Source organism: Papaver somniferum, chromosome 9, assembly GCF_003573695.1.
Source record: "Papaver somniferum cultivar HN1 chromosome 9, ASM357369v1, whole genome shotgun sequence".
Lineage (NCBI taxonomy): Eukaryota > Viridiplantae > Streptophyta > Magnoliopsida > Ranunculales > Papaveraceae > Papaver > Papaver somniferum.
The window spans coordinates 81,536,540-81,608,628 of NC_039366.1; the positions used below are offsets into that span (position 1 = coordinate 81,536,540).

Genomic DNA, 72,089 nt, shown 5'->3' on the forward strand with positions numbered 1-72,089 from the left:
GATGGGTTGTGAGATAAATCTTAATCACTAATAAAATCTATCAAGAACTAAAAGAATTATTTGGTTGACTAATTCGTTTTCTCGTTGTTTGTGTATATTACGACGTAAAAATTGTAGGTTGAACCAATTATATTATGGTTTAGAAGCTTCGATATAAATTACGGAATAATCAGTTTACAATTATAAGCACTTAGGAAATCCATTTTTCGAGAATAGTTAATTTAGTAATTCTGACGGACCCCAAATTTATTTTGAATATAATTAGAATCATTAATCTATTGAACTAGAAAGTTGGTGTGAAGAACTTAGATTTTCTTATTAGATAAAATTTAATCCTCATAGTTGAACCTAGAGCTACAAGCTCTAAAATCTTAGTTGTAGAAAGCCATATAGATATGTGCTTTCATTTCTTGTTGCTTCGAACTCATTCCTAATGAGTTAAATTTCCTGCGTCTGTATGTATGAGCAGTACTTACATTAGGAGGTAGATCGATCTAATTTTCGAGGACGAAAATTCTTGTAAGGTGGGTAGAATGTAAGGACCATCAAGCTCGTCAACGCTATTAGACCAGTTAAGAAACGATTTAGTCGCTAATGACTCGATTATTTAAATATGAACAATAATTAATAAAAATAATATAATAATAATTTGGAAATGAATTTAGTACCATTAGATAAATCTCGAAAAGCTATGCGAAATGGACCACTAGAATGCGTCGATCGGACTCCGGATGATGAAGTTACGAGACTCATAAGATGGAGTCGGGAATTAGTCAACTTAACTTGATCTTGACGTTTGACCCGAGTCAAAACGTGTTTGACTGTAGTTGACCTTATTAGGTGAATTTAATCTTGGTTAAAATTAATTAATTTGGTGTAAATGAGATGTAAATACGATTTTAATTTGATAGGTTAGAAGTGGGCATCCCTTAACATCATTATAAGATTATAGTAATAGCAAACTTCAATTAAAGGCTTGAAAATTTAAGTTCCAGGAGAGTCATCTCCTCCTCGTGTAAGAACGTGGTGGTGGGAAGTTATGGAGGAAACAAAGAGCTAGTTAGGAGAGGGAGAAGAACACGCAGGGAGGAAGTGGAAATGTTAATTTTATCATGTGAAATATTATCCTAATAAGTAACTATCTTGTTTAGTTCATGTTAGTAAGAGAAGTAGAGAAAATACGGTTAAGAGTGAAGTGGAAAAACAAGAGTTAAAGTAGATGAAAAGGGTTCATGTGGAGTATAGAGAGGACTCATAAGTGAGAAGTAGTAATGATATCTAAATGAGGAGAAGAAATAAGAAGTAGAGATCCATATATAGAAGATGGAAATAAATTGTGGTTGATGATAATGATCATGGTGATGATTTACATGTGTTTAGTTAAGTTAGTCTATATTAACAACAATCGATTGAAAGGATGAATCGGCGAATTGTGGATTTCAAGATAGTGTGGCTTGTCATCAAAACATGTGGGAACTCTGTAACCTTCTTGTAATAATTAAATTTACTTTCATCTGCGTGCATGATGTGTCTTTCTTATTGGTGAGCCTATTTGGGTAATTCTTCATTTGTGAACACGATGATTGCTATGAATATGTTTGTGTCATATGCGTTGTATGATTTTCCCTGCTAGGAGTGTCTGTGGTTTCCCCATAGCTTCTGGCTAAGTCAAGTAGGCCAACATCCCGCTGGTTGTATATTATTTAGTAGGTTGGCATCCCCCAGTTGTATATTATGTAGTAGGTCGGCATCTCCCGATTGACTATTATTATTTTATATTAAATTTATTTAGTAGGCCGGCATCCCCCGGTTGGATATTACTACCTTATTTAGTAGGCTGGAATCCCCCCAGTCGTATATTAGTATGACGGCGTTCCCCCGTTTTTTTATTATTTATTATATTAAATTGGGAAAATCACTCGTGTGCATATTATACTTGTTTGTCTAACTTTATGATCTTGATGGTATTATTCTGAATCATGGTTTGTGTGGGCACTCTGTGTGGACGATGTTATTATTATTGATTAGGTTTGCTCTCGCGTCGTCTTCTCCAATGAATTTTCCGAGGTTAGAGTGACACTTGCTTCATGATGCATAAATTGTTGTTCTAGATTAGCTTCTTCTTGTTTCTTTCAACTTATATTCATATAGAACTGTGAAGCATGTAGTGATTACTTGAGAGTTATATGTTTTCATTGAGCACCCTTCTGGAATGATGTGTTCACTCATTCCCACTTCAGTTTTCAGTAATCAGAAAGAAAGGAGCGCGAGAAGATATCCGTTTTTGTAGCTTAGTGCTTTACCAGATCTGGTGTTGTCGTGTATCTTTTATTATATGTATTTTTTCTTTATTCAGTAAAACAACACATTTATATATTCATATAACATGAGAGACTTTCAAATATATTGTTTCAGAGAATTTGGCTTTTTTTGTTAGCACTTTATGTGAAGATGGTTCTTTAGATAGATAATCTGGATTCTGATGCTTCAATTAGGTTATAATCTTATTTGCTAAGTGATGAGTACTAAAAAGTGCATATTTCCATATATTTTTCTTGGCATTTAACTCATCTTTTGTGCATTAATTCTACATTTTATCCCATATTCTGTATTTTCATTGTTTTCAAGAATAAATATTTTTCTTACTTAATTTTGCATTTTTAGGTAATAAATGAAGTTCGGATGAGTCGCGGAGCGAAAAGAGCAGAAAAGTAGTGAAAAGCCGGGAAGAATTACGCATGGAAGCCGCAAACAATGGAGCGCACGTCCAAAAAGCTAGGAATGGGCTCAAGAAGGAAGAATTGTTCTTAAAGAAGATATGGGCTGGGCATACCCAAGGCCAAAAAACCCTTACCCAAACCCATTTTCTATATCCATACCCGCCTCCATTCTCAGCCGTTAGATCGGATCCATCTCATCATCCAATGGTCGCTTCTTCATCGTTCATCAAAATCTGAAGTCCCTGCAAAACACCATAGTACCTAAATTCCAAGCCTTCAGATTAGATCACATTTAGATCCTACGGTCGCTTCTTTGCCTGCGCATCAAACCTCGATATTTCCGCTTAACACTACAACACCTAACTCCATCTGGTGTCGTCAATTTTGTTGTATCTCATAATCCAACGGTCGCCACATACCTCTCCATCGTATCCGTTCGATTCAATCTATATGGGATCATCCAACGCTCTTTACTCGATGTTCATCAAAGTTCTCTATCCCTGCTTCACACCCTAGTCACCGAACCCTATTACCCAACCAAACGGACCCTTCTTCTCCATCGGGTTCTTCCTCTCTTCTTCCCAAACAACAGAGAGCTGCTCTGCAACTCCATCACCTCCACCATCTCTTCCATCTCCACCTCGAACACCACCACTACCACCTTCCCCCGACAAACTCAGGATTCAATCACCACCCTTGTCTCTTCCTTTCTCGTCTGTAGCATCGAGTCCTGATGCTACAAACTCGACAGTGAGAGAAGCTAGGGTTCACAGACGTCTAGGGCTAGGCCAACAGCGCAACAAGAGCTAGAGGAGGAGCAGTAGAACATCAACATGTCATGGGTCGAAGCCAATTTACACATGGGTATGTCGAATTTGATTTTCCCCAAAAGTTAGGGTTTGCAAATTTAGGGTTTTGGTGAAATTTTGTATTTTGTTGTAAACTATAAAAGGGAAGTGATGTAGGATGTTAAAGGGTGTTCTTGGTTAGCCGAGATACCCCCTAATTGGGTTAATTTAATTTGATTTCACTGTTAATTTTTAGGGTTCTTCTTTTGCAATTTTCATTCACTGTTTAGTAGTTTAAATGTTGTGTTGTTCCTGTTAAATGTGTGTTGTTCCTGTTAATGTGTGTTACTGTTTTGCCATTGTAGTTGTGTTCCTGTTAAATGTGTTATTCCTGTTAAATGTGTGTTACTGTTTTGCCATTGTAGTTTAAATGTGTGTTGTTCCTGTTAATCATGTGTTGTTCTATCTGTTTTCTCATGTTCTGAGTTCACTAGCTGAGGCTCATATGAAGCTTTAGTGCACTGTCTGATAGTGGAATGCTAGGTTAGAGCCTTAGTGCATTGTTTTGATTGAGCAATGGGAGAAATTAGTGCTCATAGCAAGCTAATTCTCTTTCCATTCCATTTGTATGCTTAGGATCATAAGTTGACCTTAGCTGTCACTTAGTTCCATTAGGAACTCAACCTAGAATCACATTGTCTGGCTAGGTCACAAGGTGGATTCATAACCTAGTTGTGATGTTTACTGTTTTGTGTGAATGTTAGGCTAAAGCCTTTGAAGCATTGAGTTGATTGAGCAGTGGGGAGAAACTAGTGCTCACTAGTGACTGTGAGCAAGCTGGTTCTCTTCCCACTCTAGATGAATGCCTAAAGCCATTGCCTTGGCTTTGCTTTTTTTTTTCCTTTTTTTTTTACTTCATTGTCAGCTTATCTCCACACTCCTGCCCTTGGCTTGTAGCCTTGGTTTGCAACTATCTCTGTTCTGTTACCATTGCTTCACATCATCTTCACTGCCACCTTTCTTGTACCACTTTCTTTTGTAACTTACTTTGCTTCGTTGGCACTTTGCCACTGTTAACAATCACCATTTCACTGCCATTGTATATGCTTCCATTTGTTTCATTGCTGCTCCCTTGCCTTAGGATAACTGCCTTTGTGCCTCATTGCCACTGATTTTTGCTTCTTTCCCATGATCATTGTTAGTTTGTTTCACTACCATCTTCATTGCTTTGTAAATATCACAGTTTCACTGCCACTATTTGCTTTTTCTTCTCTTTTGTTTCTCCTGTTCTTGTTACTGCATTCACTGCCTACTGCTCTGCTGCCTTGTTCTCTCCCTTTCCCTGCTGAGCACTTGCCCTTTGCACTGCTGCTGCTACTACTTGTTGTTGCTGTTGCTGCTGCTGTGCACTGCTTCTGCTGCTGCTGAAGCCACCACTGCTGCTGCTGCTTCTTCTCCAGCCCAGCCTTGTTTGCTGCTGCTCCAAACAGCTGACTTAGAACCAAAGGCTAAAAGCCCAGGTTCAAAGTTCAGGTTAAGGCCTAAGGCCCAGTTCACTGTTACTAAGGCCCAGTTCACTGTTACCAAGCCCAGTTCACATCAAAAGACATTAAGCCCAGTTCACATCAAAAAATCCAAAAGCCCACTGAGCCCAAAACCATTTCATTGTTACAAAAACCCACTAAGCCCAAAGCACAATTAGAAGCCCAATAGCAATTTAGAGCCCAAATAGCTAGAAACTCCAAACACCCCCAGTCTCTGTGGATCGACCCGTACTTGCACGAGCTACAACTGACGACCGTGCACTTGCGGTATTACTGTAGGCCCGTTTTCATTTCGCTTCATATTTACACGCTTTCCCGGGCCCACCACTAAGTAGCTTTAGTATTTGGGGCGTGTCAATAAAATTTGTGAAGGACTATGGTGCTATCATTAAACCTCTCACTGCACTTCAGAAGAAAAATTCATTTCAGTGGAGTCTGGCTGCAACAACTGCTTTTGAACAGCTCAAAACTGCCATGAGTCACACCCATGTGTTAGCACTACCAGATTTTACTAAACCTTTTGTGGTTGAAAGTGATGCTAATGATACTTGTCTTGGTGTTTTCTTACTTCAGGATGGTAAGCCTATTGCCTACTTCAGCAAACCATTGGGTCCTAGAGCTATTTCCCTCTCCACTTATGAAAAAGAATTTCTAGCCATTGTTCTAGCAGTGCAGAGATTGAGACACTATCTGCAGGGCACTAGTTTCACTATCAATACTGATCATCAGAGTATTAAATACTTCCTTGAACAGAAGATCACTACTACCCTACAGCAAAAATGGCTCATTAAGATGTTGGGATTTGATTATGACATTCAATATAAGAAAGGTACTGAGAATGTAGTTGTTGATGCTCTCTCTAGAAGACCTGTTGATTCTGCTTTTTTAATTCTTTAAGTATGTCTACACCAACTTGGGTTCATGAGGTTACTAGGAGTTATGTGGATGATACCAAGGCTAACCAGCTTATTTTTTGCACTCCTTATGAACCCCACAAGCTTCCCTAATTACACATATAAAGAGGGCATTTTAAGGTACAAAAATAAACTCTACATAGGTGCCAATAACAATGTCAGACTCACCCTTCTGGAGTCACTTCGTGCATCTGCTATTGGGGGGCCATTCTGGCATACAAGCCACTTATTTGAGAGTTAAGAGTCACTTCTATTGGAAGGGATGATGAAGGACATCTTACTATTTGTCTCTCAGTGTGACATTTGTCAGAGGAACAAGAGTGATGTAACTAATTCTGTTGGTCTGCTTCAACCAATTCCCATCCCTGATCATGCTTGGCAGCACATTACTATGGACTTCATTGATGGCGTAACTGTTAGCAACAAAAAGAGTGTTATCTTGGTTATTGTGGATAGGCTAACCAAGTATGCCCACTTCATTTCTCCCCAACATCCATATATAGATGCATCCATCTCACAAGCATTCCTCAATCAGGTATTCAAACTTCATGGCCTTCCTTCTTCCATTGTCTCTGACAGAGATAAGGTGTTTACAAGCAACTTTTGGCAAGACTTATTCAAAGCTTTGGGCACCAGTTTGAATTTGAGTACAACTTACCACCCTCAAATAGATGGACACACTTAAAGGGTCAATACTTGTTTGGAAAATTACTTGAGGTGTATTGTTGGCTACAAACCTAACTGCTGGAGCCAATGGTTATCACTTGCAGAATGGTGGTACAACACCAGTTTTCATATGGCTTTTCCCTCTACTGCCACCACATATGTCGTTGTTGTGGAAACTTATTTAAAGGAGAGAGATACAATGTTGGACATTCTGAAAGAGAACCTTCACAAAGCTCAGAAGAGGATGAAATTATATGTTGATGCTACAAGAGTTGAAAGGTCCTTTGCAGTTGGAGATTTAGTCTATCTCAGACTACAACCTTATAGACAATCTTATGTCTTTATCAGGAGGAATATGAAACTCTCAGCTAGATTCTATGGCCCATTTCCAGTCATACAGAAGATCAGAGTTGTGGCATACAAATTGGACCTGCCATCCCACTCTCGCATCCATCCTGTGTTCCATGTATCTCGGCTTAAAAGGCATATTGGCGCAAAACACATTCCTTCTCCCACATTGCTAGTTGTTGATGTTACAAGGGATATTATCACGCTGCCAGAAAAGGTGCTCAAGACAAGGACTGTCCTCATTAGCAACCAGTTAGTTCGGCAGGTGTTGATTCAATGGACCAACTCGTCCCAAGAAAATGCAACTTGGAAGGTTGTTTCAAACATTAAATCTCAATATCCTAGATTTATCCTTGAGGACAAAGATAATTTTCATAGGGCGGCAATGTCGTAACTTCTGTTTTAGGGGCTATCATTCCAACTGCCGTTAGTACAAGTGGTTGGGTGCTTCAACAATTCTGTTAGGCAGTTATCTGGGAAGTTGAGTGACCGTTGATCATAGGACACGCGTCTATCATCAGTTAGTTAAAATTAAGGTTAATCATTTGTATTTATTGTAAGAGAAGTTGTCTTCTTCTGTATCTATCTGAATTATTAAAATAATAACCTTGTGGCTGCGTTCTTATGAACCAGATTTGGCTCAATCCCTTGAGGATTTGAGATTTATCCTTCTAAATCCTAATATATTTACCTTCACTGACTGTCTTGTTGTGATCACATCACAACATCCTGTTACGTACACCCATCTTTCGGTGTCTTGAAATTTCAAAACAATAAATTACTACTGGAAAAAGATGGGAAGTAAAGTTAATTGTTTTTGTGTATAGTGCCCCGTATCAATCTGGTTCGCCTTTCCTCAGATCGAGTCGTGGATGTTGCTACTATCATCGCTGGCTCCTGGTTGATCGCTTCTTTCTTCGTTCTTATCTACCACTTGCATCTGACATAACCTAACCCTGTACGTGTTTCCTTCGTATTTAATGCTCTTGTCACGTGATTCAGATTTGACCACTGATTCTGTTCATGTACTCTTCCACGTCTCACATTCTTACGGGAGTGGTAGATATCTAGGTTTGGGAAGGTACCTTTACCAGTTTTTATTCGGTGTTTCTTTCTTTCGAGTTCTTGCTTTATTTGTGCTCTACGATGCTTACACGTGGCTCCTAAATATTTTACTATCACATAAATGATACTTGACTCGCTAACGATCAGTGGCTGAAGTGTGTGTGCCCTCTAACGAGAATATAAACACCTTCTTTTCATACTAGGACTGCAGGGGATACTCCAATATATCCAATGTTGTCAGCTCCTCCAAGTGGGCGGGTCATTGCTGGATGCAGGGGATACTCCGGTATATGCAATGTTGTCATCTCCTCCAAGTGGGCGGGTTATTGCTGGTTCCAGATCAGTTGCGGTTCTTTTGAGTTCTTGCTTCATTCGTGCTCTACGATGCTTACACATGGATGCTAAATATTTTACTATCACATAAATGATAGTTGACGCGCTAACGATCAGTGGCTGAAGCGTGTGCGCCCTATAACGAAGATATAAACACCTTGCTTTCATACTAGGACTGCAGGGTATACTTTGGTATATGCAATGTTGTCATCTCCTCCAAGTGGGCGGGTCGTTGCTTGTTCCAGATCATTTGTCGCTTTTTTCGAGTTCTTGCTTCATTCGTGCTCTACGATGCTTACACGTGGCTGCTAAATATTTTACTGATATAAATGATAGTTGACGTGTTAACGATCATTGTATGAAGCGTGTACGCCCTCTAACGATGCTTACACGTGGCTGCTAAATATTTTACTGATACAAATGATAGTCGATGCACTAACGATCAGTGGCTGAAGCGTGTACGCCCTCTAACGATGCTTACACGTGGCTGCTAAATATTTTACTATCACATAGTTGGCGCGTTAACGATCAGTGGTTTAAGCGTGTACAACCTCTAATGAGGATTTGCCTGCTCTGATACCATGTTAGAATACGAGCATCCAATTCAAAATCAATTGGCAATGAGTGGAGAGGCCCCAAGAATTATAAACCGCAGGATCTTAGATTTCCCAAACAATGTGGGATTAGTAATCTCAACAATAAATAACAAAATGTTAGCACGGCAGGGTTCTGATAAGTGTATGAGTAGTCGAATCGGCTTGGGAACAACAAAAAGATAATGAACTTACACTCAACCTCTAGCTAAAGCTCATTACAATAGAACAAACTCTCTTAGAATGAAACAAAGAAACTTTTGGCCACCTACCAACTAAGATCAAGAAATCGACAGCCAAGATAAAGCACGCCCAACACCAATGTGCATCCCAAACAGGCTCAGATCTGGAACTTTGGCTGATTCAAGAAAAACAACTGAGAATAGTGCATGAAGAACTATTACAATGTCATGTGACGTACTAGCAACAAAGATATAGAATTCAATGGATTCAATCAGTCAATCTCAACACAACATTTTTCCATACTAAAGCTACCATTCACAGAGCCTGTAACAATATACAACAACTACAAGACCCACAAAACAACTGGATTAGCCAAAAAGAATGCGTTGTTCAGCTTATTCTGGATCACTATTCTCAACAATATACGACCCCGCTTACAGAAATAAATGAAGATCTTTTTACAAATATCAGACCTAGGTTGACTCCTAGACAGTCGGACCTACTTACGAAGGAAGTAACTACAACAGAAATCAAACAAGCACTTTTCTCCATAAATTCCGAAAGTGCTAGCTTTAGGTCCGGATGGCTATACAAGTAAGTTTTTTAAAGTTTTCTTGGAAACAACCCACCCTCAATTGATAGCAATGGTTAAGGCTTTCTTTAATAATCTTAATATGCACCCTCTCATGAATCACACAAACATAACACTAATACCTAAAGTCGACCAACCCTTCAAAACCTTCACAATTCAGACCAATAGGACTCTGTAACGTCACATATAAAATCATCTCAAAAATATTAGTCAACCGAATTAGACCTATTCTCCCCTTTTTAATAATCCCTTTCCAAAGTGATTTTGTGCCGCAAAGATCAATACATGACAATATAGCAATTGCTGGGGAACTCTTCCATCATATTAGAACCTCAAAACCCACCAAAGATCCAAAAATAGCTTTCAAACTAGACATCCAAAAATCCTATGACAGCTTAGACTGGGGATTCATCAAAACATCATTTACAAAACTTGGATTCCCATCAGCCTTTATAGACTACATTATGCTATGCGTCACAATAATTACTTACTCAATCAAAATAAATGGTACACCTCATGGATACATCACCCCAAGTAGAGGTATCAGACAAGGAGACCCACTATCGTCCTATATTTTTATCATATGTGCTTAATCCTATCTACAAACCTGGGAAACCTTCAAAACCAAAAATTAGTTCCAGGACTTAACATATCACAAAAAGCACCTCCCATAATTCATCTAATGTATGCAGATGATCTTTTGATCACCTATAAAGCGTCAAATCAGAGTAACCAACACCTTAAAACCCTCCTCCACGCCTATAGTTCCTCTGCAGGACAAGTAATTAATACTACCAAATCAGTAATCATCCATCACCCTAATTTAGACCCAATCAAAATAAATGATCTTCGGCAATTATTTAATATGCCGACCACATCAAAACCTCCAACCTATCTAGGCATCCAGTTTAAACAAGGAAGAGCATCAAATCGAACTTTCACTCCTCTCCTACAAAGATTAGTTAGAAAAGTAAAAGGATGGATGACAAAATGCCTAACTCCAGCCGGAAGACTCGTTCTCATCAAAACCTCCCTAACCCCAACCTCAAATCACATAATGCAAACACAAAACCTACCCAAAAATATACACAAACAAATAGATCGTATCACCAGGAATTTTTTCTGGGGACATGACTCAACAATCAAAAAACTCAACCCTATAGGATGGGATAAAGCAACAAAACCATTAGCCGAAGGAGGATTAGGAATAAGAAAAAGCAGTGATCATAATAAGGCTCTTCTCATGAAGAGAATCTGGAATTTGCATGAACAACCTAACTCTATATGCGGAAGTCTATTCAGTGCAAAATACCTTAAAGAACAACCAATTCTACAAGGAAGCGTTTCCATTCCCTCTTCTTCCAGTCCTCAATGGAAACAACTCGCGTCAATTATCCCTACTATGCAAAATTTAATTTTCCATCGTATTGGAAATGGGTTATCAACTCCGATATAGGCTAATTGGATTCCACACTCTCCCAATCTAGACCCAACACAATGCTACCAAATCCAAATGGTAGCAGATATCATCGACCTAATCTCCCACTCCTGGAATCATGAAAAATTGAACACCATTCCCAATCCAATAATTCAAAAAATCATCAACATCCACCTTCCCCAAAATAATACCCTGGATAAAATTATCTGGCCACACTCAAAATATAGAAACTACACTACATCCTCGGGATACAAATGTCTAACCCATGGTCAACCAACCCACACACCTCTACCACCTACCAAATTCTTGTGGACTTTACCATGTCCACCAAAAATTCGGCTTTTCTTGTGGAAAGCCATCAATGAAGGATTACCAACCTTCTCTATCTTACATCGAATCTATTTGACCAACTCAGACATATGCTCAAGATGCAATACTGATACGGAATTAGCAAGCCACCTTTTAATCCATTGTCCAACGGTAGCTACTTCCTGGAACACCTTATTCAATCAGCTTACAAATGCACCAAACTCCAACCCCACCCCGACCTTCGCCTTAAATCCACAAACAACCATATCCCAAATCCTGCAACAACCAACATGAACAACTATAATCTCCTCCTTTTGTTTCCTATTCTGGACCCTATGGCTATCCAGAAATGATCTAATTTACCAACAAAAACAAACAACTTCGGAAGAAATCCTAGTCTGGGCACAAAAACTACAACAAGAATATTCCAGGGCACTGCACGCTTCACCACCAATCATACCAGGAGATACACCAACATTCAACCACCCAATAACAGATAAAAGGATAGCAACAATATCGGTAGGTTGGTCCATTCTGAACATCAACTGGATTAAGATTAACACAGATGGAGCAGCCAGAGGCCACTCGGGATTTGCAGGGGCTGGATTCGTCTGTAGAGACTCTGATGCACGAACTTTAATGGCAATGGCTCAACCATTGGGAATTACGACTGCACTAACTGCAGAAACATGGGCTTTACTATTGGCTTCAAGAACAGCAACAGAGAGACAATGGCCTAGAATTCTCTTTGAAACAGACTCATAGAACCTCCTGCGTTTCATCACATCAACTACCACGCCACCTTGGCATATAGCAGGAATGATTGAATAAATAAAAAGTAGGCTTAGGAAAATCTCGCAAGTCACTACACAACACAACTACATGGAAGGAAATCAAGCAGCGGACGGATTAGCAAATCATGCAGCAGATGGAAGCCTAGCAGGAAACTAATCCACCAAAATTTGGGACCAGGCAATCCCATATTTTATCAGTCACATTTTATTTCAAGACTCTGTGGGTACCACATACCCACCACAAGTTGTAAATTAAACTTTCTCTTAATAAAATTCATGCTTCAAAAAAAAAAACAAGGGAGTTCTATCCCGTATATCGGGGACTTTCAGATAAAAATATTCTGGAAGATGGCAAAGGGTAACTTTTCGAGACCAGGCGGATCTCTGACACCTTTATCATCTCATCATTGTTGTATAATGAATCCGTTGAGGGATGATGTCTCAGCATCTCAGTTTGACAAGTGTTATTACGTAGGATGTCAGTCAACAGTTTGGCTAATTTGGGTCTTAGGTAATTGCAACTACAACACAGGGTTGAGAACTTGATAAGTATTTTGTAAGCATTGCAGCATGACTGTGATGCAGAACGTCCATTCATCCCCAAAACTTTTCAAGTCTCTTGCAGCTCATTTTAGATATCAAGGATTTCTAAGCAGTTAATCGACACAGAAACATACACATAATAAACCAGTGTTACAACAAGAATTCCATCCAGTTTTTCATTTATTAGGAAAAATGGCCGTGGGCATTGACTAGAGTCAAGATATCAAAATCTCTTACCAACACAGTTTTTGCTTTTGTGAATTGAAGAACTGGGTAATCCAACTGTACCAACCACTTAATAGATCCTTACAAGTATCTGTAAGTTATTGGAGTCACAACTGGGACCGTGTTTTTCTTCTCCAGGCAACTTTGTGGCTGAATTACTGGATTTGTTTATCACGCTTCTGTTCCCATCGTCCTCCTTCTCCAATGAATTCTCAAGCACCGCCCTCACCCACCAATACAGCTTCAATCTCCTCGACAAACTTACTGCATCAACTAATTTTACACAACTGCTCTGAAAAGTTGCTTCGTAAACACCATCAAACCCCATGTGATACCCCTCCTGCAGTTTTTTCTTCTGATTCCCCAATGAAGGAATTAAAAAATCCTTCTGCCTCTGAAGATTCAAACCCAACCTTTTATTCCTTCTCCTCCGCATCTGTCTCGAGCAAAAACAACACTTTTATAAAGAAGGATTCTCCCACTCAAACCCCTCCATAAAAGCCATCAGTTCAACAACAGAAGAAGAAAAAAATTTACGAATCTATCCACCCAAAAGGTATTTCTGAAAAAACCAATCCATCAACTTTCCCCCAAAAGAAAAAAGAAGCTCAACCCCCAATATTCCAGCTAATGGAAAGAATGCAGAGCCTTATGAAATCTCATAATGAACACAGCTTGGCGGCTAAAGTGATAGGAGGTCATAATGATTTTGCTCAACTAAAAAGGGCGCTATCAGGTAGACTCTTTCCAATCCAGATACATCACATCGAGACAAGGTCACATTTGAATATCATCCAAATGTCACTAGAATATAAGAATGATAAGGATTTTATCATGGCTAACCAACCATGGGTCTCAAGACAAGATGTTATTTTGTTTGAAGACTAGAATTTTTTTCTTCAACACCCCAGAGACTGTTTCAAATTTGCTCCTTTTTGGCTTCAAGTTCTATACATACCTAGATTCTTTGCGGAGGAAAAATCCACTTATTAGCTCATAGAAGATTCAAAAACAGGGACGGTACTTCAGATTGACCTTTCTAGCTCGCCTCCTAGAGTCTATGTTATGATAGATCTTTCAAAACCCTTCACACCAGGAGTCATGTTAAACTTAGGAAAAGGTGTGTGGGTTCAGTTTGCTTATGAGAACATCCCTGTTTTATGTTTTCTCTGTGGATTTCCAGGGCATGTTTTCAAAGAATGTACAAATTTTATGAGCCTTGATCAAGCGCACAACAGCAAACAATTCCCTGACTTCCCTTATGGCATGCTCAATTCTAAGATCAGAGCTCCTTCATCCAAAATACCAAGGATAAATTACATGCACCAAGCCAGAACTTTGAACACACACATGGATACTGGAGAATCATCAACAACTCGACTTGACAAAGGTAATGAAGACATTCAACAACAACAACCAAAGATGGATGATACTGTTCAGCAGGTTCATGTTTCACAGCAAGGTCATCCCGGTGGTAAGGCTAACGATCCAACAAAACCAACCTACCCAACATAGTGTCTGACTCATCTTTCGCCTGAAATGACTCGGAGAGGTTTAGTTTGGAACCCGGTTTCGAGCCAACAGAAACCTGACAGAGATACTGCAACAAACCAGCCATTACAGTCGCAAAACCTGGGCGTTAAAAACTGTGCCCATGAAAAAGCACCTGTCTTTAATTCTTCGGGTACAGGGAATGTCGGAATGACAGCAGAAGAAAGGGTCACACCTACAGACAAGTCATCAATGTCAGCTCAAAACCCTAGACGAGTCACTGCACAGGTGGAAACCCAACACAACAAATCCAATCAGGCCCATCATAGAGAGGAAGGAAAAGGTAAAGGGAAGGCCCACATTAAGGAAGCCCAGACAAACAATCAAGGATCCACGGACCACACTACAAACCCGAAACCACCAGCACCACTGCAACCAAGAGCAGACCCATGTGTAAATAGAATGCTTGCATTTTTTTACCTGAATATACTAAAACCTTGTTGAATCTGTTACAGAAGAAGGATGCAAAGGTGACGCTATTTGTTCATAATGTTAACGGCAAGCTGGAGGTTATTGTCACCACCAATGCAACGCCGGACAAACATTATGATGTCATGAAACCACTCTCCACCTACAAGAGAAGAACAATCAAAACTCCGCCGAAAATGCCGGAACATCTTATGCTGCCAAACACACCCGACTTTGCGGCGCAACCTCCACCACCAAAAGCAAGAAAATATATGTCTTTGGCACAGTTAGAAACACAACAGGCCACCAAACCAAAAGCTTTGACGTTTGAGGTACCAACCACAAGAGCTAGGAAGCCGAGAAGCATCAGAAGCTACAACAAACTGCCACAGGACCATACAATCAATGTTGGTTTACCTGCTTGAAAGAACATTGCCTCTACCCCAGCTCCAAGAGAGGAAGGACGAGACTGATCCAATGCACCGTCTAGACCAGCTTGGAAGCTATCACTGGATCAAGATCTTGAAAAAGAAGAGACTCATCCCGTTTTGCGAGGTGTTGGTTTGAACCAACACCCGCGCAAACAATGAGTTACTTATCCTGGAACTGTCAAGGTATACACAATGCCTTGACAGTCTCTAAACTGCGAGAGTACACTCGCAGATTTAGACCTAATTTACTTTTTTTGTCAGAAATGCTTGCTACTTCTTCTCATATGTCTTTTTTAGAAACTTCTCTAGGCTTTAATGGATCTTTTATTGTACCTAGTGTAGGACATAAAGGTGGCCTCTGCTTGATGTAGACATCCCACCTTAATGCCTCTACTTTAGTAGCAAATAAAAATATTATTCATGCTTACATTAGTCCATCAACTCTGCATACTACTCAGCAATGGATGTTCACTGGAATATATGGACCTCCACAACCAGCACCAAGGAAAGCTTTTTGTAAATCGTTTGATGACTTCATACCAACTCCTACAGTCCCATGGCTACTCATGGGTGACTTCAATAATGTTGTATCTCAACATGAAAAGAAAGGAGGCAGACCTGTGACGAACAGTCAGGTCATATTTTTCAACCAATTCATTAATAATAATGGCCTCATTGACCTAGGATTCCAGGGAGATGAATACACTTGGTCCAACAACTAAACTGATGAAGGATTCATCATGGAAAGACTAGACAGGGGATTGGAGACTCAGTCTTGGATGGACAACAATACCACTGCTCTACTCCGACATCTCCCAAGAATAGGATCGGACCATGCTCCAATACTGCTGATGGAACGAGCCATGCCGAGAAGAGAATCTAAACTTTTTCGTATAGAGCACTTGTGGTTCCTACATCCTCAAATGAAAGAAATTGTCATCACAACTTGGCAGCAACATCAGGCAATGGAGGTGGCACAAAACCTTCTCCTAAGAATGACGGAAACAACAAAACCTCTGCTACATTGGCATAAAAAGACGTTTGGCCATCTGCCAGACTAATCCGTGAAGCGGAATTCCAGATACAACTGGCACAAGCGAAGTGTGCTACAACTGTAGGAAATGAACTTTTGTTCTGGCTTCAACACGAAAAAGAAACAAGAAATTCTCATCTCATGTTACTACACTGTCACGACAACTATTGGAAGCAAAGATCTAGGGTGGAATGGCTTCAGAATGGTGACCTCAACACAAGGTTCTTCCAGAAAAAAGCAACGATTAATGCAAGAATAAACTATATCTACCAACTGCAAGATCCCAACAACAGGTGGATATATAACCAAAGACAAATTGCTTTGATGCTGATACAACACTATGAGCACCAGTATATAGCCAACCCAACTCAGGGGGACATGCAATTGTTCACTCACATCACACCAAGAATCTCTAACTTCCACTGCATGAAATTAATGAAGCAACCCACAATGGATGAAATACGTGCAGCTTTGTCTGGCATCGGACCGGAAAAAGCTCCGGGACTCGATGGGTACACAAGTAAGTTTTTCAAGGTTTACTGGGATACCACTCATACGCAAATCATTGATATAGTGGTAAATTTATTTGACAAGGTAGAACTAGCAAGTCAGTTCAACCATACCAATATTACCCTCATTCCGAAAAATGAAAACCCTTCAAACCCTAATGACTTTCGACCCATTGGGTTGTGCAATGTAGTGTACAAAATTATTTCGAAAATTCTAGTGGATAGAATTCGTCTGATTCTACAATTCATGATAAGCCCATCTCAAAGCGCATTTATCCCCAATAGAGCCATTCATAACAACATTGCAATTGCAATTGAGATCTTCCATCACATTCGATCGACCAAACCCACTCAAAAACCAAAAATAGCCCTGAAACTAGACATCAAGAAGGCTTATGACAGTATAGATTGGGGTTTCATTAGACAAACCCTCACATCTCTAGGGTTCCCAACAAAGTTTGTTGAGTATCCGATGCTCTGTATGACATCGGTTACATATTCCACCAATATTAATGGATCTCCACAGGGACACATCAAGCCATGCAGGGGGCTACGACAGGGTGATCCGTTGACACCATATATTTTCATTATGTGTGCTGAGATACTATCAACCAATTTGGCCATTTTGGAGAATGATGGAAAGCTGACGGGATTGAACATCTCGTCAACCACACCGCGAATCTTGCACCTCATGTATGTTGATGACTTGCTCATTACATGCTCCGCTGATCAGAACACCTACGACAACCTCAAACAAATTTTACACACTTATTCAACGTCAGCAGGACAAGAAATCAGCAGGCACAAATCGATCATTATACACCATCCACATATAAGCCAGGATACAAGAGATTGGCTCTCGAGCACCTTTGACATTCCTACCACTCACAACCCGCCTAAATATTTAGGAGTTGAATTCAAACAGGGAAGAAATTCTTCTCCCATATTTGCTCAACGCTGCAAAGACTAGAGAGGAAGGTCCAAGGCTGGATGGCAAAATGTCTCAATCAAGCAGGACGCTGGCAACTTATCAACTCGAGCCTCCTACCAACTGTCAACCATGTAATGCAAATCCAACTGTTGCCAGCACATGTACATCAAAAGATTGACAAGATTGCGAGAAATTTATTTTGGGGCCATGACAAAAACACGAGGAAACTACGCATGATTAGAAAAGAGAAACTCAATCTACCAATCAAGTAAGGAGGTTTGGGAATCCGGAATTCAAGGAAACATAAATTTGCACTTCTAGGTAAGAGGGTCTGGCAAATACACGCCAACCCAAATACTATATGCAACACTATGTACAAGACAAAATATATGCAACATGATCATATACTGAAAAGCATCCCAAAACCACCAGTGGCAGCTAGTCCGGCTTGGAAAAATCTTGCCAAAGTGGTGCCTTTTGTGCAGGCCAATCATGGAATCCAAATAGGTGACGGCGCTTAAACCACAATTAATGAGAAGTGGATACCCATGCAGACAAACACAGTTTCATATGGCATCACAGGAGACAATCTGGTTAGTACATTAATTGAACCTCACTCTTATACTTGGAACATTAATTTGCTCAACCAGATTTTCACACCCACGGTGAGAGATGTTATCAGAGGCACACACATTTCAAACCCCTCGACCCCAGATAAACCAATTTGGCCTCACGCCAAAAAGGGACAATACACAGCACTATGAGGTGCTAATTAAAATCCAACCCAACAACATCAATGCACAACCTCAGGTCAACCACAGGCTTCATGAAGAGTTTTCCAAAACGATTTGGAAAACAGACTGTCCCCAAAAAATCAGACTTTTCTTGTGGAAAGTCAGCCATGATGGATTAGCCACCTTGTCAGCACTGCAACATAGGAACATCACCGACAATGATTGTTGCCCTATTTGTAACCTCCAAACGGAGACCGTCCAACATTGCCTTTTTACATGTCCTAGAGCCAAGCAGGTGTGGGAACTTTGGTGTGCTCAGTACAACTCCAACAATGGGACTCACAACCCATATGATGGCTTAGTACTTCCACCACACCCAGTACCAGATACTATTGTCAACAACAACAACAATGGCATTGCCCATAACACGACTTTACATCGTCATCGTGTCGTTGTGTAAGCACCATCAAACTTCAGCGAGTTCTTGAATCTGAAATCCACAAGACAACACTTCACAACGTGTTGCTTCATGATATGGAACATATGGCTAGCAAGAAATGCGAAGGTCTACAACAACATCATCCAAACTCCAAATCAGATCTTCCACATCTCGACCATGTTAGCACAAGAGTACAAGCGGGCAATTAAACACAAACTACTCAACCAGCCAAGAATACAGCAACCAGTTGACCAACAAACAAGAAGAACAAGTATCAGAGTTATCTGGGTTCGATGGGTAGCACCAACTACGGGATGGATTAAGATCAATACGGATGGAGCGAGTAAAAGCCAGCCAGGAGGCCAGCCAGAAACTGCAGGTGCAGGATGGATATGCAAAAATTCACAAGGAGAGGTCATAATGGCTATGGCAGCACCAATTGGGAAAACATCAGCGTTGGTGGCAGAAACGTGGGCCCTACTGATGGCCATTAGAATGGCTCAGGCAAAAGAATGGAAGAATATCCTTTTTGAATCAGATTCCACGGTGCTGGTGGCGATGATCAATCAGGACAACTCACAAGCCCCTTGGATCATTCAGACAATGATGAAGGAAATCCACTGCCACCTTCGTCAAATTCATAGGTACGTAATCGCGCACGTGTATAGGGAATCAAACCAGGCGGCAGATGGATTGACAAACTGCGCAGCATTGAAATAGTTGCAAACGGGAAACAACAACAACACAAACTTGACCACTAATATATGGGATCACACATGCCCAAATTTCCACAATGTAATTGTAATGAATGACTTGATGGAGACCTTGTACCCAGAGAAATAATCTCTTAATAAAGTAGCTACTTCTTTCAGGAAAAAAAAAGAATTCCATCCACCACCCTTGATATAAAGTTTACATCATTGAATACTCCAAAAAGGTAACATGAATTATAATGGATAATGGGAAAAAATGGAAAAAAGGGAGACAAAAGAGTATGTAAACATTATAGGCTTTATAGCTAATGAACAAACTTGATGGCGCAAAAATACAAACACCGCATCGCAGTGTGCAAGTCCACTTGTAAATTTATAATTTATGAAAAAAAATTGAACCTCTTCCTCATACTTGAATTCAAAGTAGCGTGAAACTACAAGGATAATTTTAGAACACTTGGGTAAAGAACGAATAATTTTCTGAATTTCTAGTAGATTGAAACTACAGGGATATGTTTTGAAACACTTTGGTACACAAGGAATAAATTTCTGAAGAGTAACAAAGAATTTTAGACTTCTAGTCTAAATCGTACCTGATTCAGCTTGAGCTGCTTTTAGCCTTCAAAAATGTGTATATCAAATCATAATTTTTTTTATCTCTAGCAGTTGATTCCACACTCTTTAACATCTGGACCAGTTACTCTGGTAGTGAAGGGATCGACACGAACCCATAACAAAGAGAAGATCGAAGCCAGAAGAATCGCCCACACAACCACAATTGTTGGTGTTCGGTTCTGACGTCCCATTAGACCCTTCAAGAAAGGATAGAGATGAACAATCACCCAGAAAGAAAAGAACAATTTTCCAAAAAGAGGACCCCATGACGAGTATCCACTGTTGACTGCGTAAGAAATACCGGCGACACACCCAACAAGGTTGATTATGAGCAAAGTTGTGGGTGGAATTAGTAATGTAGTCCATTTGAACAGGTAGAGCTCAGCAAAATCCCCATCTTCATCTGATGCCTTGGAGGTAACGGTGAAATTTGTGTCGATACCAGCAAGGACTTTGAGAAGACCCTGGATGACGGCAAACAGATGGGATGAAACACCTCCAATAACCCAAAACTGTTCATTTCTCCACCACTCGTCTATCCCAACACCACTCCATCTCATTTCCAATATACCAGTGGCAAAGATGGAAAGAAAGAGGGAAAGAAACCAGATACTAGCAATGTTACTAATCTGCAATCACAAAATGTCAGTAAGTTATAGTGATACTTAATCCATATTTAATCTACATAATAATTCAACGTGGTGCCGAACGGGTGAAGGCTAACCAAAGCATTCCCAAATGCAGGGTTCAGACAGCACACTTATCCCAGAACCGACTTTCAGTTTTGATCAATGCTAACGATGAACCATAATTACTAGTATTATCGTGTATTCTGGTTTTGGACAGTTAGATATGAAGAGAAGAACAGTGGTTTACGTTACCTCTGGGATAATGAACTTTCCAGTGAGCAAACAGACGGCAGGTAGCGTACAGTATGCCAGAAGGGGGAGGGAAGTAATTGGGTAGATGGTGGTGTTGATGTATGCAAATCTCTCGAGCCATTTCAACCTTCCACTATATCCGTACCATATGGGGCAATGCCGACTTAGAAGAATCTCGACTGAACCAAGAGCCCATCGAAGCACTTGGTTTAGACGATCTGAAAGATTGATGGGAGCAGATCCCTTGAAGGCTGCAAGAGGAGGCATGCAGTAAATCGACCGCCAACCACGAGCATGCATCTTGAACCCTGTGAGAATATCTTCTGTAACAGACCCGTAAATCCATCCTATCTGTAGAATTCATCAAAGCTCGTTAGAAACCTCAAGAAATGTGTGGAGCTAACTTTAGATTTTAGATAGGACGTAATGTTTACTTCTACAACTAACTTCATTATGCAATGAAGTGATATATAAATTCTCAAGAAGACTCTGAGGATAATTTATAAGGGATTAGGTGATTCTTATGTAATTTCTACTAGTATATGGAATGGGAGAAAGAAAAAAAAGAATTCAACCAAAGCAAAAAGGGAGAAATATGAGCACCCACCTCAGCTCCCCAGTCTGACTTGTCTTCATATCCACAACTAATGACATGAATAGCTTCTTTCAGAAGAACCTCAGGAGTTGCTGAATGAGGAACACCGCCGTTTTCCATCAATGTAGATGCAACAAATACTGCTGATTGGCCAAACCTTTTTTCCAGGGTCATCTGAGACATAAGCAATGACTTCTCATCATCAAATCCAGAACCTGGTTTTTCAAAAAAAAAAAATCAAATCTTATATATTAGATTGAAAAAAATATATAAATAACAAAACTGAAATGACCAATTCGGGTACTAAGTGTTGAAAATCATTTGATGGGGGTGGGTAGGGACGTAGGAGGATTAGTTAACTTATGAAGAAACCCATTTTTTGAACTGATATTAAAATCCAATGATTCCACAAGACATATTAGGAAGCACAGGTACTCCTATACTTTATCTATCACCATATTTAGTGTAAAACAGGGCAAGTGAGCCTAGTAAGAGAAGGTAACAATATTTAATCACTATATACAGTGTAAAACAGGGATAAAGTGAACCTAGTAAGAGAAGGTAACAATACTATAGAGAAGGTAATAAAGGAAACAGAAAATCGATGAAGAAACTCCCAGTTATAAATTTATCTAGCAGAAAGAAACGTTTAAGAAATAACTGGCCTACCTTCAACTCCCTCTTCTATATCTTCTAGATTAAATACTGGCACAGTTGGATCCCCATGCTTGCCTGATTTCTTCTTGTCGGACGTCTTTTTAGATTTGGAAGTCTTCTTTCGTGATCCACCGCAACAGGAGTTCAAAAACCCTAGTTTCTTATGTTTAGGCTTAATGGGAGGTTCATAACCATATAATGCTGTTCTGTTGAAGACACATCCTGTACCCACATAAACAGGGCCTTGGATACCATCTAAGCCTCTTAAATTGATCTGGAAACCAAAAACAAGAGACCTATCACAATACTAGCAAGCAAAAAAATGTGCAGACAAACACAGCAGTCCAGTTTATGTCGTACATGGATGCAGTCTTTGCTCTAAAACTACAAAAGAATGAAACATATTGATAAAGAGAAATGTATCAGCTTTGGTAGTTTCCAAATCTGATAAATTCATAGAGCAAATTACAGCCTGGACAAATTACAATTTGTAAGTGGATTGTTGCGCCAGAAAGAACTTACATCGAAGAACACAGTATTCCTGTTGGCATACCGATCATTTCTATCAATTCCATCAAATCTCTGAGGAAATTGCACATAACAAACAGATTTTCCGAGGTTTGGGTCCATCATAAAACACATAGCCTCTCGCAACGCCTTGCTGTTGTTTATGTAGTGATCACAATCAAGATTCAACATGTAGGGTCCATTTGTAAGGACTGCTGACACCCGAACCTGTTCAGCAACAGTTAGGCTGCTTGTCACAATAATATGACAAACTTTAGATGAGTTCAATCAGTAGGTATGTGACTACTTACAAGTGAATTCATTGCACCGGCCTTCTTGTGGTGTTGGAAGCCTGGGCGTTTTTCACGAGAAACGTAAACTAACCGAGGTAGCTCATTACCATCAGTATCAAGTCCTCCACTATGACCCAAGAAAACCTGCAAACAGTGACATTTTTCAGTTTGAGGACACAATAAAGCTGATGGAAGTGTGACCCAATCTGACAATTGCATTCTATTAATAACCAACACCAGCATACTGCATTTAAATAAGGAGAGAAATAAACCGTGGGAAAAGGAATTATGAAACTGAGAAACATATGCTGAATCATACAATAGAAAAAGAACACTCTAAACAGTGAAAATGCACATTTGACACAAAAACTTCATATCTATATAAAAAGTGATCAACTGAACTGATAAGTACACGTTTTACGAAATATGATTATTCACAATTAAGGAATTGATTAACCTAATTAAAATCTGGAATGGACTTAACAATAAAGAATAGAAAATGTACCGACCTGGATCATTCCTGGATGATCTCTTGTGTTATTTCCAGGCCATGGTGTTCCATCTTGCATGACCCATCCTTCATCAGGGATTTTTATTGCTTTTGAAACAAGACCATTGACACGAATCTTAAATTCCTCGTACTCTCTCTGTAACATACAACAACAAAATAAACAATGTGAGGGAGGGACAGAGTGACATGGGAACAGAGAACAGAGGGATATATGCGCTAAGAACCTTCATTGCTCTGCGATCTTTGACAAATGATGGATGAACTTTATCCTTCAGGTAGTCAACCTTCTTGGCGAAGTACCACTCTGGAGCTCGAGGTTCGATACTGTATTTCTTGCAGAAAGGAACCCATTTTCTAGCGAACTCAGAAGTTTCAGACAGGGCTTCAAATGTCAACATTGCAGCTCCATCATCAGATACATAACAAGAAACTTTGTCGACTGGGTAGTCAACTGCAAGAATAGATAGGACAGTATTTGCTGTGACAAGGGGAGGCTCCTTTAAAGGATCGACAGTACTGACAAATATGTCCACAGAAGCAAGTTGTGATGGCTCTCCTTCTCGTTCATATCTGTTATCCATTTTACACTTCATCAGAGCTCTAAAAAATTCGAAAGAAATGATGGGATGCTGTAGTGGCAATTTTCAATTGTGAGCAATGACAAAGACACATTCCTCTGGAGATCAATGACACTAGATAAATACCATATCAGAGAAAATGTTTACCTAATAGAGAGCCTGTCAAGATACGTCTCACGGTTTATTGGGAGCCATTTAGGAAACTGATCCAGTATCCATGATATCGCAAACCATATCTCACATATAACAGATGTCAACCACAAAGGATAGGCATTGGGCACAGGATTTGTTAAACGGTAGTGTAAGAAAATGCAAAGAACAACAAGACGCACGACAATAACCATCCGATATGGATTAATTCTCGAAGACGCAATAGGTATCTTTCTTGAAAGAGGCTGGCGCGCTTCGTCATTCCTATAAGTTAAAAAAGCAACAAGTTAACAATCAGGAACCAAGTTATTCATCAGCACTCTCAGCATGTCAATGGAGATGGAGTCATGGATAATATTACATAGAACTTCTACTTTTTATGAAGCAATTGGATTGTGACTTAGATTTGCTTTTCAGACACTGATAGGAATATGACGGTCCGGGGTTGGTGTTTGTGCGTGTGCCTGCAGTTGGAGTATGAGACAGACTTTTTTGGTTTGGATTTATACAGTCGACGGATATAAAATCAGATCTAACACTGCTCTTAACAAATTAAGGCCCTTGTCTCATTTGCATCATGCAAATTTTCCCATAACGCCAAGAGGAGATAAGCTACTAAATGTACACCCAAGATAAACTGAATATCTTTTTGTAAACGGCTAGAGTCTGGAACTTTCTTCTAAATTAAGAAAACCACATGTAAGCAAGGGTTAAAAACTCAACAGTAAGGCATCATCCATAAATACGTCAGTGCTCGCATCAATATCTCCACCACCCCGGCCTTCAGAGGCAGTTTGAGCAGCACTCATAGGAACAATGTTCCTCTCCTGTTTAACCTTCCACCCATCAACCCTCTCTTTCCAGGCTACATTACCAAACCCTTGTGAACCAAACTCCCTTACTGGATTTACAACCCTAACATTAGCTGCAGAAGGAATTCCCCATCAGAAGTTAGAGTAAGTAATTTAAACAACCAACACATAAATTAAAAACACTTTAGACATGTGAATTACATACGTGATTGATTAGCATCAACTGAATATGGAAGCGAACGAATTCGCTTCCCTCCACTATTATCAGGAGATGCTGTGGAAAGACGGTCAGGAGATGCCACTGACAAATCTCCTGAAACCTGAGAAATAATATCTTAGTTAATAACCACTTACTCCAATAACTCAAACTGTCAGAGAGAAGTAACAACATATTTACAGAGACCCTGGAGTCTACGTCTAAAAAGGGTGAACGCATTTTCAGAGAATCTAACACAGACTTGATTACAATCTACAGCATTGTGATTGCTCATCATATAATGGATGGTTCATGTATTACTAAATGAATAAATTTAGACGTACCATCTGACCACTAGTGAGCCTAGGAATATCATTATGAGAAACTTCTTTGTCATAGTTCGGAGCGGCAACATCCTCTCCTCGTCCATAAGTCATGTGCCAGCTGAGCATTCGTTGAGCAATCTTCTGTTTTTGATCCTGATTCTCAGATGGATAACTGAAATCACTAGCTACGTCATTTGCATCACCATCTTCTTCGTCGCCACGAATTGGAGGACTTCCTGGAATTTAAATATTGCAACCCAGATCAGATTATTATATTTTTTTCAAACACTTTGAATGCACCAGAAAAAGACATATGATCTCTGGTTAACAAACCTTTAATTTTCTTGTATTTAGTTTTGCACTGAGGGCAAGACTGGTTTCCATCTTTCCTCTCGTATTCATAACAAGGTCTACAGACCGGGAATGCACAAACATCACAAGCAACAAATAGTTGTCCATCTGAGATTCTACCAACATCATCACCACAGATCTGACAAACCTGTCCTCCTAGATTATTCACATGTTTTGCCTGATTTCACAAACAATTGACTCAAATTTAGCAACATTCACATCCATTCGAATACAAAACTAGATCTGATTTGATTGAACAGACAATAAAAAGAACTAACACCATAAGCAATATGTATAACAAAATACTAACCGTGGCCTCCATTTGAGACCAGGAGATCTCTTTGACCTCCAACGAAACTCAAAAGAAAACTTCTCAAATGCACATTCCTACAGTGGAACAATAAAATCTGCGATTACTATGAAATGAATTTCCATAAAATAATGAGAACTTGTACCAAATGTTGATTCAAATTCAAAGTAATAAGAATCATAATGGTGTACCTTGTAGACGGTGATGCAAAACAATGAGAATCCCCGCAGATGAAGAATTTGATCTGTATCTGCTTCTTGATTCCCCTGGGAAATTTCCTTCACACTCTCCCTCTCTACTTTCTAATTTATAAAAGGAGAGAGAGGGAAAGAAATCAAAGAGGAGGAAGAGACAGTTTCAAGTCCAAGCTGTAAACTGTGAAGTCCACCGACATTAGAGAGTGTGCGCAGGAGACAGAAAGAGACAGTGACGTATGGTTCGACACCGCCGTCGGTGTGAGACCAAAGGATCCGCTACTGCTGCTAGATTTAAAACTTCTTAAACTACGCAGAGGCCCCAAGCCCAAAACTACCTACCGGAGTATTTTAATAACCTAGTTTAGTTGGGGGCATAACTTCTAATTGGGGGCCATGGAATTTTGTTTGCCCCCCAAAATTTTCAGGGGTGTAAATATCGCAATATGAATATACAATTTTATCCTTCACTAATTGAAAATCAGTTTCACTAATTAACTATCCTAATTAAGGTCCCTAATCTATATATCCTAATTAAATCAACGAGAAAATCAGTTTCTCTTTTCATCTTCATCTTCCTCTCCTCCCTTTCTCTTCTCCACCTCCACCATTAACGACTCCATCTCCACCGAGGAAAATTCTTCGAACCGATTCATCGCGTAATCGTCGATGATAAAACTTTAATCGACGATTAACTTCTTCTACAAATATGGCTAAAACAAAACAAACCGCTCGCAAAGCACTTCAAATTCCTAATTTTGTAGATACGGTGAATGCAAAGGTGTACGGGGGAAAACGCACCTCATATTCGATGTTTTGGTTGCTTTTTGATTGTGTAATCGAGATTGGTATCTGAAAAATAGAAGTTACAGAGTGAGAGTCGTTAGTATCGAAGAAATAATACCCTAACGACTCTTACATTGCATGCTTTTTCTATGAAAAATCGTTAACCTGTTAGTGTAAATATGACGACTCTTGTTCTGCTACTTCGACCTTTTGTGTCCTAGAATAGAGTCGTCGCCCTATTAGGTTGAAGATGACGACTGTAGTTTGACGACCCCAAATTAGTGCGTAACGACTCTGGGTTGAACTTGAACTGCCTTCTGTTGGAGAAAACGATAGAGTGGTCAGTAGTATATAATCCCTAGACTAGAGTCGTCAGTAATCTATAATCCCTAGAGTCGTCATCTCTTTTATAGGGTCGGCAGTTACTTGCTTGACGACCCAAGTTTAATCTTTAACGACCCTTTAAGGACCAAAATCATCCTTACTGTCCAATTTTTGCAAAGAGTCGTTACCTTATAAATTACAGTCGTTACTTTGTAATGAATAGTCGTTAGTTTGTTAGAGCATATCATTGACGACTCTTTAACTGATAGAGATAAAGTTGATGTCTTATATAAAAAAAATCGTGTTTGGAATGTAGTGACAAGAAAACGAAAGACAAGGTTGAAATCACGATAACTCCTCCTTCGAAACCTCCCCGCAACGATAAATACTTACTTGCCGGTCCATTGCGCGGAAGAAGGCCTAGTGAGGTATCATTTTCTATCACCGAACCAAGAGGCAGTAAGGTGGTGGTCGAGGTCGAGATGGTCGACTTCAACTTATGTTAATTTTACTTTATGAATTGAACTTAAGTGTGTGTTGAAACAACTTCTGTGTTTGGTTTGGAGTTTTTGTTTCGAGTACTTTTATGTTTGGTAACTCCTGTGTTTGTTGAAAATACTATGTTTTCAAGTATGCTCGTCAGAACCATGTAGTACTCCAATGCAGACAACATTTCTCTTCCTCATACCAAGGGTCGTCATCTTCGTTTTATAGTACTTTGACGACCCTAATTGTATTTACCACTTCAACACACAGAGTCGTTAATATCCTCAAATAGAGATCTAACGACCATTTTTCTCAAAACATCCAGGAGATGGAAAGCATATTTCTGGATAGAGTCGTCAGTGTTTATAATATTTCTGGATAGAGGCGAAAAAAGACTAACGACTCTGCGTGACCTAGCTGAAAGAGTCGTCAATGTTCATCAAACAACGCTAGCGATTTTTCATAACATGTAAAAGTTGCAGGTGAAAGTCGTCAAAATAATCTCAAAAAGGCTGACGACTACAGAGAGTCGTTAGTTTATCCTACACCCGACTATAACGACCCTAAAACTGGATGTTTCAATGGTGGCCATCAATCGACCACTTGGAGCACCATTCAAACAATTTGAAGAGTATATGAAGTTTACCTGATTGTTTTGGACTTGGGGTTCCTCATTTTGAGTGTTGGATCCTTCATCTTGAGCAATGGGATCTTCATTCCAACCATTGTTCATGCCTTCCTCTATCAACATCTCCTCATCAAACATCCAACCCATATCATTAGTTGAGACAATCTTACCATCAACACAATCATTGTTGTTATTTGAAGCTTCACCAATCTCATTCCCTCTACTTGAATCATTCATTTGTAAAAACCCTAGGTTTTCCTCTCAAAACTCCTCCTCTTCTTCTCAACACATAAAACACATAAAACACATTTTCCACAATTTTTTTCCTAAAATCATATTTTAATCTAAATACAGTTACCATACTAATCAAACTAATTAATTCCTAATACTAATCATATAAGGGCAGTTTTGCCATTTAGAAAATATTTTTTTAAGGGGTGATCCAAATTAGGATTGGGTGACCTTTTTTGTCCAGTAGTGCATGGCCCCCAATTAGAAGTTATGGCCCCCAATTAAGCTATGTTTAATAAGGTTAAAATTATGAACTTTTGAGTTTTGAATACAACAGTCCAACTGGACTAACCGAAATTTGTTTATCTGGCGACGGTGGGACTTGACTTTGATTTGATGCGGACATGCGGGACAATTGAAAATTGTGATGAGACTTGGGCTAGATTGGAGGTGCTAGATTAGCACTCAAGTGTTGCAATTCAAAAAAAAAAGTGTGGCAAAAAAGTTAACACTAGTTCTCTCTCCTACCAATTGCTAGAATGTGAACTTGCATGCTAGATAGTTCAGCGCTTGAAAAACCACCTTTTCGCGGAATGGTTCAGCGTTGAGAGATTATTTTTGAGAGATTATTTTTGATCGGACGGCTGAGATTTAAAGCGCTGAACCATTCAGCGTTGGGCTGACGTGGACTGCTAATCTAGCTGCTAGATTAGCAATCCCATAAGACTTAGGAGCAATGTAGTCAATATCGGCCGTATCGGCCGATATATCGGGGATATTTCGGATATCGGCCCAGAACGATACGATAAGAAGGATATAGGGGATACGATATTCGCCCGATAATGTCGGCCGTATCGGCCGAATATCGGCCGTTTTGGTCAAATATCGGCCGTATCGGTAGATACGAAATTTTCCTACATTTCCCGATATGAGACGATATTGGTCGTTTTCTATAAAGTTTAAGGTTAATTTTGGCGAAGAAAGTCTTCCAGGTGGTAGTAGAGGTGCATGTAGCTCTCGAAGCAAGTTACTAAAGTTACTCTTTTGTTTTTTTGATAAAATTGATGTTATCTATTATATCTTATCCGAAAATGTGTGGAGAAAATGTTTAATATAAAATTATAGTCTCTAAATCTAGAACCGATATTATACCGATATTTCAACGATAATATCCCCGATATAAAATCGTACCAGTGTATCGGTCCCGGCCGAGATGAACCGATATCCGATATTAACTACATTGCTTAGGAGGTAGTCCTGACTGCTAATCTAGCTGTTAGACTAGCACCCCATAAGACTTAGTCTAAGTGTAGTTTTTAACCATTTCTTGATGGCTACAGATTTTGTATGTCTATCCCTTTTTGTAGACATTGGAACGTAACCATTAATCTAGATGACTATATTATAAATAAATAGAAACCACATTTCAAATAATACTCTATCAAGAAAGAATTTTCAATGAATTAGTAAGATATTAGATATGTCAATTTCTAGCACTACGAAAGTGATATGCTGAAACTTCTAGCTCTCATTTTGGTTTAAAAAGTAACTGAGTACTCCGCTTATGGATACCGATCTCATCAGAAGATTCATAACTCTACTTATGCTCCACTCCTGGCCTTCCAGTGTTTTGATCTAATTTCAGGGAATTCCGACAACAAAAACAAAACAAAAAGTCCAGGTTCAGGTGCTTAATTATGCAAATACAGAAGCAACAGCACAGGTTTAGTCCCTTCAATTTTCATATGTAAATTATACAACAACAAATAACACAATCGGCAGCTAATTTCTCACTGTCCTATCTACAATATACATAATATATATTTAACTTATGCTTCACAAATAAATTTTAAGACTTCAAAACCTCTTTTCCTAGTGCAGCTCCAGCATTTTAAATACTAAACAAAGTCCTGCTACTTTAAGCTTCTCAAAATAGAAGAATATCAAATCAAATCCATATATTTACTCTTCTATCTCTAGCAGTTGATTCCACACTCCTTGACATCTGGGCCAGTTACTTTGGTGGTGAAGGGATCAATACGAACCCACAACAGAGAGAAGATCGAAGCTAGAAGAATCGACCATACAACCACAATTGTTGGTGTTCGGTTCTGACGCCCCATTAGACCCTTTAAGAAAGGATAAAGATGAACAATCACCCAGAATGAGAAGAACAGTTTTCCAAAGAGAGGACCCCATGATGAGTATCCACTGTTGACTGCATAAGAGATACCGGCAACACATCCAACTAAATTAACAATGAGCAGAGTTGTCGGAGGAATTAGTAGTGTCGTCCATTTAAACAGGTAGAGCTCGGCAAAATCACCGTCTTCATCTGACGCCTTAGATGTAACAGTAAAATTCGTATCTATACCAGCAAGAACCTTGAGAAGACCCTGGATGACGGCAAACAGATGAGCTGAAACACCTCCAATAACCCAAAACTGTTCATTTCTCCACCACTCGTCTATCCCAACACCACTCCATCTCATCTCCAATATACCAGTGGCAAAGATGGAAAGAAAGAGGGAGAGAAACCAGATACTGGCAATGTTACTAATCTGCAATCACAAAATGTCAATGAGATTTAGTGATACTTGAACCGTTTTTCATTCTATAATCTTTCTACCGATGTGGTGAAGAATGGCGCAACTACACACTAAAACAAAGAATCTATATTGAAGGGGGGATTCAAGAGTTATCCTTGATCCTCCATTGACAAGGGCAAACGCCTAATGCACTAATGTGTTATCACCTATTTTGGACCTAGATAATTAATTTTTATATTGAAAAGCCAGGACTCCATGATTCTTAAAGACCTAATTAAATTATATGTATATCAACAGAACAGTAGGATAATGGTTTTAGTTACCTCTGGGATAATGAACTTTCCAGTGAGCAAACAGACAGCAGGCAACGTACAATAAAACAGAAGTGGGATGGAAGTAATTGGGTAGATAGTGGTGTTGATATATGCAAATCTCTCGAGCCACTTCAACCTTCCACTATATCCATACCATATTGGACAATGTCGACTCAGAAGAATTTCTACAGATCCAAGAGCCCACCGCAGCACTTGGTTTAGACGATCTGAAAGATTGATAGGAGCAGATCCCTTAAAGGCTGCAAGAGGAGGCATGCAGTAAATCGATCGCCAACCACGAGCATGCATCTTAAATCCTGTGAGAATATCCTCTGTAACAGACCCATAAATCCATCCAATCTGCAGAATCCACCATAATTATTAAGAAGCCTTGTTCTTGATATCACCAAAAGATATACGGTGTATATGGATTTTGTTAACGCGACGGAATACTTTAAATACAATAGAGAACTGAAGAGTGAACAAAGAAACCAACAAAATAAGCAAGAGAAGGCAACGTTCACACACCTCATTTCCCCAATCTGACTTGTCCTCGTACCCACAGCTGATTACATGGATAGCTTCTTTGAGAAGAATTTCGGGAGTTGCTGAGTGAGGAACACCACCATTTTCCATAAGCGTAGATGCAACAAATACCGCTGATTGACCAAACCTTTTCTCCAATGTCATCTGTGACATGAGCAATGACTTCTCATCGTCAAATCCAGAACCTGGATTCATAGCGAACATCGGAGACCATGAGTGACAACTTAATGCTCTATATATGTTTTTAAACATTTGCAGCAGCACTAATAAAACGAAATCAATTTGGGCGCTAACTGTATCCTCTATTTGTTCCTTTAACTGTCTAAAACTAGTGGATTATAAAGGTCACTCACCAGTAAAATTAAAATCATTCAGGTTTCACTATGGAGTTAAAAGTGAACATAAGGAACCTAGCCAAGTCTGCCACATGAATGTCATCTAATAGTTTCCGCATGAGCTAATACTATAACCTGATTCTAGTATTTGCAAGTAGAGGCATTTCAATTTTTAGAATGTAACCAGTTTAAAATAAGAAAAAACAAGTTAAAAGAAGGTGGCATTACTAGAGAGATAATGCCATCCCTCCCTCACACTCTAATAATTCCGTTATTCTTGGAGAAGGGGGAGTGGATCTTTCTGATGATGACGTATTCTGTCAGCAGCACATATCCTATGTTCAAAAGTATTAGGAAACAAGAAATCAATGAGGAATCTATTAGTAATCGCTGAAAAGAACACACCTTCGACTCCCTCTTCTATATCTTCTAGGTTGAATATTGGCACAGTAGGATCCACATGCTTGCTCGATTTTTTCTTGTCGGACTTTTTGGATTTGGAAGTTGTCTTACGGGATCCACCGCAACATGAGTTCAAAAAACCGGGTTTCTTATGTTTAGGCTTAATGGGGGGATCATAACCATATAAAGCTGTTCTATTGAAGACACATCCTGTACCCACATAAACCGGGCCTTGTATACCATCTAAGCCTCTCAAATTGATCTGGAATTGAACAAGGACAAAACAAGAGAACCATTACCAAACTTGAAAGGAAACCACAATAGCAGATAAACATATTCTAATATAATGCATACTAGAGTCTGGGAATATAAAAAGAATGCACCACACGGTGAAAGGATTCATCACTTAGTTTTGGTTGCAGATACAAGCCTCACTAGGATGTGCAAGTAAAGCAGATAATTGCTGACAACTGAACATACACTTGGTTGCAGACACCCTCCAATCTTATGTTTAAAGAGAAAAGCAGCCAGGGGAATACTTACATCAAAGAACACAGTATTCCTATTGGCGTATCGATCGTTTTTATCAATTCCATCAAATCTCTGAGGAAACTGAACATAACACACGCTTTTTCCAAGGTTTGGGTCCATTAGAAAACACATAGCCTCTCGCAGCGCCTTGCTGTTGTTTATGTAGTGATCACAATCAAGATTTAGCATGTAGGGTCCATTAGTAAGGACAGCTGACACACGAACCTGTAGAAACAATTATGTTGCTTGTCAAATATTTATGGTCCATCTTAAGTACGTTCAAGTAGTGGATGTTGAGCTACTTACAAGTGAATTCATCGCACCAGCCTTTTTGTGGTGTTGGAAACCTGGACGTTTTTCACGAGACACATAAACTAACCGTGGTAGTTCATTGCCATCACTATCAAGTCCTCCACTATGACCCAAGAAAACCTGGATCATACCTGGATGATCTCTTGTATTATTTCCAGGCCATGGTGTTCCATCTTGCATGACCCAACCTTCATCAGGGATTTTTACTGCTTTCGCAACAAGCCCGTTGATGCGAATTTTAAACTCCTCATACTCCCTCTATAACGTAGGTGGCAAGGGCAATATTATCATAAACCCAGGAAAATAAAAAAAAAAAATATATATATATATATATATAGAGAGAGAGAGAGAGAGGCTCCACTAACCTTCATTGCTCTGCGATCCTTGACAAATGATGGATGAACTTTGTCCTTCAAGTAGTCAACCTTCTTGGCAAAGTACCATTCTGGAGCTCGAGGTTCTATACTGTATTTCTTGCAGAAAGGAATCCATTTTCTAGCAAACTCGGAAGTTTCAGACAAGGCTTCAAATGTCAACATTGCAGCTCCATCATCAGATACATAACAGGAAACTTTGTCGACTGGGTAGTCAACAGCAAGAATAGATAGGACAGTATTTGCGGTGACAAGGGGAGGCTCCTTTAATGGATCGACAGTACTGACAAATATGTCCACACAAGCAAGTTGTGATGGCTCTCCTTCTCGTTCATATCTGTTTTACATTTATGTTTTTTATCAGAAAAGATAGCAGAAGAGAAAAAACCATCTAACACTGTAGTGGCAAATTTCAAACTTCAAGCATTGACTATAAAATTTTCAAAATAATACATGTTTTTACCTAATAGAAAGCCTGTCAAGATATGTCTCACGATTTATTGGAAGCCATTTAGGAAACTGATCCAATATCCATGATACAGCAAACCAAATCTCACATATCACAGATATCAACCACAATGGATAGGCATTTGTCACGGGATTTGTTAGACGATAGTGCAAGAAAATGCAGAGAACAACAAGCCGCAAAACAATGACCATCCTGTAAGGATTAATCCTAGAAGAGGGAATAGCAACTTTTCTCGAAAGAGGCTGGCGTGCTTCATCGTTCCTGCAAGGGAAAAAATTAAAATAAAATGAAAACGGCCTAATGATGAGCTTAGGTACCAAGTCAAACACTACTCCTTGAAATTATAAGCATATTAATGTACAGGGAACACCGATGTCAATGTCCACATTAAGAAGATTTAAAATAATAAAATTCAGATATCAGGTAATGGAAACTCAACAGTAAGGCATCATCCATAAGCACATCGGTGCTGGCATCAATATCTCCGCCTCCTCGGCCTTCAGACGTGGCATGACCAATGCTCATAGGAACAATGTTCTTCTCTTGTTTCACCTTCCATCCATCAACTCTTTCTTTCCAGGCTACATTGCCAAATCCTTGAGAACCAAACTCCCTTACTGGATCTACAACTCTGACATTAGCTGCATAAAGAATACCCCGAAAAAGGGTAGAATCAGTATTTAAACAACACATGCATAACTGAAAGAACATTCAGATGTTTAAGTTAATTACGTGATTGGTTGACATCAACCGAATATGGAAGCGTATGAACTCTCTTTCCTCCATTATTGTCAGGAGAAGCCATTGAAAGACGGTCAGGAGAAGTCACTGACAACTCACCAGAAACCTGAGAGAGATAATCATCGTTAGTAACTTAATACACTAGTTGCCGAAATGGGTGCTTTCTAGTCCACCATGTGGCGACATTCGATTGACTCTTCCAGACTAAAACCCTGATAAACGTACCATCAACCCTTGTGGATCCCATGTAATGACCCGAATGGGAATCAAGTTGAGACATGTGTGTTGGGCAAAAAAGTGGACTATGAAACTTGGGCTAGGAAAAAGTGTTCTCCCTTAATACATATATATTTCTGACTACCTATAGTATGTGGTGAGTAAGTCTAAATAACTAAACACGACATCTTGACAACTAAGATTTGACGCTATGTGTGTATCAGTTGCTCCAAAAGCACGACGTGATGGTAGCAATGTATATTCCTGTAGAACCTAATAAGTAGTGGCATTATACTCACCCAGTAGCTAATGCAACATTCTATAAGGGACTAGAATATTACCAAGTAATGAATGTTGACTTACCATCTGGCGATGGGTGAGCAAAGGGATATCATTATGATTAACTTCTTTATCATAATTTGGAGCACTAACATCCTCTCCTCGACCATAAGTCATATGCCAGCTCAGCATTCGTTCTGCTATCTTCTGCTTCTGGTCTTGATTCTCAGAAGGATAACTAAAATCACTTGTTACATCATTTGCATCAACACCATCCTCTTCATCACCACGAATTGGAGGACTTCCTGATATTTAATATCCAATTATCACGTCATTCCCACAATTCAAAGTATTCAGTCCAAGAAATATTTTCTGAGATTGAAATAAACAAACCTTTGATTCTCTTGTATCCGGTCTTGCATTGAGGGCAAGACTTATTTCCATCTTTCCTCTCGTACTCGTAACAAGGTCTACAGACTGGGAATGCACAAACATCACATGCAACAAAAAGATCTCCATCTAAAGTTCTACCAACATCTTCACCGCAGATCTGACATACTTGACCCCCTAGGTTTTTCGCATGTTTTGGCTGAACAAATAGAAAATCATCTTCATTTAGCAAATTGGACTGATTAAGTACTAGATCTAAATAGAACTACGACATACAAGCAAATTAAATTTTAACAATCTACAACCTCGAATCTCGAACAATTACTTTAATAATTAACCAAATCTAATCTAGTATAATTAATTACGCAAATACTAACCACGCCGTCCGTCGCCATTGAGATCAAAGTCCCGGAGCTAAATTCACTCACAGAGTTACTAGATTCAACACATTTCACTCAAATTCCTCTTTGTAACAACGAAATCTGCAATTCAGAAACAAACTTTAAGAAAAGAAAGAATTTGTCAATAATAAGAGAATCAGGAAATGAATGAAAATTGTACCCTGTACCCAACGATCTAACAAAATATCTAATTCAACACCGCCAGAAATGAAGAAATCGAGCTGTGGCTAGCTCTCTACTTCCACACAAAACTCTCTCCCTCTCTTTCTCTAGAATGTAAACGTAAATGCTTTAAAAAGGAGCGAAGTGATGAAGAAGGAGGAGAAGTGAAAGCGATGGTAGATCTACCCCTCCCAGCTGTGTATGTATTGTGATTGGATGATACAGTGAATCACTACCACCGACAGTACAGAAGAAACGTATGATTGACTTCTGGTGTACTCAAACCAAACACAGATACCAACAACAACCAAAATTCTAGCTCTTCCACAGAACAGATATTTTTTTATTATTATTAGAAAAATGCTTGTGCTTCACTGGCACTTGTCGTCTTGCTGAGGGAAAGAATCCTCAATTGTCAGAGGCCGGGATAAGTGTGTTCCACTAATTCGTGGGTTTGAGCATCACCAAGAAATGGAACCAGAATTTGAAAGAACGATTTTTTGGGACCATGGTTTTTTTTTTTTGAGACCATGGTTTTATTTTGGGTAAAGGCATTAGAAATAATTCTAGATCACCACATATCTAGTTATTTATTTAATATCTAATCTACCCTCTTAATTAATTTTAAGTTATAATTAGAGAATGATTTAGTTAAAAATAATTACTGAGATTAAATTAAAAGATGGGTTTATTATTAGTTGAGTAGAATTATTGAGAGAGTAGAGTTAGAGAAGATGAAGGAGAAAAACATGGAAAATAATTTTTTTTTCCAATTTACTAAGTTTGAGTATTCAAATGATGAAAACTCATCTGATTCTTCATCTCCATCCTCTCCTAGAATATTTGTTAATCTTCAAAATGATCCGGATTTGAACTGGATTTTGAACAGTTCGGTTACTTTATATGAATAACAAGTAAGCGAACTCATTTGAAGTTGTAGTTCGGTTAATTTATATGAAGAACAAGTAACCGAACTCATATGAAGCTGTAGTTCGGTTGCCCCGTGAGATGAACAAGTAACCGAACTCATCTGAAAGTGTAGTTCGGTTACTTGTTCCAAACACGCAGGGTACCGAACTCTCTAATAATTTCTAGGAGTTACAGCGTTATGTTCGGTTGGTTCTCAACTAACCGAACTTTGGTGTACAAAGTTCGGTTGGTTCGCAAACTGCATGCACTTTTGATCTAACCGAACTTTACGTAATATAAGTATATAAGTTTAAAAAGTTCGGTTCTTTCGCAAACTTGAACCTAACAACTAACCAACCAACTCTGAGTTCGGTTTCTGCGATAAAATTGTGAAGTTACCTAACTTAACAAACAAAAAAATGTGAAGTTCCAGCGTCTATTGGCTAAGTTCGGTTACTTTGTAGTTTTAAAATTTTTTGCGAACAAACCGAACTCTATTGGCTAAGTTTGGTTATTTTGGAACTCAACATAGTGGCCACAACAACAGTTCGGTTAGACTGGATTTGTTTTTTTCCGGTTCTAAGGGTGGAGTTCGGTTACTTTGTAATTTTAAATTTTTTTGCGAAACAACCGAACAGAGAGTTCGGTGACTTAGTTTTAAATCCAATAGAACTGAATTGTTCTTCGTGTTCTTCATTTTCAAGAAGTTCAGTTAGTAAACTAGGGTTTTTTGGAAAATCGACCTAACCGAACATGACTCTGTAACTCCTATTAAAACCCTATTTTGATGATTTCTATTCGATTGAAGCAATCAAAATCAAATTAAAGCGAAGGGTTTGTTGGAAAATACATCTGGAGTGGTCCCATGGCAGAATCAGGTTGCGGCTGGCGTCTTTTATACTCGATAAAATTATTATGTAACTGAACTTAATTGTGATTGCATTGATGTTGTTACATTTCTTAAATAGGCGGTGATGGTGGTGGTAATCGGTGGTTGGTGGTGGTGATAATTGGAGGTGGTTGTGGTGGTAATAGACGGTGGTGGGCGGTGGTGGTGGTGGTGGTAATCGGTGGTTGGTGGTGGTGATAATCGGAGGTGGTGGTGGTGGTAATCGGCGGTGGTGGGCGGTGGTGGTGGGAGGAGGTGGTGGTTATATATATATATATAGGTGGTTATTAGGTTGGTTTTAAATTAAATTAGGTTAAGGATAAGTTAGTCATTTCAACATTTTAGGACACCCCTTATCACTATAGGGAAGGTGGCCTAATGAAACCATGGTCCCCTCAAAAAAATCATGGTCCCTAAAAAATCATTCATTTTAAAACCAATAACGGCAGATGCAAGATGCTACACTGGTCTTAATTGAGGATTTGGGCCCATGGCGGCCCTGAAATTTGTTGCCCCGAATCTAACATGTCCCCGAACAGAATTTACAAAATTATACTCTTTCCAGAGAAATTTTTTGATGGGGGCGATTTTGGATGGGGGCGTGAGGGACCATTAGAAAACTGCCACTTGTCATACGTAATTAACTGATTATAGCTAACTAATATCTTAAGCAAGGGTATTATAAAAATTTACTGCCAATAAATCTTCTTCCCACCGTTATCAGAAAAATTATATTTATCGGAAAAGGGATGACCAGTGATACAACATAGACCTTGTAATAATAGAGAAAATGTAAAAACAATACGTGCTTTGTTATTGCTACTGCCTTAATAATATAATCGCCATTGACGAAGAAGCAAAATGAACAAAATTTTAATTTTTTCGGAGAAAAAAACTCACATGTTGTAGTCTTGCATAAGATCAACATCCAAAATCATGATCATAAAAATTTAATCTTCTAATATTATGTTATATTTTTCCCTAAATCAAATAAGATCCAAAAATTTTATCAAAAAAAAAAAAACAAAGAACATAAACAGGATCCAAAATCAATTCAGAAAAATTAATAATCAAAATCCAAATCGGACCTAAAATATTGGTCGTAAGGGTTTATACATCCAACAAAAAATGTTGACCTCTTTGAACCTCTTAGCCCGTTGTATGTTATCTCCACGAAGATGACAAGAGTTTTTCTTTTTATCGGATTTCTTTCACAAACAAGGAAACTAAAGCTCATTGTATTTCCCTAATCACCCTTATAGTAAAAATTAGGAGACTAATTAGTTAAGAAACATAATGACAAATGGCAGTTTATTACTGGTCCCCCATGGCCCCATCCAATATCGCCCCCATCAAAAAATTTCTCCTCTTTCCGTCTGTGAGTAGAAGAAAGCTATCTCGAGACGTGGCAGACGGCGAGAACTGAAGCAAGATATTACAGTAACAGGTAACCACAAGCAGGCGCATGGAACACATAATATCAACTCTGAAAGTGTTTCAACGTCAAGTTAAGGGCAGAAGAGTAATGTTATAGGTCTCTACTTTCCCTTATAAGTAAAAAAACTATTAGGTTGGGATAGGGGCCGACTGCTTTTCTCTTTCGACTATCTCTCAAAACTTACATAATGAAGTTCAATCAATGTAACCTCAATGATCAATAAATACCTTCACCCCCTTTTACCCGTGGATGTCGACAATCCGTTGTCGAACCACGTATATGCTTGTATTGATGTCTATTCCATTTTCCTGCACTTAGTCTTGCTTATGATTTTAGCTTACATCTTGTATTTACTTATTGTTTTACCATATGTTCAATTGGTTGTGCTATCAGATAATGATAGTCACATTTTGGCGCTAGAAATTGAGATAAGGGTAAAGAGTTTATTCTACCCGATCTCAATCCAATAATTTTGAAGCTTTTATAAAAAATTCTGAACTTGGTTTTCGTAGAAAAAGTCACACTCACCCTCCTATTTCTTTAATCAACTAGCGGCTCTTTCCTGTTTATTTTAGCTCAAAAATTTACCACTGATATTGACTTTAATTCAAGGATCTTTTCTTGCACAACGCCTTAAGTTTCTGAGTTTGGTCTTCACAAAGAAAACCCCTTCTTTTCATATTTCTCTAAAGTCCAGCAGGGATGGTCGTTAGTTTCTCCTTATTTTTAACTTCTAACAACACATGTTTATGGGGTTTCAACATTGATAGTGTTTACTGTTGTAACGAGGATATTATTATACCATATCTTCTTATGATTCGTATCTTTGCTAGCTCCTTCATTTTGAGCTTTTTATAATGCTTGTATGCTACAACCAATTATTTCAAGCTTTAAAATGTCTGCAGCTATCTAAGCTCTATCTTCTGATCCCAGGTCAAACCTTAAATTGAGTTTAAAAATATTTACCTTTGATGTGTTTGAGAAAATAATTCAATAACCATTGAATTCGAATTTGTTTCCCAATTGTTTTGTTAGTTTCCATCCCAGATCATTTGATTTTACGAAATCCCTATAGTTCCGTGATTCAATCAATAAAGTTTCTCCTTGATTTTTAAACTTGAACTTTTATTTTGGTTATCCATTCATTGACCAAATTTTAGTTTCGGTTATCTTTATTTAGCCAAACTAATTATGTAATGATATATTTCAAGTTTTATGTTGAGTGATACACAGATCTCATTAGAAAAGCTTTGTTGGAGCAAACTAATTAGTACCAGCTTAGGCTCAGCTTCAACTGGAGCTGAGATAAAGGAAAGTACAATCTTCGATGCAGATGCAAGGAAAGTAGATCAATAGGAGCTCATCCGGCAATCAACAACGTACAAATTACTGCAAGAAAATTGGGCTCACAATGTTGAAGCATTGTCGCTAAAGGATTGAACCAACTAATGTTGCTGAAAATAGTGCTAAACCCAAACTTTAAAGCATGCACAGTTCATACCGCAACAACTGACATACTCAACTCACAATAACCCGAAGTACAAATCCAACAACGATGATACAAAGTCTAATAACGATGACGCAAGTAACCTGAAGCACGGTTCATCTGGTCCCCACTCCGACGATATAGCTTCGGTCTAAATCAGAAGATATAGCTTCAGTCTCAATTCGATGATGCAGCTTTGGTTCTATTCCGATGATGCAGCTCCGGTACAAGTTGGATTGCCAAGCTAAAAGATGGAATTCAGCACAGCTGATAGTGGAATGCCAAGCTAAAAGAGTAGAGACTAAGATGAGTTGCAGTTCAATTTAAGAAATAATTTCCCAAGTGGATTTCCCGCCGAATCGATTCTTTGTTTCTTTTTATACAGGTTTATCACTAGATTGGTTTATCTACCAAAGCAAGTGCCCACACCAATCAATAGATTTTACAACTAGATTATCTACCAAAGGAAATTGTGCACATAAATCAACAGATCACTGGAATGGACGGACATGTAAAGCATGTTGCTGAAAAGAGGCTATGTAACCGCAACGTAGCGCCGTTTATTGTTGTTGAAGTATAAAAGACGCTGCAGCATAACGCCATTTATTATTGCTAAAGAGGCTATGTAACTACAGCGTGGCACAATCCATGCTCTCATTATGCATCTCGAACCGGCAACACTACCAAATAAATTTCTTCGTTTTTGTTTTATGTACGTCAACAGCTTATGAATAAAATCATTTTGGAAAAGAGGTGGCCAAGATGATGAGCAGCAGTTCAATACATATCATCTTATGATCTTTTTGTGCATACCAAGGATCCAAACAAATTATGTGCGAAGCAGGGGGAATGATGACAATCCGCATCTTGAGCATGGATGCTACCATTGTTCACATCTAGGATGGGGATGTTTCCGTTGTACGCAATTCAAGAAAGGAATAGAGGATGCTCGCACATATATTAAATGAGGATGCTTATGACCCATAGTACAATTGAGGATATTGATGATCCACAGTTCATACGAAAGCTCAGGCAACGGCGTTACGCTACTCAAACTTGGAGTGTAGGACAGGCTAGCGTCGGCTTCAGTTTCAAGAGAATAGAGAAATCTAACTTCGTAGTATCAAAAATATAACAAATCAGATCTCCCACCAGTTCGGAGAACAATGTTGAAGGCATGTGTTGTTAGTTATTGAAGACTAATTAATGATTTCCTAAGTTAGTCGTGATTATTTTGGGAAAGGGGTTTCCTAAAACCGGCTACAATTCTTGGTGGTCAAGTTTGTAACCTATATAAATAGGTAATTAGGCCTTGTAGAATGTGTGTGAAGAAAATGTGAGTAAATACAATTTTAGAGAGAAAAGAGTTCTTTCTTGTATAACTATAAAAAATTAGGGTTTCGTTGTGAGAGCATATTGGTGAGGAACAATAGACAAGATTATCGGCTCGGGTAATTGTTGCGGTGTAACCAAGGGTTTGTTGGGATTCACACGATGTTGTAATCATTTTTCTTCATAGTGGATTTGAGTTGGTGCAGCTCAAAGTGGACGTAGACAATATATACACGTTGTATGTATTGGTCGAACCACTATAAATCTTGTGTCTTGTGAGTTGATTTATTTTTCTCATATTATTATTGTTGCGTGTGCTTGGTTTACTTATTATTCATCATGATATCTCAAGATCTTGTCGGTGATTCCATAAAAATCCTGACATATGCCTGTCAGCACCACCTCCCAACAATTCGCGACACCAAAAAAAAACGTCATTGTCAAGTTCAAGGACATTGGCAGTATGGTTGTGCTTAGAGACATAAAGCATCCCAGTTCAAATGAGACAAGTAGAAGTTCAATTTACACCGCGACCTTGAAAGATACATAACATAAAAAGGATGTCACATGAATTTCACTCCGCAGCTGCTCAAAATTCTGCCATTGAGGAGCGCAAGTTATTGAGCAATATAGACTTCGACACACCAAAGTTAATTAGGCAGCAGGGAAGCATAGCTGCAAACGCAGCAACCAGTCTGCAATTCAGACAACAAAAGATAACTGGCTGCATAACGTAGAATATCAAAGAACCTTTTTGTTTTAATGTTTTACAGGTACTTTCCTGGCGTACAGAGACAATCTCATTGCAGCAAAAGCGAACACATTTAAATCCCAAACAAGGAGCAATAAATCAACTCTCCCAACATTATCGATGCGGCTGTGAGCTCATCTAAAAATCAATTACGAAGTAGACATTTATCCCTTAGTCGATGAGTGACAAAGCAACTAGCAACAACTAAAAGAACTACTTACAAGAACAAGTCCGACTCTCGAAAGATGGAAGTACAAATATCAAGCTTGATTTCTTGATCAATGGTGTCATACAAGAAGCAGTAGCGGCAATTTAATGCGACGAAAAAGGCAATAATTCAGGTCAAGGATATGAACATCGGCTCAATATGAAAGGTCAACCAATGAAGATGCTTTTTGTCATGTAAGTTCTGCTGCCTGTGTTGTATGCAGGTCCATGAGCAACGTAGATGAGGATGTAGCTCAAAGCACATAACAAATAAGCTGCATGTCTGAAGTAGTCACGTTGCAACAAGGAATTGGAGATTAATCCCCGATCAAGGAGCGATAAGTCAACTCTCCTAGCACTGCAGAAAAAGTTACGAGCTCACTAGAACAACGTGGAGTGAATTCATCAATGCAGACCGTAATCAATTTACCTGGTGCGGAGCATAAGCAACTTATCGGCGCGAGACGGAATCAACCAATGTTTACGAAAAATAATCAACAATGCAATTGTTGTTTGTACCAAGAATCCACATGATTCGAAGAAATTAGGCAATGAATTTCAGTACCTTTTCTAAACAATAATGACGATGACTCACCTGCTGATACCACCAACATTCCAACTTGGCAGCGCCGTTGAAGGAAGTTAATATCATCTCAATTTGAAGGACTCATTAGCAGCTCGGTTAAAAGATATGGGAAGTAACTCAATTTGAGGGAAGGGGCAGAAGTTCAGCTCAAAGGCTACACCAGTAGCACATACAATAGCAACGAGTATGACAATAACTATAAGCGCAACAACTCAAGTGAGGAGATGCAGGATGCCCAGCTTCAATGTAGATGTCCAAGCTCTATAACTTAGAGGAGATTGCTCCAGCTCCTCAAAAACACGCATGACAAGCACACACAAACTTCTGATTATGCTGTGAAATGTTTGATCAGTTACTGGTTGAGAAGCAATGGACCTCTAATGGTCAAAATAAGAAACACATATGCAGTTTAAAGGTCATATGTACGGGAGTACGAAATAACCCCCGATGCAATTCAAAGTTCAGAGCTTTTCTTGTTTCTATTTGTATAGGTACACAACTATATCTCGAAGGAACCAGTCCAAAGAAGTAACGGTTCGACAAGTTCAACAGACAGGAAGCACGGAAAGATAACAAGGATAATGAAGGTGAAATTACCTGCATATATATATGACACAACATACTGCGAGCTTGCTAGGGAAGCGATCTTCAACATTAAAAAAAGCGTCATTATTCAACCGTACCCGCAAAGACTCTACAAGGGCAACTACTTTTACTTTCCTAAGCTTCGACTACCATCTTCTGAAACCAAAAGGGGGCGGACATACATCATACAACTAAAAAGTTCGCAAATATGTCAATACTTATATCCCACATATTTTAGAAATACTTCTTACTATGCATTCTATTTTTTAAAATTGTTATTATTTTGGTTTATTTCATGCACTTCTTTTTCTTTTCTTTGTTTTTGGAATCTGGGTTTTCTCCCTGCAACAACAACAAATTCTTAGACTATATTCTGAAGTGGTAAGTCTTAAAGGTTCAAATCTGATTTGGTTTTTCTTCTCAGAGGTTTTCCATTGGGACCCATTAAAGTGCAGAAAAAGAAAAGGAAAATAATAGAGAAGAAGGTAGATAAAAGTGGTGATATTTTTATCATTTTGCAGTCTCGTAAAATTCAGATTACACATCAGAGACTGGGGCAAGCAACACCAGTCTCAAACAATCGTACTATGGAAAGCACTTGCATGCAATCTCTCCGGACTTCCCCGTAAGCGTTTATGAGTGTATGACCAGGGAAAAAAATTCCATTAAAAAAAGATACCCAACATGACATGCCTATAGCAGCTCGACGGAACGGGTGTTTGTAAATATTACATACACCATGTTACTGATAGTTCCAAACCCCCGTCGTTTAGTAATCCCCTGATCAGGGCTTAGCTAGCATGGTGACAGGTCCACACGTAACACAAGGCAAAACCCCCTTGTGATGTTACGATCAAACATAGGGGTGCACATACCCTACCCATACCCGCCAACCCTACCCTACCCGCCAGTTTTCTAACCGTATCCTACCCTATCCACTATTTGGCGGGTAGGGTGGCGGGTAAAGATTTTCTTAACCGCTAGTAAACGGGTAGGGTGGCGGGTATAGGTCATATCCTACCCACCCTACCTAGGGGTGCACATACCCTACTCATACCCGCCAACCCTACCCTACCCGCCAGTATTTTAACCGTATCCTACCCTATCCATTATTTGGCGGGTAGGGTGGCGGGTAAAAATTTCCTTAACCGCCAGTAAACGGATAGGGTGGCGGGTATAGGCCATATCCTACTCACCCTACCCGTTGTGCAGCCCTAATCAAACACTCATCTTGTCTCTGCGAAAATGGGTTTGTAAATCCGCTGGATGTGACGGCAAGAACAAACATATGAACATTTAACGAGTTCGCCTTTGCTCAAGCACATAAGTATTTCAAATTTATACAATAATTCTTGCATACATGAAATACCTTTCCTACTTCTTTTACAGAGAATTATTATTCTTTCCTACTTCTTTTACAGAGAATTATTATTTAGGAATGTTGTGTAGTTATGTTTTTATGGCAATTGAGATTTACACAAGAAGGTAATGGATCTAAACAATCCGACGAGATCAGCAGTATCACGGACGGACAAACGCCGATAGAGCATAAACAATCTAAAATTCATAGAAAGCGGAGAACCTCTACTTTTCATCACGCGGCCACTACAGCTCAATGGCAAAGCAAGTAGTCCACATTCAAACTGCAGAATCAAGATCACATACAATCTCCAGCTAGAGCAACTCCAATGAGAAAATTCAGATGATCTGTTCAACATACATGTACCCGACTTGAATACAGACTCACCTGGTGACCAAGCGTACAAGTTTTAGTTGTTTTATTTATCTTGCAGGGAATATAAACTTAGATTGTGATGTAGTTTTTACGGTGGTAAGAAAGGGTTTGATTCTCGGACTTGGGAAGTTGATTTTAGACTTACATTATAAAATTAATCTAGTGAATAAAACAAAGGATGATGACAATATTGAGAAATTAATGGGAATCAGGATTTCACCAAACTCTAACTCTATGGTTTCAATATTAATTCTTAGACAATTATAGCTCCAAAAACAACAATTATTGACTCTTAATCTTTGTCAAGGTAGATTTTATAAAACATTAATTGTAAATGGTAAGCATGGGTTATCAAAACACTAAAGCTAAGCATAACCCATCAAACTAAATGACAACTAATTAATTTAAAATCATAATTCAATTTATATTAATGCAAAAGTCATAAAAATAATTAAATAAGTTACCACGGTGATGAGAATTGGCTTCCTCCGTCATCCCAGTGTTGGGGTTTAGCTCCTCATGCTCAAAACACACTCAAGATAATTTTTCATAGCTTAAAAAGGTGTTTTATTGAAGAATAATATGAGAAAAAAAAAGAAAACAGTTACAGAAAGCCTTTTTGCGTCGAGGCTTAGAATAGTCGCTGAAAGATTATTGCCACTAAGAAAACAACGATACTATACTTCTGATGTTGAATATACGACTGACTTTCTGCGTCAACTGTTCTTCTTCACCTTCTTCCTTCTGAAACTTGCAGAACTCGCCTGCTCTTCTTGTTCTTCGACTCTGAGCTCGACCCAACCTCCAAAACTACTCGACCCCCTCTCTGTTAGGTTCCAACTGACTATATATACATCACAACACCGATTAAATCCCGAGAACAACCCATGTTTTCTTATCCACCAAAAGTTAAGGACCTTCCATTTTTATTTCTTCCTTTCTCTTCTGACACGTCCACCGTATCCTTTATAAATTCCAAATTTCTTTAGATAGAGCCGAATCGGATCAGAGAAGATATCCTCCCTGTTTTATCAGGAAACTTCCAAGTAACCCGAGATACTCTTACTTTCCTGTGTTGTCGAAATATATGAAAATCTCCTTATTTTCTCGAATCTAAGACAACTACCTTTCTTGTTATAGCGTAACAGGATATTATCGATTAATTCCAAGGTCTAAATCTACGAGAATTCCTCTGCAATCCTTCCCATACAACCCGAGAAAACTATCCTTCCCTATTTATTTAATAACCGATTATCCAACCAATTTTGTTCGAATCCAACAATCATACCGTCCCTGTTTAGCACAAATAGGCCCGTCCAAAGTAATTTCAGTGATTGAATCTCCCTGGGACACGTTTAATTTTCGAACCCTAATCTGTTCTTCTCTGTAAGAATATTTCCCGCCAAAACTTCTTTTCAATCTGTTTGCTTCAATTCATCATTTTATCCAATTGAGTTAGAAACGAACGAAAGTATTGCTCACTTGAATTTTCAATATAGTGTATCCAATAATACCTTTGAGAATGAAGATAGTTATTCACATAATCGAGATGACGAGGATAAAATTGGTAACACTACTTGTTTAGATGAGGTCCAACCATTTTCATGTTATTATAATGATGATTATGATGAGGATAGTGTTGATGAAGAATTTGAAATAAGTAGGCATAGTGATCAGGAATTTGTTACTCCAATTGAACTTAATAATGATAATGTTTCTTGTTCAAATCCAAATAATTTTAATAATTATTCACCTATTCAAAAGGACGAGGATTTGACTAGAGATACTCCCGTTTTAGTCGATGTAGTATTTCCTTATGATTACGAAGCCAACGATAGTTTAGAGGAACGAGTTTATTCTGAGAATATTGTTTTAGAGTCTAGCGATTTAGAAACCTTAGTCTTAGACGAAGAAGATGAACTCGTAGAGCTTTTAAATATGAGTGAGGATGCATCACCTGAGTATAATCTACACGAAGCAATTGACCATTTTCAGGATTCCGATGATCTAGAAATTAGGGAAATTGTAGCTAGTCTATCTAGAGACACCCAAAACTCTAAGTTTTGGGGTGATTATCATTCTCCTTGTGCCTTAGCTTTAGCTCTTACAGAGATCCCTCACTTGGGACTTGATATATGTGCCTCAACCATTGTGCCAGATTACCTTCATACTAGCTCTCCCGAACCTAATAATGTCCAGAAAGAAGTTCAGTTGTTAGAAACCCATCCTCTGGTTGATGTGGTTTACCCAGGCTATGATACCCAGATTGATTTTGTTTTCCCGCCAAAAACTTTTATTCCAATTGTGGGAACGTTTGAATTTCAGATGTGTCGGTTATTGAGTTTTGAGACTAAACTAATTACTTTAAGAGATTAGAGTCGACACATTTGTTTAAGGAAGACCACCACGTTCATTATGGTCAGCTGTGTAAGTCAAATTTGATTGACTTAGAGGATCCCCAGTTATTCAGGTTACTTTTATGTGCTTCTAAATTCTTAATTGAGTATTTCCAGACTCTACAACCTGACCTTCAGGATCCTTCCTTTGAGAAAGTCCAGCCAATGGAAACCTTTTATCTAGACCCTTTTATAGAGCCTGAACCTGAACCACAACTAGATATTGTTGTCTTAAAGTTAAATAAGGGTATGTTCGGTATCTTCATGGTCTGTTATGATTTTCTCTTCTTTTGGGTAACACTTTTTGATTCAGATGACCTGCAATTATTCCGGCTGCTGCTATATGATTCTTCGTGGTGACTAATCCTTTCTTAGTTTGGTTGAAGACTTTAAACTTAGCACTTCTTGGGAGGTAACCCAATATTCATGCGACACGGAAATATCTTTCCTTATATCTTTTGCTTCAAGTGGTAATAGTTTCTCCTTGTTCATGCTTTTAATTTTATCTTTAGAACATTGAGGAAAATGTTAGATTTAAGTTTTGGGGTATGGGAGAAACTTTTTAGTTGCATTAAATAAACTCCAGAGCCTAGAAATTAATGCTTATTAAGGATGGCACTAACCAATCTAAGTGGATGGAAGCATCTTGGTTATAGGAGTTGAGGAACCAATATGATTAGATGGAAACATCTAAAGAGTCTATTCATAAAATCACAGAGCTTAGGTGTTAGAAAAAAAAAATGGTAGTTTCGCCATATCCTCGTGATGGAAACATCGAAAGAATCCTGATCACTTCTATTTTTTTCTTTTTACCATTGCTACGGTGAAATAGAGTGACTGAGATCAAAAAAAAAAAAAGACCAGACCACCAGACCAATCGTAATAAATACAATAAAGTCGACCACTGGTACCCTTGTATATGCCAGCTGAGTTGACCTAGAGTTAGGATTATCGAGCACTGGTTCCCTTGTATATGCCAGTGTGTTGATATTAGTCCAGACCAATATCTCAGTCCATTAGGATAGGTTCACCTTAGTCAACATCATCCACGTTTTTCTCTACATCCATCTTCTTAATCTATACATGTGATTGGTTGACTCCGGTTTATGATGTCCAGAAACTATCTGAGTAGAGCTCTGTCACTTTATATGAATTTTAGTATGCTTGAGTGCAAACTCGTGTACAACAATTGGAATTTCGCATCAGGGTACTTCCTCATGTAGTCAATAAGTATGCCAACCAAGGAGATTCTTTAGTGCCTTCCAAAGTTCTGCGTAGATAGCTAGGGTCTGGAGTAATGGTTTTGTGGGTACACCTCTGATAAACCCTCCCGAGATTAGCTCGGTTTTTTTTTTATTAGTTTTGCTCGAGGACTAGCAAATAATAAGTTTTAGGGTATTTGATAGACGCATTTATGTGTCTAATTTGTCCTCAATGTTCCGTATTGTTAGTACTCAATTTCGTACTTATTATGGTGTTTTATGTGTTTGTAGGTATTTTTGGAAAATAATCATTTTTGGAAAATTCGGCTCGAAAAATCACTCGGAGCGCCCCTGGAGGACATTTGTTAAGCGGACTCCAAGTTTGGATAAGGGGCGCCATGGTTATGTATAACCCAAATTCATCTCAGCACCCATGGCTATGTGTAGCCCAAATTTGTCTTTAGCACCCATCTTCATCGTTTGAAACTGAATTTTGGCGGGAAACTAATCTTTCACCTGCGACATTCTCTGTTTTGATTTTTGAGGAATTGCAGTGAGACTGAATCACTGTTTTCGACTTGGATGATCTTGTTAGGCCCAAACAGGGTTGGTATGGGCTTTTGGGTCGACTAGTTTTGGCTGAATCGTTGGAAGTAGAGAAAACAGGGACGTATACTTTTCCGGGAAATAATCTTGGGGATTTTCTTATCTTTGGAAGGTGGCATGTGTCTTCTGCGGGTTTTACATACTCTAGAACAATTATTCTGCACGATTGGAGTATGCCAGCGACAAAATAACGCGTGAAGGAGCTACAATAGGAAATTATTCCCGTGGATGGAAGTAGAGAATATTCGGAATTAATGAAGGATATTTGGAGTTATGGAGGAGGATTCTTGGTGCTGGGAGGCTATGTAAATAGTGGAGGATTGTTAGAGTCGAGGACAGAGAGTTTGGGAGAGTTTCAGAGCATCAGAGAGTCGAGAAAATCAAGTTGCAGAAACTCCATTGTTGCTGCTGCACGAAGAACATTAGACTGTAGAAGACAGTCGTTGTGCTACAGTAACAACGACACTTTGTTTTTATCGTTCTCTATAACAGCTCGGTTTGTAACAAATATAACTGTTACAAATCCGGTTTTTGTTATATTTCTCCCATTTTCATCATTTGTAAAAACTTTGAGCAATGAAATCAACTTTTGAGCGTGTTTCCAACATCATGATGAGCTAAACCCAATCCTTGGGGCTATGGAGGAATCCGTTGATTCGGTAAAAGTGATATATTTCTATTTTTAATTAATTACAACAACTCTATTATGATTTTTGCATTGAACTAAAAATTGTTTATATGATTTTGATTAGTTAGGTGTATTTTCTCTTGATAGAATATGCTTGCTTTAGGGTTTTGATATTCTATGCTTGGATTAACATCTATTCTTTTGAAAATCTACATGTCTAGGCAATACTATTAGAATCAATTTGAATGTTGAGTTGCGTAATTATTGTTTTATTAAATCACTAATATCGACCAATGGTGGAATCCTAGCCCCGGTCTTTCTCTAATTTTTACATCAACTTTTACTTGCTTTATTTTTGTTATTCTTAAAATTTAAATCTAAAAGCACAACCTTCACAAGTCTTGAACGAACTCTATTATTTACCACTTCTACAACCACTGTGAAAATCACCATCATATACCCAACTATCTAATCCAGACGACAACGCAACAAACTGTCCAAACCACAAGATGCACATAAGATTACTACTTACTAACCGCAATAGACTAGAGCAAAAGTCATGATTAGGCATAAAATTCAAGTCCTTGAGAGGTTAACAATCAAAATGATTACCCTCTAAAGCCAATGAAGATGGACTATTGCTCGCTTGGAACTGGGAAGTGTTGCTTATGATGCATACGCTAATGCCGCCCCGCCTAATGTTATGATGACATACTGATATTTATAGTTACGTAGACTACTGCCACAACATCAATGATGTGTTATTGGTGTTGTTCCTGCTCCACAACAACATTTGTTTAATGTTATTATAAGAATGGTATGTTGTTGTTGCATGATGTTGTTGAAAAAGCGGGGGTCTAACAACACTACCCAATATTTCGCTTAGCAATCTGTATGGACTAACTCCGAAATACTTTGCTAGAGAATCAACTAGACAGTCAGACTCAATCTAGATAAAAGTATCTCAAGGAGTTAATATCTCTCTCTTGATTTGATTTTTACTCAAGCTAAAAACAATAGCGAGTCTTTATCAAATACAAGGAATACTTGGACGGTACCAAAGACCAATATCCAAGGATCAATGAATATCAATCAACAACCAAAGGTTGGATTTCCAATTGATGATCACGAACGCACAACCTGTATTATTTCAATTATATAAAATATAATGCGGAAAAAAAATAACACAGACACCAGAAATTTTGTTAACGAGGAAACCGCAAATGCAGAAAAACCTCAGAACCTAGTCCAGATTGAATACACACTGTATTAAGCCGCTACAGACACTAGCCTACTGCAAACTAACTTCGGACTGGACTATAGTTGAACCCCAATCAGTCTCCCACCGATCCAAGGTACAGTTGTACTCCTACGCCTCTGATCCCAGCAGGATACTCCGCGCTTGATTCCCTTAGCTGATCTCACCTACAACCAAGAGTTGTTGTAACCCAAAATTACAGACTTGATAATAAACAGATCTGTCTCACACGAAAAAGTCTATAAAAGGATAAATCTATCTCCCACAGATAAACCCTAGGTTTTGTTCCGTCTTTAGATATAAAATCAAGGTAACAGGAACCAATTGATAATCCGGTCTTATATTCCCGAAGAACAGCCTAGATTAATCAATCACCTCTCTACAATCCTTCCTGACTACACAAGCGAATTGTCGAGGAATCACAAACAGTGAGATGAAGATGTTTGTCACTTCTTTATCTTGCCTATTGGAGAACTCCCACGATCTCAAGCCAATCAATCGATTGTACTCGTACGATAGAAGATCCAAGATCAGATCACACAACTACGATAGTAGTATCGGTATGGCTTCACAATCCCAATGAAGTCTTTAAGTCGTTAACCTGATTTTAGAGAATAAAATCAAAGGTTAATGGAGACCGACTCTAGCGGGCGCACTAGTAGCACACAGACGTGTGGGGATTAGTTTTGCACAATGCTAGATGTCTCTTTTATATAACCTTCAAATCAGGGTTTTGCCTTAGTTACAAAGCAATCCTTATTCACCGTTAAATGAAAACCTGATTTAGATTCAAGCTAATATTTCTCAACCATTAGATCGAAAACTTAGCTTGTCACACACACTTGGGTAGACGTTTACTAGGTTCGTGAAAACCATGCACAAACGTGTACGTGTATATTGGTTCAACATAGTAACCCAAAAGGTTAACCATATGAGCATTTCATATTAACCTTGTTCTTCTTCACCATAACTAGTTCAATTGACTCAAACGAACTAGTTAAAGAGTTGTTCAATTGCTATGAGATCTTATGTAACTACACAAGACACAATTGAAACAAAGATGATTCAATTCGATTGAATCGGCTCATGAACATTATAGCCACGGTTTGCATAAAGCATTCCTTAGTAATTTAATGTTTCATGTTCAGAGCACATCTTTAGATCATAACCTCTTTAGTTCGCAAACAAGTTCGCGGACTTAAGTTAATCGGTTGAGTTTTCCAAACTCAGCAAAAATTCTCGGAAAGAGAACTTCCGCCAGTTCGCGGACTGGATTCGCGGACTGAGTTTGCGGACTTAGCACATCGAGTTTTGGAAAATCCAGCAGAAATTCTTGGTCGAGAACTTCTGACAGTTCGCGGACTTGGCAAGCCAATTCCACAATCCTCCCGATTTCTCTTGATCAACAAAGTTCGAAAACTTCGGTTCAAGGGATACATGGTTATGTAATCTAAACTCTCATTTCAATCATTGAGACATTCTCAGAAGGAGGAGCACAGTCTACCAATTCAATTCAATCCAATTGTACGATGCCAAGTGATCGACCAATGAAGATTTATTGCTCTTGTTTCTGACATGCTCTTGTGGTGATTTACCTATTGCTGATGTCGTTGTGTGGTTGAGGCGATGATGCATTCCTGATATTGGAGTGCATTCAACAACTGCAATTCAAATCTTACAATGCAACCAGGCTACTGACGCTAGTGCGGTCTGATGGACAAATAAAATTTGGCCATGTCCGTGAATTTTCAAATAACACAGACGCTATGATTAAGTATTAAACGGGCTCTTTCACTTCATTTTCATGCAGCTTTTATTCATACACCAACGATGGTTCGATCCAAAGAATGCGATGTGTAAAGCTGCTTCTTACAATTTGATATTGTGATATAAAAGTTATTGTTGTTGTTGCTGCAACAAATAGTTCTTATATGGCGTACATGAAGACGCTGCGAGAATGAGACATCATTGCATACCAGTCAACCGCTATTGCATAAGCAAACTGGGACGAACAATTACGTCAAAAAAATGCATGAACATAATTATGTCAAACAACTGCATCAGACATACCTATTGTTATTTGACTAGTTTTACAGACATAGAAACTCACCTTTAACACGGAGCATACATGGGGAAAGCAAAAAACAAATTAACATTGAACTAATGAGAAAGAGCAAGATACCTTTGAACTCTTGATTTATAGGGACGTTTCATAATTTCGGTAAAAAAGAATATGGGCAAGTTTAATACTTTGACGTAGTATATACTTCACCGAAATTCCTCCACAAAAAGCGCAAAATCTTCCGACAAGGATCAGTTAAGATAAGTAGTATCCAAAGCATGAGATGATCAGCTGAATGATACTTTTATTAAGGATCGTTCATCTATAACCCTCGAGAAAGGGGGAAATCTGTGAGTGCAAAAAATCTACCTCGATAGATGGCAAATGGTGAGAGTTGAAGCAAGATATTACAAAACAACGACGCGTACAATATCAACACTGGGAGTGTTTCAATGTTAATCTAAGGGCAGATGAATAATGTCACAGGTCTCTACTTTCCCTTATAAGAAAAAGCGATTACGTTGGGATAAGGGTCGACTTCTTTTCTCTTCCAAATATCCCTCAAAACTCAGTAAACTTTGTAATAAAGTTCAATCAATGTAACCTCAATGATCAATAAATATATTCACCCCTTTTTACCCGAGGATGTAGACATTCCGTTGTCGAACAACGTATATGTTTGTGTTGATATATATTTCATTTTCCTGCACTTAATCTTGCTTATGATTTTAGTTTATATCTTGTATTTACTTATTGCTTTACCATATGATTCAATTGGTTGTGCTATCAGATAATGATACTCACACCGTTTCTTTACTTATTGCTTTATCATATTTACTTATTGATTTACCATATGTATTCTAAACTCTCATTTGAATCATTGAAATATTCTTAGAGGACGTTATATAGTTGTTGTTCACAAACTATTTTTCGTCAAAGCGATTTTCAAGTAATTGAAACTAATATGACTTTCGTCACTAGTAAAGATGAACTTGGCCAAAGCGAAAGCTTACCAACACATATTTCGAGAAATAGATAAGCGAGATAAACTCAGCTCGAAATAGTACATGTGTATAATCATAGTCTACGTAGCAATACGACTTTTGTCTCAAGATAGGAGATAGAGTAGATAGACTTTAGAGTGATAGATAAGTTCAAGTCTCCACATATCTTTTAGTCGATGAAGTTCCACTAGTTCCTTGAGTAGTTCTTCGTCTTTGCATGATGAACACCGTGGAGTCTAGAGCTCAACTACACTTTATATCCTAGTCCGAGACTTAGCTATTAGTAGTTTAAAAATCAAGATTTATAGTTTTGGCAACTAAACTTGACAAACAAGCTTGAGATAGCAACGCTTGCGAGTTCGACCGAGCAGTGCTCTAACAATCTCCCCCTTTGTCAATTTTAGTGACAAAACTATCGATAGATATGGAATGAAAAATAAATAAACTTTGCAGCTTCTCTTCCACATGCATGATCTCCTTGGTTCTTCAACATTACTCGAAATCTTCGTCACTTACAAGTACTCCAATGATTCCAAAGGTTGTAAGTTCAACATCATCGTTGTTGAAAATCTGTAGCCATAACAATGAGAAAACAAAGGATCTCAATCATTGTTATACAGTGTCATAGTATTATTACACAACATCAAAGTTCAATTGTATCACAACTTCGACAACAATACTATGGTGATATGTATCACTCCCCCTTAGTCAATATTCCATCTCACATGGAAACCACTTCCCCTTACATAATGATCCGAAAACCATATGTATTTGTAGTGTGAACTACACATTAGTTCTCCCCCTTTTTGTCAATAAAATTGGCAAAAGTATGAAAACTAGTGGGATCCTCATGAAATTTCCACAGAGACACTTCATGACCAAAAGAAAGTACATATCAACTTTTTAGATGCAATCATATAGCCGAAGCTAAATGCATTCATCAAGGAGTTTACAAAGATACATGATAAACCTATAATAAGAACTCTCCCCCATAAAATGTCATTCTCGAGAGAACAACAAGAGCAACCTTACTTTCACAAGAAAAGAAGGATTTCTTTGGACAATAAAAATCACATAAGAATATGAATTTGTATCCAAAATACTCAACTAAATTAACCACAAGAGAACCCATGATTAATTTAATCGGAAATGTTTAACATAAGAAAACTTATGGAGCCGCACAGTACATACATAAGAAATATGGATCGGGAAAGATCAATACTGTGGAATAAACAAGAATTCATTCTATTTTCCATCACTATTTGCACAATGACATACAATAGACATAATCCTTGTCAACAAAAGTTTTATCCTTTCTTCCGTCAAATAATGACATAAAGGCTTTAACTTTTGTAAGTCAAAAGTTCATTCAATCTTTTATCAATACTTGCATATTGACATATGAAGGACTTAACTTTTGACCACGTATGGGACAATCATAGTTCACGGACGCAAACACACATATCCCATAATAAATTGCAATATATAAAATCATAAAGATTAAAATTGCAAAAATCAATCTTTGTCCTTAGAAGGTAGAATCAATCTTTTTCGCACGGATTTACACCAAGAATATCTACCAAAGGCGTATAAAAATATTTTCTTAACAAAGAAGAACATACAAAGTCAATAAAGACCATGCATCATAGTTCACATAAAATAATTGTGCACATCCCATAGTAATGCGTACTACTGCCCATTCTTGAACTTCCTTCTTTGTGATTCACCAACAACATTCTTGTAAAAAGCTACAAATGAGCTTAGAAGAGTAGTACTCCAAGAATCCAAGTGCCCATGTCCAAGAGAAGTGGAACAAGTGCGACGAAATGGAGCACAACACTCAAAAACAAGAGACGGGACAAAGACCAATCTTAACTCATCCAAATCCAAGAATTCTCATCACCAATTTGAAGAAAATTCAAGGAGGAATATAATACAAAAAGAATGAGGTCATTCTGAGTTCGGGCGAAGAAGTTGCGGCCAAAACGAGTTTACCGAATATCGACGTCTACATGCCAGTATGCATACGGGTTTGCAAGCGAATTTTGTGATCTGGAGCAGTATGCAAACGGGTATGCGTACTAAAATCCCTGTATTTTGATTTTAAATGATGGTATGCATACCTGGTATGTGTACCATGAAGTCCAAACATCCCGAACTACTATTTTCAAACCTAAACATATAAGAACCTTAAACACATATCAAGTTAGGTAGAAATGAATGATAAGCAAGGTACATGGATCATTATAAGTACTCTAAGCAAATAAAAACACAAATATTGCTCAAGTTTATATACATATATTTTTAGAAGAATCAAATCGAATTCTACAGCCTTACCGAACATAATCTGTGCACCCCAATTCTCGTGCTTCCCTCACTGTATACATAGTAGAGCATTCCTCTGTAAGGATGCACTTACAACACAATCAAGTTGTGTTGAGGTGAACAATGTCTTGCTCACCATAAGTGACTTTTGGATTATCATGAAAGAGATCGCTTTTAGAACCTTTCACATCCAAATCCATCTTTCCAAAGAACTCTTTAAGCTCCAACATCATGGATACTGCCTTCTCCATAGTCATGGAATTTTCTGGGAGATCATTCCTTTTCACACTCAAAGCATCATCGACTTTCTATGGAACCCACTTATGAGTGCGTTTAGGAACAACCATAACCTTCTTCCCATTACTCTCTTCAAGATTTCTCGAAAGAGAATTGGATTGACTATTCTTTTGCAAGTTAGTCTTTCTCCAATTGGGAGCATCGGATCTTTTCTTCGTCTTTACGAAGTTATCCTTTTGATAACCATTACGATTGTGAAAAGGCTTCGTATGACGTTTATAGGAAAATCCAGGTTTATCACAGCAATGATTCCTTTGCCTAAAGGTTGGAAAGTTACAACCTGTAATGTTAAGGAGATTAGCCTTAGCATATGATCTTGGTTTCACAACTTTTTGTAATGACCAGACAAGAACATCATGAAGTTTCTCATTCCTTATACGAAAACGACATCTCTTTTGCAGGTGACCTTTATTTCCGCAATAGTGGCAGACATAAGGAATGTTCTTACCTCGATCTGTATGTGCTGAATTTGGAGGTTGATATACATTGCTTTTTCGAATTTTAACTGCCAGTGAAGGTATTTCACTTTTGTCATCAGTGGAAACCTTTTGTTGAGAAGAATCACTAGCCATGACAAATTTTACCTCTTTGCTAATACTTGGAGCATCTATTCCCCTATATCCCAATCCTCGTGTATCATAGTGATTTTTACTTGCTCCTAGCATAGTGGTTAATTTGCTTGAACTAGTATTAACCTTTTTCAAGTCATCTTCCAACATCTTGGTTTATAAAGAGCAGCAGCTAAATCAGCCTCAAGGAGTTTTTCTCGAGCGAGACAAGCGCTTTCTCTGTCATCAAAACTTGTTTGCTGGGAGTTAATCCTTGCTTCAGATTCTGCAAGTTTCTCTTCCAACAAAAAATACTTTTGATAAAGATTATCACATTCAAGTGACTTTATACGTAGGTTTTCCTCAGAATCCCTGAGGATCGATTCGTTAGAACGATTCGAAACATAAACACCTGCTTAACATCTTCTCAATTTCTTATTTTCTCGACAGAGAGGAGTCAGAAGAGGTGTGACGTGAGAAGTTGTCATCTTCTTCTTTTCCAATGAATTCAAAACCTTAACATACTCTGAGAGCTGTCAAACGGGCAAGCTAGGGTCAACCCGGCCCTAGCTTGCCAACCTGTACTAGGGTTAGGGTCAACCCTAGCCCTAGTACTATTCACAAACAAGCTCAAAACCCCAACCCTAGCCCTAGACGGGTCAACCCTGACGGGTTGGCGGGTTGGCTTGTTAATGTTATCAATTTAAAATTTAGGATTGTTTAGGATTATTCATTTAGTAAAGGTCGAACCTAGGTCAATTTGGTGTTTAACTAAAAGCCCCACCACTGAGTTGTAAAGTGGACGTTTTTATTGCCACTTAATCAACGATATAGCCGGTTACGGCGCTTTAGTTTTCTTAGGCAGAGAACCCTAACATCAACTAAGCATTTTACTTTTTTTTTTTTTTTATCATTTTATAAGTTTAAATTAATGTGAGTAAGACTAACTCACTGTTTAAATTATGCTAGTCCTTTTATCAATTTAGGACATCCCGAATAAATATGTGATTGATGAATCTAAGTTGTAATTTAATTTATTGATTGATTAATTAAAATCTAAAAATGGTTATATTTGTTTGGGTAGATCCAAAATTAGCTTTATTTATTGATTTAAAATTAACTAATTCTAATATATGTTTGCAAATCATGGATTTTAAAGAGTTGGTGGGATTGAGGGATATATTTATTAATTTTGACGGGTTGACGGGTAACCCGCGGGTTGGCTCTAGCCGCGCTTGTTTTCTAGTAGGGTTGTATATGCCAACCCTAACCCGGCCCGTTTAGACAACAAGCCAAGCCGGGCCGGGTTGAAACAAGCCGGGTTAGGATCAACCCGCAAGCCGGGTTATAAATTGACAACTCTACTCTGAGACCTCCTCATCAACATCTCTATCAATATCTGAATCACCTTCATCAGAAAGTTCATCCAACTGTTCTTCAAGGCGTATTTCCCAGACTTCAACAAGTTCTACATTAAGATAATGTTTCGATACTAACCTAGATGTGACAGTTCTCTCAGGTGAATCCAAGCTTTGAAAATCATTTGGTAATTTATGAACCAGTACATTATGAGAGATAGACTCGTCCATAAAAATCAAATTGCTTCAAACACAGACTTATGAGGTCTTAGCGTGTTTACCTGCTCTGATACCAATTAAAAAAGTGGGGTACAACAACCTCACCCAATAATTCGCTTAGCAATTTGTATGGACTAGAGCTGGAAAACGGGCGGGCCGGGACTGGCTTGTTACGGGTTACACGGGTTCGGGTTAACACAGGCCAAAACCTGCGGGTTGATATTCTTCACGGGTGATCATTTCTTCAACCCGTGCCCGTAACGGATAAAGCTTGCGGGTTCACGGATTGGCTGATTTCTGGTTAGTCAACTCGCCAGAAACCGATTCGACAGAGTTTCCTCTGATTTCTAGTCTATTTCCGGCCTTCAGGCTATCTAAAGCTCCTTCTCTGCAACCTAATTCATTCATCTATTTCTGGTCTATTTCCCGGCCAAATTACGGCCGTTTCTTTCTTCCATGTATACCTACACATTTATCTATCTCAATCCAAGCTTTCTTCCATTTAGCAACACACCCATTACTTCTCATCTTTTAAATCTTCTTTGTGGAAGATCAACGCCCCCTGTAACCTGTTGCTTCTTATTCCGAGAAATCTCAAAATTAGGCTTATTTTAAGAATCCAACTAAGAAAGAATACTAGTAAATGAATTGGGATTAAACATGCAGGGAATCAAAATCAAAGAATCCCCAAAAACTGAGTTCTTGGAATCTATATCCAAATTTTACATTCGGAATACAAATCTGATCACGAAATATTCAAGTCAAAGAATCAAGAAGTCAAAAAAGATGATCAAAATTTTCAATTTAGGGTTTGATTTATCAAACTCTAATCCATGCAATAGCTAATTCAACAACATTCTTAGTATAAACACAACAAAATCATTCGGGAAATGAAAGTATCACCAAATATTAATGTAAGTAACTCAATTTCATCTTCTGTGTAGGGTTTTTGGAATTGGGCAATTCGTGATCCACGACTTCGTCTTTGTTCTTCTCGCCTTCAAAAACACCTCCAATTTCTTCACAAATTCTCGATCTGGACCTTCAATCCAACCCCTAATTCATCAATACCCATTCTTAGTATTCATCAATTATCTTCACTAAACTGTTTTGAAATCCTCCTGAATCTCGATCTCCGTTGTTCTTGATCTGAACAACAATAATACTCTCCATCTCAGAGATCGACAACAGCAATTAATCTCTGTCTCCATCGATCTCCTCTTTCTCAGCACAAATCCTTCTTAATTTCAACGGAACTAAACTGTTAACCCTAAAATTACAGAAGAAGAATAAAGAAAAGAAGACACGTAGGGTGGTCCAAAAAGAAAAAAAAAGTTTTATTCAGTTTTCTGAGGGGACACGCGGCCAGCGCTATGTAACATGTGGCGTGTGAGGGAAATAACGGGTTGGACCCCTAGTTAGTAAGTTCGCGAATCATTCGCGAATCATTCGCGAATTTTACCGTCTTATTCGCGTACGTTTGCAACTCCGAACCCAAGTCGCGTATTATGTGGCATTCCCGGATTATTCGCGAACCGTTCACGAATTTTACGTATTCCGAATGATACGTCCGCTTAATTCGCCATAAATTCTTTAGCTTTTACTTTTCAAAGACTCCACTTTTTGGGCTTTACTGCCTTCCGAGCATACACGACCGAATATTAGACGTGTTGTAATTTTTATGAAACAAAAAGGACTGAAGAGATTTGAAGGTGAAGGTGAGAGAGATCTCAAACTCACTAACCAAGCATCTAAACCACCATACGACGTCCTCTTGGATAACTAATGTTGTATATATTATTAATATCATCATATTAAGTTTATTTTTTCTTTAAATAACTCACACATATGCATAAAAATTGGTCTATGACCTTATAAATACAAATTATTTGTTATATATAGATACCGAATTTTCAGAGCCGAACTCACATTTATAAATCGAATTATACACGTATGTATGCCGTTCCGAATTACTGACGAATCACGTCCCGTTGACCGAATTTTGGACCGAATATGGATTTTACAAAACCGTATAATACTCGTACGTTTACCGTTCCGTACGTTTGCCGAATCCCGAATTGCTAACTAGGGTTGGACCTGCGAGTTTTTTAGGGTCCGGACCGGGTTAACTCGTTTTCCAACAAGCCGCTATTTCTCCAACCCGCGCCCGGTTTGTTTAGGACCCAGTCGGGACGGGCGCGGGTTTTCACGGTCCGCTCCGGGTCAACTTGCGGGTTTTTGGCTGGTTTGCCAGCTCTAATATGGACTAACTCCAATATACTTTTAAGAGAATCACCTGGACAGTCAGACTCAATCTTAATAAAAAGTGTATCAAGGAGTTATATCTCAATTTCTCGAGCAAATAGAAATCTGCGAGTCTAATTGAATACAAGAGAAATTAACTTGAGCGGTGCCAAAAACAAATGTTCAAGTATCAATCAATTTCAATCAACAACCAAAGGTCGGATTTCCCAATTGATTGGTTCAACGCACAACCTGTGATATTTAAATTATATAACAAAACATAATGCCGAAAAGAAATAACACAGACACCGGAAGTTTTGTTAACGAGGAAACCGCAAATGCAGAAAAACCCCTGACCTAGTCCAGATTGAACACACAATGTATTAAGCCGCTACAGACACTAGCCTACTACAAACTAACTTCGGTCTGGACTGTAGTTGAAACCCAATCAATCTCATACTGATCCAAGGTACAGTTGTGCTCCTTACGTCTCTGATCCCAGCAGGATACTACGCACTTGATTCCTTTAGCTGATCTCACCCACAACTAAGAGTTACTACGACCCAAAGTCAAAGACTTTAATAAACAAATCTGTATCACACAGAAAAGTCTACAGTAATAGATAAATCTGTCTCCCACAGAAATACCTATGAGTTTTGTTCCGTCTTTTGATAAATCAAGGTGAACATGAACCAATCAATAACCCGGACTTATATTCCCGAGGAACAACCTAGAATTTTCAATCACCTCACAATAATCTTAATCGACTAGCGAAACAAGATATTGTGAAATCACAAACGATGAGACGAAGATGTTTGTGTCTAATTTTCTATCTTGCCTATCAGAGAAATTAATCTCAAGCCAATCTTACGATTGTACTCAAATACGATAGAAACAGCAAGATCAGATCACGCAACTACAGAGAAAATAGTTGGGTCTGGCTTCACAATCCCAATGAAGTCTTCAAGTCGTTAACCTACAGGGTCTCGATAGAAACCTAAGGTTAAAGGAGATTGTGAGGTGTGGGGATTAGGTTTCCCAGTTGTTAGAGTTCTCCTTTATATAGTCTTCAAATCAGGGTTTGCAATCAATGCTACCTTGGTAACAAAGCATTCAAATATTCACCGTTAGATGAAAACCGGATTAGATTCAAGCTAATATCTTTCAACCGTTAGATCGAATCTTAGCTTGTTATACACACATAAAATGTAACTTCATTTAGGTTTAAGTAACCTTACCTAAACGTGTACAAATCGTTGGTCCAACGGTAGTTAACCATAGGTTAGCCATATGAGCACTTTCATATCAACCTCATTCTTCTTTACCACAACTAGTTCAAATGACTCAAATGAAATAGTTAGAGAGTTGTTCAATTGCTTAGATCTCATAGAAGTATACAAGACACAATCGAAACAAAAACAGTTTTGATTCACTCGAATCGATTCATGAATATTATAGACACGATTTGCAAAGATTGCATTCCTTAAAATATAAATGTTTTATTTCACGAATTAAACTGTTTTTAGAAAATAACCTACTTAAGTACGCATACTGGTACGCGGACTTAAGTACCCGGATTAAGTTTGTTTTCAGTTCACAAACTCCAGTAGAAATTTATGGATGTGAACTTCCGACAGTACGCGGACTTTAGTTCCGGTTATCTTGAGCAGCAAAGTACGCATACTTTGGTTCAAGGATATTGGACTTACACACATATGAGTTGTCTCACAATGTTTATATCCAACCATGGTTATGTATTCTAAACTCTCATTTCAATCCTTGAAACATTCTTAGAGGACGTTATATAATTGTTGTTCACAAACTATTTTTCGTCAAAGCGATTTTCAAGTAATTGAAACTAATATGACTTTCGTCACTAGTAAAGATGAACTTGGACAAAGCGAAAGCTTACCAACACATATTTCGAGAAATAGATAAGCGAGATAAACTCATCTCGAAATAGTACATGTGTATAATTATAGTCTATATAGCAATACGACTTTTGTCTCAAGATAGGAGATAGATTATATATACTTTTGAGTGATAGATAAGTCCAAGTCTCCACATACCTTTTAGTCGATGAAGTTCCACTAGTTCCTTGAGTAGTTCTTCGTCTTTGCATGATGAACACCGTGGAGTCTAGAGCTCAACTACACTTTTTATCCTAGTCCAAGAGGTAGCTATTAGTAGACTAGAAATCAAGACTTATAGTTTTGGAAAAAAACTTGACAAACAAGCTTGAGATAACAACGCTTGCGAGTTCGACCGAGCAGAGATCTAACAATAATCATGGTTGGATATTACCATTGTGAGACAACTCATATGTGTGTAAGTCCAATATCCTTGAACCAAAGTATGCGTACTTTGCTGCTCAAGATAACCGAAACTAAAGTCGGATGTACCAGTACGCGCACTGTCGGAAGTTCACATCCCGTGAATTTCTGCTGGAGTTTGTGAACTGGAAACAAACTTAATCCGGGTAGTTAAGTCCACGTACCAGTATGCGTAATTAAGTAGGTTATTTTCTAAAAACGGTTTAATTCGTTAACTAAGACATTTATATTTTAAGAAATGCAATCTTTGCAAACCGTGGCTATAATGTTCATGAATTGATTCGAGTGAATCAAAACTGTTTTTGTTTCGATTGTGTCTTGTATACTTCTATGAGATCTAAGCAATTGAAAAACTCTCTAACTAGTTCAATGAGTCATTTGAACTAGTTGCAGTAATGAAGAATAAGGTTGATATGAAAGTGCTCATATGGCTAACCTATGGTTAACTACCGTTGAACCAACGACTTGTACACGTTTAGGTACGGTTACTCAAACCTAAATGAAGTTACATTTCATGTGTGTATAACAAGCTAAGATTTGATCTAACAGTTGAAACATATTAGCTTGAATCTAATTAGGTTTTCATCTAGCGGTGAATATTGAATGCTTTGTTACCAAGGTATCATTGATTGCAAACCCTGATTTGAAGATTATATAAAGGAGAACTCTAGCAACTGGGAAACCTAATCCACACACCTCCTGTGTGATACTAGTTGTATAAGCTAGAGTCGATTCTCCTTTAACCTTAGGTTTCTATTGAGACCCTGTAGGTTAACAACTTGAAGACTTCATTGGGATTGTGAAGCCAGACCCAACTATTTTCTCTGTAGTTGTGTGATCTGATCTTGTTGTTTCTATCGTATTTGAGTACAATCATAAGATTGGATTGATATTAATTTCTCCGATAGGAAAGATTGAAAAGTAGTCACAAACATCTTCGTCTCATCGTTTGTGATACCGTAATATGTAGTTTCGCCATCATACGATTTAGATTATTGTGAGGTGATTAATAATTCTAGGCTATTCTTCGGAAATATAAGTTCACGTTATCGATTGGTTCCTGTTCACCTTGATTTATCAAAATACGGAACAAAACTCGTAGGTATTTCGGTGGGAGACAGATTTATCTATTCTTGTAGACTTTTCTGTGTGATACAGATTTGTTTATTAAAGTCTTCGACTTTGGGTCGTAGCAACTCTTAGTTATGGGTGAAATCAGCTAAGGGAATCAAGTGCGTAGTATCCTGATGGGATTAGAGACGCAAGGAGCCTGATCGCTGTCTTAGGCGTCAAAAATAATTACACTTTCTTACTACTCAAAATATAAATATAGCAAGGGAAAGAAAGGATCGTTCCCACAGAGAGGTCTAGGTTTTCGTTTGTTTCGATTTCTTATATAAACAAATTGGAGATTTTTCTGATTTTATGTAAAGGAAATTAAACTAAAAGCAAACACCGCAAAGCAAACACACAACTATGTAAAGATATTGGTTAAGGATTTCATCTTCAATCACAAACATGTTTTCAACACAATAACTAGAATTGAATTTTAATCTCAACTTTTATTAAAGGCCCTAGGATACCTTGATCACAAGAATATCCCGCAAATCTCCTCTTATCATCAACAAACACATTAAAATATGCGAATATGAATTTTATCTAAGAGAACAACCTAACGTGTAAAAGCACTAATCAAATTTAAATCCCTAGATGCACTAAGTTCTATGAAATCAGGAAAATCAAAGCAATCGAACGTGTAAAAGCACTAATCTGATTTAACAAAGGTTATGGTTCACATATGATTACAAGGATGTATCACTACAAGCTATAACCATATTTATGCTACTTGTAATCAGGAATTTATCACTTTTGCGTATAACAAATCCTAATCTAGCAATAGAGATGGAAACAAACTCAACCGATTCGCGACTCTATCAAACAAGCATTCAAATCATGTAACAAGATAAATAGTGAATCATAATCGATAATATGGAGACAAAACTAATTTATCATATCAAAAAGCATATTATGTGAAATCCAATTATTCCATAACCAATAATAATAATCTAGCTCATGTTCATGGAGTTCATCCAAAGAAGAAATAAATCTATCATGTTTTCTAAACCCTAGAACAAAAGTAGTAGCATAGATAAGATCCAGAAGATATTAGAATCCTTCTTTTTATAGCTTTTCAGTTATGCTCGGTTCCAAACTAAGGCTCTCACATCCCATTAGCCAAGCCCATGAATTAAGTCCAAGTCCTTCTCTGGGGACTCGCCGAGTCAACTCACCTGACTCGAGCTCAGTTGCAGCCGCAACCAACTCCCTGTAACTTCATAATCTGCAACATTTGTGCATTCATAGCAGCAACTTCACTTCCATTCTCTATTCCTCCAACTCAAGAACATCTCCAATCAGTGCTATGTCTTCTATTCTAAGCATCAAAACCATTCTGAATCACCACCAACACTGACTCCATTACAATTCATTGCAGCTCAGATATCACCCTCTTATCAACCATACTACCATTTGCTTGCAACTTCACATCATTCATAACTCGAACTGCCATCTTGTAGCTTCAAATGCATAACTTCTCAGTAATAGTATCACCACCAGGGCCATTTCCTCCAACACAGTTCAACAACACAAAACTCCAGCTGCAAAAGCAAAACACACTGCCTATTTTCTTGGCCACAGTCCCATGGAAATCCGCAAACAACAGCATCTTGAGCCTCCATTCTCTTCAGCTCCGGCTGATCCTCATCTACTTGCAGCTGCAACTACAAAGCCATTGTTTCCTTGTCTCTGTTGTATGCAATAAATCATCACCGTTCTCAACTCTAATTCCATGTCTTCTTACATTGCAGCTGATGAGTGCTAAAAAGTGCATATATTTATCCCTTTTTGTTGGCATTTAACTCATCCTTTGTGCATTAATTCTACATTTTATCCCATATTCTGTATTTTCATTGTTTTCAAGAATAAATATTTTTCTTACTTAATTTTATATTTTTAGGTAATAAATAAAGTTTGGATGAATTGCGGAGCGGAATAGAGCAGAAAAGTAGTGAAAAGCCGGGAGGAGTTACGCAAGGAAGCCGCGAAGAACGTTGTGCACAAAACCAAGAGGCTAGGAATGGTCTTGAAGAAGAAGAATTGTCCTTAAAGAAGATATGTGCTTGGCATACCCAAGGCCCAAAACCCTTACTCAAACACATTTCCACTATCCAAGCCCGTCTCGGATTTCAGCCGTCAGATCGAAGCATTTCAGCATCCTACGGTCGCTCCATCATCGCACATCAAACTCCGAAGCCCCCGCTTTACATCGCAACGCCCATCTCCATCTTGGGTCGTCCGTTTTGCTACATCCCTTCATCCGACGGTCGCTCCACGCTTACCTCCGTATCGCCGTTGGATCCACCTACCATCTTCCCATCCATCGCTCCTTGTCGCAGATCATCAAACCTCGCTGCACCCGCCTAACACCCAAGTATCGAACACCCTATACCCCTAGCCAAACGCCCCCTAACCCTAACTCTATCGACTTCTTCTTTCTTCTCCATCTCTTCTTCCTTCCCCCGTCTGCAGAACCCGTACCACCACCATGTTCGCCATCATCACCACCAACTCCACTTCCACAACCACCACTTCCACCAACTGCCAACAAACATCATCATCATCACTCACAAATCCCTCTAACGTGCCCATCATTTCCTATTCACTGATTTCCCCTAGTCTAGGGTTTTGAAAATTAGGGAAAAAGAATTGATGGACATGGAAGAGAAATTAGGTGAAGCTAGAGACAAACTGACACATGGGAATGGAGTAGGAGAACAAGAGGAAGGATGGGTCAGTGTGGATTGAAGAGAAATCGCATCAAAGAAGGTAAAATCCGAAACCCTAATTTCTCTGCCAAATTAGGTATTTGGGAAATTGTCCCCAATTTTCAATTGAAAAAAGCATGGAGAAGAACAGAGATGATAGGGGTATGGTTGAATTAAGTGAATTAGGTGAGAAACCCTAATTATGTACTGTTTGATTTTGGGGATTTTTGGGAAAGAACCCTAATTTTGTAGTTTTGGGAAATTGGGTCTGTGGGTATAAATAGGAAGTGTGGGTGTGTATGAGAGGGCATGCCTGGATTAACCAGAGCATCAGTAGAATAGTTTAGTTTTGTTATTTCCATGAACTGTAGCTTTGAGGGTTTCAATCTTTTCAATTCCATGATTCTCAATTCAAATGCATTGTTAATTTTAGCTGTTCTGAACTCCAACATGTATTTAATTTGAGTGTGTGATTGTTACATTTTATATCAGCTCCTGTTCATGTTTATGTTCTAAGTTTATCCACTGTTATGTGCTTCCCATGTTATGTTATTGTGTTTAAATTCATGTTTTGTTTCACTGTCAACTGTTAATGTATGTTTATCTTCATGTCTATCATGTTCTGAACCTCAAATGCTAGGATTAGATGAAGCTATGAACCAGTAAGGAGTCAGATCAAATTATGACATTCATGTTGTGTTTGGAATGCTGAGATAGTCTTCATCATGTGCAGCTCATGTTCAGTGTTGCTAAGCCCTTAGACTAGTTGTGCTTTAATCAGACAATTAGCACTTTGGTAATTATTTTAGTTGTGATTAGAATATCCCTTAGGTTAATGGTGGATTCAACGTCCTAGTGATCATCCTCTTGTCTTCATTGTTTTCTTATTTCTGTTATTCTTATTTGCTCACTGTCCCTGCCCTTGGCTCACTGCCTTGGTCTTTCTCTTTGCTTCATTTCCATTGCCATCCTCACTGCCATTTTCACCATTTCCTTTGCTTTTCTTCACTATCACTCTCCACTGCCACTGTCACCTGTTTTGTGTTTTGTATTTGTATCTGTTTTCTTGTGTTTATTGTTTTATCATCCATTGTCTCATTATTTCACTACCATCTTCATTGCTTTGTAAATATCACAGCTTCACTGCCACTATTTGCTCTTTCTTCTCATTTGTTTCTCCTGTTCTTGTTACTGCATTCATTACCTTGTTTTACAAAAGCCCAGTGTAATCTAGTTCATAGCTCAGAAGCCTAGCTAATCTAAAGGCCCAGCCAACTGAGCCCAAAACCATTTCATTGTTACAAAAACCCACTAAGCCCAAAGCACAATTAGAAGCCCAATAGCAATTTAGAGCCTAAATAGCTAGAAAACTCCAAAACACTCCCAGTCTCTGTGGATCGACCCGTACTTGCACGAGCTACAACTGACGACCGTGCACTTGCGGTTATAATTTGTAGGACCTTTTAGAAGCCTACCAACTTTTTGGCGCCGCTGCCGGGGATTCGTATGATTTTGATATTGACATGGGATTCGTACAATTATTCTGTGAAGATGAGCATGACATAGGAATAGTTGAATCTTCTGTAGACACTAATGCTAATATGCATGAAAATATATTTGATGTGTCTGATTCTCTACCTAGGTCACATTGTGATATTTCTCCTGATTTTCCGATGCATGAGAATAAATTTGTTGATGATGTTGATGACTCTGATTGTGATCTTGCCAATTTGTTTGATGATTGTGAGCATGTTGTGACACGTGTAGAAGACTTAGGAGATGTTGATGTGATTAATAATGATGTGCCTATCGTCCTACATAAGTCACAATCTGATGGCCTTCCACCCAACCTAGATTTGGTTTGTACCCATATTGTCAAACCAATTTTTCTGAGAGTCCCTAATCTAGGTTTGGAACTGTGTGCTTCCCAAGTCCTTTTGGACTATTTTGCATCTAAGTATAATATCTTTGAGGAACCACAGTTGGAATTAGCATGTGTACCCGTCCCTAGCAAAGTTCATTTCGAATTAGACCTTGTGCATGATGAACCCCCAAAACTGCGAGATTTTGTATCCAAAATTTTATCTGTTGAAAAATCCAGGTTTGGGGGTAGCTCATTTTGTTTCACAGCTTCACTTGCATGCCTATCATATTATTATTGTGTGAAGCTGTTGAATCCTCTACACTTTGTCTTTTGGGTTGATCCTCAACTCTTTAGATTGTTAGTGTATGGTGAATTTTTTGTATATAATCCAGTAGATAAAAATTTTAAAAACCCTTTTGTTCCTTTTGTATATATTTTGCTAATCCAATATGATCTCGGCTGACATATGTTGGATTCTTGCCCTGAATAACGGAGTTCTAATATTACTTTCGCCGAAATCGGGTATTCTCTTTCCTTTTTCTCTACTCAACATGATCCTCTTCATATGTTGTATTATAATTTTGTTCATATTTTGAAACATTGAGGACAATGTTTAGTTTAGGTTTGGGGGTGAAAAGTAGATACTTTGATAATATGCCATAATTGAAAACAAGAACTCCCTCTTTTTGAAAAAAATTTAAAAAATTCCAAAAAAATTAAAAAAATGAAAAATCATAAAAATGGAGC

The 72,089-nt window shown here is 38.4% G+C and overlaps 2 protein-coding genes across 2 annotated transcripts; both read right to left on the reverse strand.

The window, feature by feature from the left end:
- Positions 1-20,084: 20,084 nt before the first annotated feature.
- Positions 20,085-27,051, reverse strand: LOC113310460 (cellulose synthase A catalytic subunit 3 [UDP-forming]-like). Its single transcript, XM_026559154.1, has 15 exons — positions 26,778-27,051; positions 26,587-26,663; positions 26,259-26,454; positions 25,944-26,161; positions 25,609-25,723; positions 25,315-25,516; positions 24,589-24,855; positions 24,088-24,433; positions 23,862-23,999; positions 23,371-23,496; positions 23,075-23,287; positions 22,565-22,826; positions 21,908-22,110; positions 21,301-21,651; positions 20,085-21,048 (listed from the first exon to the last, which is right to left on the reverse strand). Exons 2-15 carry the CDS (start codon positions 26,596-26,598, stop codon positions 20,464-20,466), a joined length of 3,234 nt encoding a protein of 1,077 aa, XP_026414939.1. The 5' UTR covers positions 26,599-26,663; positions 26,778-27,051; the 3' UTR covers positions 20,085-20,463.
- A 3,849-nt stretch (positions 27,052-30,900) lies between these two features.
- Positions 30,901-37,575, reverse strand: LOC113313682 (cellulose synthase A catalytic subunit 3 [UDP-forming]-like). The gene is made up of 14 exons (XM_026562476.1): positions 37,255-37,575; positions 37,071-37,175; positions 36,697-36,892; positions 36,388-36,608; positions 35,800-35,914; positions 35,507-35,708; positions 35,062-35,328; positions 34,590-34,935; positions 34,219-34,482; positions 33,925-34,137; positions 33,385-33,643; positions 32,627-32,829; positions 32,108-32,458; positions 30,901-31,796 (listed from the first exon to the last, which is right to left on the reverse strand). Exons 2-14 carry the CDS (start codon positions 37,086-37,088, stop codon positions 31,212-31,214), a joined length of 3,240 nt encoding a protein of 1,079 aa, XP_026418261.1. The 5' UTR covers positions 37,089-37,175; positions 37,255-37,575; the 3' UTR covers positions 30,901-31,211.
- Between the last annotated feature and the right edge of the window lie 34,514 nt (positions 37,576-72,089).

What these genes read in the sequence shown, in the direction of transcription:
- LOC113310460 (XM_026559154.1), bottom strand. An exon ending in ATCATCCAGGAATGATCCAG is followed by an intron (nt 23,497 to 23,861) that starts GTCGGTACATTT and finishes CACTGTTTGCAG; the next exon opens with GTTTTCTTGGGTCATAGTGG. An exon ending in GAAAGTTCATTATCCCAGAG is followed by an intron (nt 21,049 to 21,300) that starts GTAACGTAAACC and finishes TTGTGATTGCAG; the next exon opens with ATTAGTAACATTGCTAGTAT.
- LOC113313682 (XM_026562476.1), bottom strand. An exon ending in CGGATACAAGAGAATCAAAG is followed by an intron (nt 36,609 to 36,696) that starts GTTTGTTTATTT and finishes ATTAAATATCAG; the next exon opens with GAAGTCCTCCAATTCGTGGT. An exon ending in AGGATCGCAGAGCAATGAAG is followed by an intron (nt 34,483 to 34,589) that starts GTTAGTGGAGCC and finishes CCTACGTTATAG; the next exon opens with AGGGAGTATGAGGAGTTTAA.